This window comes from Juglans microcarpa x Juglans regia, chromosome 2S (genome assembly GCF_004785595.1).
Source record: "Juglans microcarpa x Juglans regia isolate MS1-56 chromosome 2S, Jm3101_v1.0, whole genome shotgun sequence".
In the NCBI taxonomy this organism is placed as follows: Eukaryota; Viridiplantae; Streptophyta; class Magnoliopsida; order Fagales; family Juglandaceae; genus Juglans; species Juglans microcarpa x Juglans regia.
In genome coordinates, this window is record NC_054597.1 from 30,565,208 (window position 1) to 30,626,155 (window position 60,948).

Genomic DNA, 60,948 nt, shown 5'->3' on the forward strand with positions numbered 1-60,948 from the left:
CCACGTCGGAAAAGACCACACTCAACCTCACCGAAACACCCCTGTTTTTGCATCTCAAAATAGAGCACCACTCAACCCTTTTGATGCTGCTAGCCACGGCAAGAGAAGTCCAGTGACGCTGACGCCCAACCACTCTGTGAGCTGCTGCCACCCCAACCACCTTGTCGCCATCTCTTGCTACCTCAGTGAGTATCTCGCACGGTATCCCTCTCATCGTGTTTCATCTCTCTGGTGTCTCTCTCTCTCATCACTCTCCATTCTCTCTCTCTCTCTCTCTCTCTCTCTCTCTCTCTCTCTCTCGCTCATCTCGCTCTCTTTCTCTCAGTGCGTTGCTGTCGGGACAACCACCTTCCATCGCAACCCAACTCCGCCGCGACCTCTTTCCCCCACGGTGCCGCTGCCTCTTAGTTTTCCTTGGGTAAGTGCTGCTGCCGCACCCACGTCTTGATCCTCTGTTTTTGTGATAGTTTACTTAAAAAAGGAAATATTTTTATGTCTCCATTAACCTAATAGATGAGATGTACTATTACCATTTTGTTTCCAGATATATTATTTCGGATGTTTAGGTTAATGGATTTATATTTTAATGAGTTGATTATGTATATTGGGTTTGAAATCATGAGTATTATATTACGTGTAGTAACATTTTTATTTGGATGTAGACTTATGGACTTACAGTACTAAGTCAGTATAATGATGCTTTTAACAAAGTAATTATAAGTTGATCATGTTTTAGTTTTTATGTATTAAACTCATTTTGTATGAGTTTTTTTTTTTAAATACAGATTAAATAAATATTTGAAATATATTATTAGTATTAATATTTTTTTTTAGAAGTACATAGTAGTGCAAGATTTTTATTTTGAACTCTTTGAAGAGAAACTAATTAGTCTATTTTTTATTAAATGAAATATTTGTTCTCCTACTTTAATCAGTTTTGTTTTAATGAGTCTTTAAACCAGAAATGTATTTTATGGCATAATTGTATTTATTATTAATATTATTATGGAATTTTAGAAATATTTTGTGTTTAATAGGTATGTGGATATTGAGAAATTTAGGAAGTAATGGTGTTTTAGAATTAAGAGAAATTTTAGATTTTTAAGGAATTAAAATAGGTACTTCAGGTGTAATATGAGATTATCTGTTCATTGGAGATTTATTTAAGTTATATGAATTTTATAAGTGACGATTGATAATTGTCTAGTACTGTTGTAGATAATTTCTGAAAAACTAAGAAGCTCATGTAAGCGGGGTTCATATACTAGTTTTGCATAAAAGAAATAAAATAAGGTTGACTTTGAAATTATGCATTTTTGTTTTTGAAAAGAAATTTGAAAACGACCTTAGATGTTTGTTCTGCACATGCATAAATTATATATAAGATAAAGTATTTTCTGTCATGACTGGTGTAGACATAAGTTAAATTTTGTGCATTCTGTTTCTGAACTATGCAAAAAGAGCGAATATGAAAATCTAAAAGTTTTTGCTTGAATAAATGAAGATGTTTTGATTCTGTTTATTTCAAACATGTGAAATGATTTGAAACTATTCAGTATTCGATTTTGATATGATGTGGCATCTGAAAACCTTAGCATGAATTTCTAATTCTGTATTTGAATATGATCTGGTTCTGATGTTGTTCTATTCTGTTTCTGTTAAGGCCCCCAGCCACGGGTATAATGGTGGTCTATAACCCTACCACGGGGGTGAAACATGGTATACGACATAACCACAGGTATAATGATAGTTTATAACCCTACCACGGGGTGAAATATGGTATACGGCCCAGTCACAGTTATAATGGTGGTTTATAACCCTACCACGATGGTGAAATATGGTATATGGCCCAGCCACAGGTATAATGGTGGTTTATAACCCTACCACGAGGGTGAAACATGATATATGACCGAGCCACGGGTATAATGGTGGTTTATAATCCTACCATGGGGTTAAACATGGTATTTGTCCCTATGCAATACTCCGATATGATATGAAGATGATGTCTCAGTTTATGATATGCCGAATGATTTTTTTGAATAAGAAAGTTTTTCTGAAAGTTTCGCTCTGATGTTTTATAACAAGTTTTGTTTATTCATTCTGAAAGTAAATATGTTATTTCTATATTCTGAAAGTAAATGTTTTGTTCTGCATACTGAAATTTATAAATACTCATGTTTACATACTAGTATAAGTTCTTTACTTACTGAGTTGTTGATAACTCACCCCTTATCTCCACAATATTTTTCAGATATTTTGATAATTCAACTGAGAATTAAGATTATGAGGTATTGGGTGAAATGATTTAAGTATAATGGATTAAGCATAGAAATTTTTTTTGAGTATTGACGATTTTTAATTAAGAAATTTTTTATTGTGTTATGATGACTTGGTGTTAGAAAATTGGTTATATTGAAGAAATTAGTTTGAATCGAAATTTCTATATGATATTGGGAATTTGGAGTCTGTATTTATATTGTTAAAATGTGAGTTTAAGTGATAGGAAGTAACTCTCTGACCTTTGCGAGACTGGGGCGTTACAACTAAAGTAAAAAACCTTGTGAGATATGTGAGAGCTTCCTCCCAACGGCTCTGCTAGTTTAAGGCAATAATCGAACAGGTTGAGATCCCATTTGCCAATATGTTGCAACTAGACATTCCGACTCGATGGAACTCTACATTCATGATGTTGGATGTAGCACAGAAGTACCAAATAACGTTTGAGCGGATGGAGGTCGAGGATGGGAGCATGAGATATGCTTTGCTGGAGTTAGCTGGGGGGAGAAGGGGGTTCGGTGTGTCAGATACCGTTGATCGGGCCAATATTTGGTATTTTATTTAATTTTTGAAGTTATTTTATGACATAACTATGCGGATATCTAGGACAAAATATCCTACTACGTACATATACTTCGAGAAGCTCTCGGAACTTTATGACCACTTGCAATAGAGTTGTGCTAACAGTGTGGGTTTGTTGAATGCAATGACTATGAGGATGAAATACAAATATAATAAATATTGGGGGATGTGGAGAAGATAAATAGATTATTATTTGTGGTTGCGATCCTTGACCTCCGATATAAGTTAGCGATTATAGAAGATCAGATTAGGGACGTCCTTGGTGATGAGGACGCTGATCAATTTATTAGGTCGCTTAAACATGATATTGATAATTTATATAGCCATTACAACATAAGTGGTCAGTCTTCAATCGAATGTGGTAACTCCTCACGTCTGACCGACTTGACATCTTCTTGGGATGACCCATGCACAAAGTTCAAATTTATTACGGCTATGATGGTATCATCAAAATCGTGCATAAAGGAATATTATGCAATGTAAGTCTGAGCATGATCGTTACTTTATGGAAGATGTCGAGACACCTAGTGAAACATTCCAGATATTAACTTGGTGGAATGTGAATTCTGACAAGTTTTCAGTCCTTTCCCGAATAGCCAGGGATGTACTAGCCATTCTTATCACTACGGTTGCCTCTAAGTCGATGTTTAGCACCAGAGGTCGTGTCTTGGATACTTATCGGAGTTCATTATCTCTGACCACCGTCGAGACCCTCGTTTGCACATAGAATTGGTTAAGTTCAACGCCTAATGGAGTAGATACCATTGATGTCGAGAGCTATAGGCTTGAATCAAGTAACTTTATGATTTTAAATGATTATTTACATAATTTTAATGTTTCCATTTTTTAATTTATAATTTATATAAATTTTGTAGACCTAGTTGTGAACTCCAGACTAAATGTAGATGACTGAGATGGACACATTGTGGGATGACCCCTTCATTGGTGAGAAACTCAATACTATGATTACCATCATGCAAAACTCATCATAGTTAGAGGTGGATCTGAGTTCATAATGTGTCCTATTTTATGTCATATATCACTTGACTAATGGTTTATAAGTATATAGTTAAATGACTAAAGAAAATATAGTGCATCTGATCAATAAAACTTCATGCAGAAAAACTAGAAATCACTATTGAGTCATTGACTCAAATGCATGGACTATCAAGATTGATGAGGGGGACATTATTTATATTTTGGTGCTATAAATTTAAATTTATTGTGAATTTTTAATTTATTGTTTGCACACATTAAATCATTTATTTTTGTATTGTACTTGATTTAGTCGTTATGTTTAAATTTTAGCTTTTTCATTTAACTTTTTTTACAGTATTTTAGATTTTTAAATTAATTTTTTATATTATTTTTTTTAATAAATTTTCTAATACTTTTTTACATTTAATCAACTCGGATCGGAGCTCTAAACTCCAACTCCAACCTTTGATCGGAGTCGAAGTCAGAGCACGTTCTGGCCTATGACTCCAGTTAGAGTTGGAGGTCGGAGGTCGGAAGTCAGAGGTCAGAGGTCAGAGGTGGGCATTCCGACTTTGTTGGGGTCGGAGCCCACCCCTAAGATTATTAAAGGTCTATTTATTAATAAAAAATAAATAAAATGGTCAAAATAATAAATATAGAAAAACCAAAATTTGAAATTAGAGCGAATCAATCTTTCTAAATGTCAAATCGGATGAATTATTTAATATTTAATCATATATATTTTAGAGATTTGGGGGGTGAGATGAGATGAGAATTTTGTGAATAGTATTAAGATGAAATAAGTTGAAATTTTTGAAATAGTTTTAGAAAAAGTTTGTGGGTCCCATTTATATATGTTTGGATGTAAAGTGAGATGAGATTTCTGAAAACTATCTTGGGATAATAGTCGTAGGTCCCACCGTTTCATCCTCCCGAGGCCTGTGTCTTCTTTCATTGCCTGGTCTTTCATCTTCGTATTGTTCCATTTTCACCCCAGACGTAAAACACACCTCCCATCCAGCAGCAGCTTCATCCTGCAGCACCGATACGACGGACCGAGGAACCTCAGCAGCAGCTTCACCCTCCAGCACCGACATGACGGACCGAGGAATCTTCGAAGCGGAGTTTCTAGACGACCACTACTCCTGCGCACCTCAACCGTGGTTAAGTTCCATCTCTGCGAGTTTAGGGTTTCAATTTCTGCTTTGGATCACTTCATGGGAGGGTTCCCCGTTTTCGAACAAACATTTTCTGCTCAATAGGTCAACTATCGATCGACGATTTGAAAGATTTCTGTCCTCTGATAATAATGTTTTTCCCTTCAAACAATGGATTTCATTTGAAATGGCTTGGTCAATGATCAATACCCTGTCAATTTGAAGATTCATCGCTTCGATAAAAATACCGTGTCGATTTGAAGATTCATTACTTCCATAAAAATAACGTATTTCGTAAAAGATTTCTGGATTCTGGTGTCGGATCTGTGTGTTCATGCGGTTCTCGAGTTGGTAAATATCATTTTCTTGAATTTTGTGGATCTTGTTTGTTGTTGATGTTTTTATGATTTTTCTCCTCTGCGTCCATTAATTTTCTGGGGATTTCCATCTCCATTTCATGACCTCCCTGGTTCGATGTACACATAACAACGCTGGTAAGAATTATTTTGTGTTGATTTCTGAAGCACCACCCTTATTTTCTTTGGCATGTGCTACTTCTATTTTGGTTAGAAAAATTATCTTCTGTCGATTGTGAAGATGCTTATGTCGTAATAAAAACTGTCCTAAAAACCATGAAAATGAGCACTTGTTCCAAACCTGTGACTTCATACATATATGAAACAGATGACTTTACTGGCAGTTCAATTCTCAATGCATTTTGTTTTGAGTAGTCGCATATATAAGGGGAAATATTGTTCCACCAGATAGTTTGGACAATTTGGACACAAATTTTTCATTTCCGTCCCTGGAAGGAAGCTTATGTTGGACAGATTCTTGAAGTTCTTGTTGTGATAAGAAAATGCAACAAAGTTGTTAGCAAAGAATGCATGTCGTTTGTTACTAGTGCTGCCTATATTAGTTGAAATTGTTGTGGAAAGTATGGGGTGTTTTTTTTACTGCTTGTTTGTATTTTGTTTGCAAGAAATATGGATAGTAGCAGCGAAGTGAGCATATCTACTACTGACCCTATGAGGCCAGAAGATGGAATGATCCAGAGACGAAGACCACTTTGTTATCGTGGCATTCCCTCCAAACTATGGACGTAGGCGAAGCCCAACAGTTTTGGCCGGAGGTTTTTTAACTGTCAACTTTATAAGGCTCAAAAGCAGTGTGAATTTTTCGAATGGCTTGATCTTGCATGGAATCAACCAGATTGTTGTACGCGCACGTTAGAGTTAGCAGAACGAATGAATGAAAGGATCGCAGATGAACGTGCAAGAATAGAACATCAAAGATTCCAAGCTATGAAGAACAAGTATAAATTCGCGTTGATTGGGTCTTGGGTTTTATTTATTGCCTTATTAGTTTGTTTTAAATTTTTCCAAGTTAATGATAATGTCAACCGTTTAATGCTACATTAAACTCAAAAGTTGTCCACAATGGTAGTGAACTCTTCATTGGGTCGGACTGCTTCTATTTAATTTTATAATTACTTCTTTTGTTGTCTATTGGTAGTATACTTGGTAGAAACTCCATGCTTCTTTAGAAATTCTGCCCATGCTCTATATTTTGTTTGTCATGTGCTCCCTTTTACATTAGGTTCTTAAGTGATGAACGTGATTGTTAAAGTTTTTTTAAAATAATCCGATCATAGCCATGGAATCAAGACAAACCACTTAAAATTGAACATGCAATTACCAAGAATTAGAAAATATGCAATACACATTCATCCCCCATTCTGGTTCTCCCACATAGGAATCACAATCCCATCTCTCTGTGCAGCCATAGCTCCGGCTGACTCATGGGACATGTCTACCATTTCTTTTGTCGAGCCCACGTCCTCTCCCCTAGGCATATTTTGTCCATTGAACTGAAGGCCCAATGCATGCTGAATGAACTCATCATTCGGCGTGACCATTTTAATCAAGTTGTGCAACGTACAACATGCGGTCACGATCATCCCTTGCCTGTTTGGGCGATATCGAGGCATTGCTTCCAATATCTGAAACCGATTTTTCAACAATGCAAATGTGCGCTCAATAACATTGTGCAGCGATGAATGACGAAAGTTAAAATAATCTTTATAACCTTGGAATTGATGGGCACCATAACGATCAGATCGATGATACCTCTCTTGTGGATATGGCTGCATAAACTTCTCAATACAAGGAAATGCGGAATCGACAAGATAATAATATCCCTAGAATGTATGGCAGAAAATTGTTCAATAATTTTTCTGCCACTAGCTTCCAATACCAATTTACATATCACGTACCTGGGCTCTGGCCATGGAAATCCATTCCGCGCTCGACTCAGGGCATCCAGAAAAACTCGTGCATCATGGGCTGTGCCCTCCCATCCAGTATACACAAATGTGAACTTCATATCGAAGTCACATAAGCATAAAACATTATGTGCAATTCGATTATAACGATTTCTATATGCATTTGAAAGACGAGCTGGAGTAGCAGCTGAAATCATTGTGTCGTCCAATGCACCAAGACATTTCTACAATCACATGTATCAGAAAACACATCTCAGTATTGAATATGGTGAATCACCATCAAATAAGCATTTGTGCATTAAAAAAATCCAGTCAATTAATTACCTCAAATCATGGATAATTGTGACGGTTACCCGCAATGTAAGGATGGACCCCATGATTGTGTGTCGGCCTAATCACAGTCCGACCTAGCTCATGTAGCGACCACATTACCGTCTTTATGTGTCAGTTAATAGTTTCGCTAGAATGTTGAAATCGGTCCCATACGATGCGTTGACTTTGTGCATGGCCAACGAGAAGGCAAAACATGCCTACTGATTCCTATACTGACACCCTCTCTGTCTGGTCCATAATTAATGACCCCTGTAGCAAGTTGCATACATACCAGAATGCAGGCACTTCCATTCGAAACATCTCTTTGCAACTTGCCGGGTTTCCGTTCAACACCGCTTGAATATACTGATCCCCCCGTAGACCTATATTGTGGTGGGGCATTGGAACCCGACGTGCCCATGATTCAGATGTTGAGTTCATCATATAAATTAGGTTAACCTCCTGCATTGCCGCTTCATCTCCACTACAAGGATATGTGGACATAAACTCGTCCGCCTCGTTGTTATGAGTCATACTTGAGCAAGAATCATCCATCTCACTATTGGTCCCAATTGATGGGGTTTTTGCAGAGCTACTCTCATGGTCCATTCTGAATATGGACCATGAGAGTTTAAAAAAAATAAAAAAAAAATTAACAAGGCCTGAACAAATATGAAAATACAGGAGCAATTAATGATTTTATAAATTATGCTTCTAAATTATCTTACTAGAAGTTGGAAGAAAAAACAAATTTAATTGCCAATAGAGGCCGGTTGCTCTCTAAATTCCTTTCCCCATTAATACTATCCTGCAAACAAAACTACTTTTCAATAAAACATTTTTCAATAGGTCGATCTCCTCAAGACCATGAGTATATCATCAAAGATCTATTTCAGCATAGATCTTCAAATAAATAATAGAGCATTGAAGAAAGTATGTCGGTAGACTATTGGGGAACTTTTGTCTTGTTATATGCAAAGAATCAAGTTTAGACAAATTATGGGAAAAAAATTAATATTAGTTTTAAAAAATATTGCCACTACATTCCAATTATAATTAGACCAATTGGTTTGTACGGTATAACCCATGAGTTGATCCAAACAATACACAAAGTCGTTGCATCTGGAGTTTAATGTTTGAGTGGGAAAAATCATGTGTGTCCCAAATATTACATTTCTTCGAAAACATAACATTTCAATTGGTGCATATTTATCATTTCGCTTTGAGCAGAACCCTAGATAGAAAGGCAACTGCCAACACTACTGAGATACGACTACACCAAAATCCTGGACAAAGTGTAAAGTCTACTTTAACATAAAAGGTTTTGCCTAAAAACAAACTAACATGAAAAGAATCATGACAATATATAGTTGTATGCAATATAAGATAGAATCTAGTACATTTTAAACACCCAGACAGCAACATCAAATACAGTGACTCAACACAGACAGCAACATCCGAAACATTACAACGCAGCAGCACCAAACAAACATTACATTGCTTATTAATACAGACAGTTCTAATAAGCAGTCGAAGGCAACATCTACAACGCAACAGAACCAGCGGCAAACAAACCATCTAAACAAACTCACCACCACTAGAAACAACTCCATCACTGACTCAACACCAGCACCAACATGTACTTAGAAATAAGCACCAGCAGTAGCACCAAACAACCTGACGAAGCACCACTACAATCACAGTGCCAAAACAGACTCAACAATAACCACCAGCAGTCTCATCTACTCAACACCAGCACCAAACAATAGTCTAAACACACTGAGTTCCACCAGGAAGAACTCCAAAACAAAGTGAGCACCGGCACAAAATAACTCCAAAACAGACTAGCAATAACAAGTAGCAGCAAATAACATAGAAACAGACTATGCACCAGGTTTCTACAACTCCAAAACAAACCCACCACCACGAAAAAATACTCCAAAACAGTATTTCAGTAGTATAATGACAAACACTTCAACCATAAAATAACCATCAGTTATTGAGCAGTAAAATGACAAACACTTCAACCATAAACTTCAACAAAAAAACACTCCAAAACAGTATTTGAGCAGTATTCAACGTAGCAAGTACAATAACCAGAATCCAATTAGTTCAACAACCTCAAATTATCTCCTCAGAAGTTTATGAAATGTCAGGTTCTTAAATGCAGAAAATTAAAAAATGCATGATTAAATTGATAAGAGAGTTAATAAGATAATTGCTAAACCTTAAAGGTGATTAGCAAGGAAAACCATCCTAGCAGGCAGGAGTGGCAAATCACATTCGGCGTTACCATCAATTTAGACTCCAAGCCCACTGACTCCTGCGCTCATTGGAGATCGAAATGAAGGATCTCTAGACTTTTGTGCTCAATAAACGGTCGAAGGCCTTGTTAAATTGGTCAGGAGGTAAGGGAGGTTGTACTTCCTCCAACAACCTCATACAATGCATCTGGAGATCAAACGCTTCGTCAGACTCCATGCTAGTACCTTTGCTGCGCTTCCTTGACCTGCTTGACTCCATCACCTCCTCAGCAGCCTACCGTCTCGCTTTGGCACTATGTTTAATTTCATCAAGGGTCTCGCTCATTTACTGTTGAAGGGCTAGGTTTTGGAATGTCGGCGACGTCCTCTGTCGTCTGCGAGATCCGCAGGCATAGGAGGCAGAGAATGGTGTAGCTGAATGTAGGGGAACCCCCGATGGGGGGGGGGGGTTCCTGATCAGTCACTGGTTGGCCATGAGTTAGCATATCCTCCTCAAGCAAGCGCGCATCGTCACTATCTGGAGCGGGATCGGTCAACGCCCGTCCCATTGTCCCAGTGGCTACTGAACAACTAAAAATTGCATAAAGTTGTTCATACTTTGGACATCCATGGGTCTTGTAATGTTTCCATGATGAATGAACCTAACAAGAGAGATTGTCAAAAAATACAATCAGAAAACATCACAGTCCAGAAGGTAATTATAGATGTTTAGCAATAATTAGATCATACCCTTATAGCATTTGCCCAGTGTTCATCACTAGCAATTGGTGCCTTCCTCTCTGGATCCCACCCCAGACCGGTTTGTTTTATAAGATCGGTAAATTCACGTTGTCTTCTCTTTAGCCGACCAATTTTCCATTTCACTTGATCACAATTGAATTTTTTTAGCCCAATACCAAACAGTCATTCAGCAAGCCTGACATTATCAACGGTTGTAATCCTCCCTCCTCTCAATCTATCCATGAGGGTGTCTTGGTACAAGAGGTCAACTAGGATATCCTCAAAGCCATCACTCCATAAATCCCGGTCACGTGGGGTTTCAATAGTATCATTGTCCTTAGGCTTCTAATATATGCTCAAATGAGGACGATGATTATTGAAACCAAATATAGATTGTTGAAATGGCTTGGACCACATTCAACATGCAGTTTTGTTTATGGACAGTTTTCCTTTAAGGTAGAATGAACCGACACATGCACCACATTTTACATGGAAATAATGTAACAAGTCTAGCTCATGCATGGGAACATGTTGTGCTAAGTATTGGTATATTCCTGAACGCCCAACACAGTCAACAGTCGAGCTCATGCATGGAAATAATGTAAACAGTCTAGCTCATGCATCAATTCAGATGTAAAAACATTGAAGATGATAATTAATAGAATTATTTTGAATATTTTATTAAAAAAAGTTTACCTTTGAGAAATTGATTTCCTAAACTTAAATGCACAGAAATGTAGCTAGCGATGTTAAAGATGTCTCAGCTAAAATTTATGCTATAAGTTATTGTGTATATAGTAGAAGAGAAGATACCTGTCGAGAGGATGAAGTGGAAGCACTCCTCAAGTAGTAACGCTACAAGAAAGACCGAGGAATCAAGAAGTAGCCCTTAAACAAACAATAAACAAAAAAATGGGGGCTTCTCGATACTCACCTGGTACGACCGACTCTTCGAACCAGTGGTGGTGCAGTTGTGGAGGCAACGACGGGTAGATTTGTGGATGACGGTGCGAGGGTTGATTCGCTTCATACGGGTGTCTTCCTCTCTATCAACCACTGCTCTTTTATACACCATTGTTGTCTATTCTATAAGAGACGTCCAAGCGGATTTCCTCTGCAACTATTGCTGCCCACGCGAGGTCTGATTTTGCGCAGTCGAGGTCAGGTCAATCTAATTTCACTGCATAGAATAGCTAGGTTCGAGATTCGGCTTCTTCAGGGTGAACAATACCCTGCTTGATTGACATGAAAGTGTTCAGAGATTCGCCGATGGCATGGGACAAAGGGAAAGTAAGGTTTTGTGAAGTTGCTTAACTCAAACAATGAATATGAGCTTAGTGGGGAGTACTCTCATTGGATGCCGTGAGAAACGTCAAATCTGCGTCGGTCAGACCTCGCTTTGATCAGGCTTGAAAAGGCACTGATCGATAAATGTGGGTTCTTTGTTTAACGAGCTGTGTGTTTCCAATTGTGCTGCTTCTCAAATGGCGGATGATTTTGGGTTTTCTGTGGAGGAAGTGTGCTAGCTTGAGCCTTTGGTAATGGAGGAGGATAGGTTTGTTTGGGGGACGACGAACTATGCTATGGAGGAAGGGTAATGGCACTGTACAAATGTTGGGGGGAGTAATGTGGGAGGGGGACAGACGCTGCATGTTCTGCATAAAAGTCTTGTCTATGAACAGTTTTGAGATGTTTTGAAAAATGGGAGAGATTTCTGAGAAATCTTGAGGTGATTTTTTGGAAAGTATGTCTCATCTCAGTTTAAAGAATTGGGATGAGAAATCTCATCCCAACTAAGCGCCCAAACCTACCACTCAGATCGAAGCTATGAACTCCAACTCCAACGTCTGATCGGAGTCGAAGTCAGAGCACGTTCTGGCCTATGACTCCAGTTGGAGTAGGAGGTCGGAGGTCAGAGGTCAGAGGTCAGAGGTGGGCATTCCGACTTTGTTTGGGTCAGAGCCCACCCCTAAGATTATTAAAGGTTTATTTATTAATAAGAAAAACTAAAATGGTCAAAATAATAAATATAGACAAACCAAAATTCAAAATTAGAGCGAATCAATCTTTCTAAATGTCAAATTGGATGAATTATTTAAAATCATTATTATACAAAAAGTAAAATGAGAAAGAAAAAACAAAACAAAATGAATTGCCGGTGTTACGTTTTGAATTTATCATGGAAGATTCTACTCCAACATTCTTTGCACGAAAGGTATAGGTTGCAAACTTCCCCTATCAAATCTGTTTTTGAGCAATAAATTCTTGAACATTCTGTCACACAGATCCCTTTCTTCATACAGAAAACACACTCTCGACCAAACGACCGTGCTGCCCTTTTTGAGTTCTATTTAGTACAGGTCGTTCTTGTTTTCTTCTTACTACTCCTGTTTCTATGCATTGAAGACTGGGGTTGGAGAAATCAGAGGAGTTGCTATCTGGGAATCGAACAAAATCTGATATCAGAATGTGGGTTAGAAGAATCCGGGGCATTTATTCCCGCGCTCGGTACCTCAGGCTTTAAACAGGTCTCTTTCATGAAATTCTCATTCCAGGCGTTCAATTCTCTGTATTGAATGAATTCATGATAAGGATTTTACAAAGAATTGGATTTTGGAATAGGTTTTGTTGTGATTGGCAATGACTTTTTGATATTATCATCTTGTCCTTCTAATCGGTATGTAAGTTTTTGGTTTGAGTTGATATTCTGATATTCATGATTGGAAAGCTCTGTGGTGGTTTATTGCACTCTGTTGCTTCTGCACTCAATTGCTAGAGGTTATTGTAGATTTTGAAACCAATTTCTTGGTGATATTGATTGGGTATGAGAGTGGTGTAGTGCTGCAGATACTTGCTAAATCTTTTTTGGAATTGGACTTCATTAGTGTTTTGAAACCGGAGAAGCTCTTGTTGATGCTGCAGCGAGATTTTTGTTTCTGCATGTTGTGAGTTTGGTTATCCTATACTAGGTTTGTGGAGAATTGGATTCATCTGTGGGCTTGGTGCTTGGAGAGTTTTTGTTGATGACAGTGCAACTTCAGCAATCACAAATCTTGCCACCAAATCAGATAAAGTCAACCATTCATCTGTGTCCAAGAATCAAGCCAAAATTAATGACGAGACAGTTTCAACAAATCATGCAATTCTGAATGACAGCAACGGCTAATGCATTTATTTGTAATATTTTTGTATAGTGACACGATCACTCCTTTGATTATGGCATTCCGTGCTCCTTGTCTTTTGTATATATATGTTGCATTGTACATCATAATTATAAGTAGAATGCAATATTCTTTTCATACATTTTCATGGTATCAAGAGCCCTTTAAAGACACGTCATTCTTTTTCATGGCGTCCTCATCTTCAAACCTAAGCTCTACCTCTGCTTCTCTGACATGTGCCAATCAACTGATTTCCATCAAACTAAACTGAGATAATTATGGAGAGCACAACTTGTGCCTTATCTGAAAGGCCAACAACTCTATAGTTTTGTGGATGGCTCAACTTCCATTCATTGCCTGCACTACAACTGATAGCATTACATTTGAATTTATTCAATATCTAGAACACCATTTATGGTAGCAACAAGATCAACTTCTCCTTTTTGCCATTATATATTCTCTCAAGAGAAGTGTGGCAAGCTCTTGAGAGCATGTTTTCTTTGCAATCCAATGCACGGGTCATCAACCTATAGGTTAACCTTGCTTCCTTCACAAAAGGAAGCCAATCTATTGTTGAATATTTAAAAAAATGAAGTCCTATGCAGATACTTTAGCAACCATCGGACAACCACTCACCGATTGTGAGTTGATCAGCAAAATTATGATCCTCTTATCACTTCCATTACTACTAGGCTTGAACCCATGAATTTACAAAAGACCTATGGGCATCTCCTCAACTATGAGCTTCGTTTGGAACAACAACATGCTTCCTTGAATCTTCACAATGCCCCTACCAATACAGTTTCTAGGCAATCTTCAAATAATAGGCGGACTTGTGATTCCAAAAATTTCAGCAAACATTCCTAAAACCATCGTTCAAGAGGACAAGGGCGTTACAGAAATCAGAAATCATCTTTTAATGGTTCTCGGCCTGTCTGTCAAGTTTGTAATAAACTAGGACACACGGCATTGAAGTGCTATCATCGTTTTGATTTTGCATATCAAGCTGAACAGACCAACAACTTTCAAGCACATATGTTAACTACATCCCCTCAGTCAGATCCCAGCTGGTACCTTGATACAGCCGCAACTCACCATCTCACCCTGGATCTTAACAATTTGACGTTGCAGGCTGATGAATACGTGGGAACTGATCAAATTCAGGTTGGTAATGGTGTCGATTTGCCTATCCAACATATTGGTGCCTCTCAAATTTCTTTTCTTTTTAAAACTTATTATTGAATCAACCGTTACATGTTCCATCCATTGAAAAAAAATTGGTATCCGTTAGTAAATTTACTCGAGATAATCATGTTTTTCTTGAATTTCATCCTTATCATTTTTGTGTAAAGGACCTTAATACTGGGACCCTCCTCCATTGCAGGCCAACTAAAGACGGACTCTACACTTTCTCTCCATCATCATCCTCTGCACCACTCAAACCTGCATTCATCAGAGAAAAAGTCTCCCTAGATACCTGGCATTGTCACCTCAGTCATCCTTTTCTTCGTTTACTCAAGCACATTTTATTTTCCAACTCTTAGTTTCTAGCAATAAAACTTTTGTTGTTTGCAATTCTTGCCAACAAGCTAAAAGTCAAAATTTGTCTTTCTATTTGTCTCCTTCTCGTTCTCAACAACCTTTAGATTTAATTTTTTCTAATGTATGGGGCTCATGTCCTATTCCATCGGTTAAGGTGATCATTAGTATGTAATTTTTATGGATGATTACAATAAATTTACATGGCTTTATCTTTTAACAAAAAAATCTGATGTCGAACCCATTTTTTATCAATTTCAAAAGCTTGTTGAACGTCAATTTGGCTGCAAAATAAAATTGGTTCAAATTAATTGCGGTGGGGAATATAGATTGCTAAACACATTTTTCCAGTCTCTTAGTATTATGCATTGTCTCATTTTTCCTCATACTCATAAGCAAAATGGTTCCATTGAAAGGAAACATCGTCATCTTGTAGAAATTGGACTTGCTATCATGGCACGTGTAAAAGTTCCACAAAAATATTGGTCATATGCCTTCAAAACTGCTTGTTTTCTCATCAATCAACTCCCCTCTCCAATGATAAAAAATAAATCACCTCTTGAATGTCTTTTTCAAGTCGAGTCTGATTACATATTTTTTAGAACTTTTGGATCTACTTGTTGGCCGAACTTAAGACCCTATAACTCTCATAAACTTGATTTCAGGTCTCACATGTATGTGTTTCTTGGCTATAGCTCCTCTCATAAGGAACTTTAGTGTCTCCATATTTCAGGCCATGTCTATATCTCCATACATGTTACATTTGATGAAGGACGCTTCCATTTCTCTCCAGACATGTTACATTTGATGAAGGACGCCTCCCTTTCTCTCCAGACATGTTACATTTGATGAAGGACGCCTCCCTTTCTCTCCAGACATGTTACATTTGATGAAGGACGCTTCCCTTTCTTAGAGTTAAGTTTTAACCCAGCACACACTTCTAAGTTGGCCCATTCAAATTCAGCCATATTACTTTTTTATTTCTAGGTTTCACCAACCTATTTTTCTTCACCTCCACGTGCTCAAGTCCTACAAGATTTGCATGCAGAAATTCCATGTGACTCAACAATGTCATCTTTTTCCCATGATGTGCCCGATAACTTTACAACTCCTCCTCCAGTTTCTATCACTACTTTTGCCACCAACTCCATTGAACCAGAGGTTCCTTGTGTTCATCAGATGCGCACCAAATCAAAAAATAATATGAGGTGTCCTAAAGTTCCAATCGAAGGCACTATTTTGTATCCACCTCGTGCGCTACTCTCCGCCACTCCTTCAACTGAACAAGAACCCACTTGCTTCACAATTGTAGCCAAGCATCTCGAATGGAGACGTGCTATGAATGATGAGTTTGATGCTATCTTACGTAATGGAACTTGGACACTTGTACCAACCACACCAAAAATTAACATCATCGGTTGTAAGTGGGTGTATCGCCTACAAAGAAATGCAAATCGTATCATTCAATGTTACAAGGCTTGGTTAGCAGCCAAGGGCTTTCACCAATAACCTAGTCTTGACTATGGAGAAACTTTTAGTCCCGTTGTGAAACCACAAACCATCTGACTGATTTTATCTATTGCAGTTACTCGGAAATGGCCCGTGTGCCAACTTGATGTGCAAAATGTATTTTTACACAGTGACCTCATGGAATCAGTTTTTATGGTTCAACCTCCTGGCTTCTCTCATCCACAATACCCTGATCATGTTTGTCAGCTTTGCAAGGCCATTTACGATCTCAAGCAAGAACCACACTCCTGGTTCTCCAAGCTAAGCTCCAGACTTATTGAACTTGGTTTTTTCTCTTCCAAGGCCGATAGTTCGCTGTTTATTTTTCGTCAGAATAATTTGGAGCTCTTTGTTCTTGTCTATGTTGATGATATTCTCGTCACTGGGTTATCATCGCATGCTACTGATGATCTATTAACCAATCTTCAATTTGGGTTGCCTATCAAAGACTTAGGCCAATTGAGCTATTTCTTGGGCATTGAGGTTCATTTTGATTCAGATGGATTGTTTCTCTATTAGCAAAATTATATTCAGGACATTCTTCACCACACCAACATGGTCAATGCCAAGCCTGTTGCAACTCGAATGGCTTCCGCTCATAATCTCACTTTGTTTGATAGTGATGCTTTTCATGATCCTACATTGTATCGCAGCACGGTTAGGGCTCTACAATATGTCCTCCTTACTCAGCTTGACTTTTCATTTGCTGTAAACTGTGTCGATACATGCACCGTCCTACAATAAATCATTGGACTGCAGTCAAACGAATCCTTCACTGTCTTAAAGCCACCTCCATTCATGGACTACATATCACTCCCAATCCTTCCTGTCTATTACAAGCATACTCTGATGTTGATTGGACTCGGTGCCTTGATGAATGTCGCTCCACCAGTGGCTATCTTTTTTTTTTTTTTTTTTGGAAATAATTTAATCTCTTGGAGTTCTCGTAAGCAGCAAACTATTGCCTATTCTAGCACTGAAGCTAAGTACAAAGCCTTAGCTTCTTCAAGAACTTGGTGTTTACTTACATCAACCTTCTACATTATGGTGTGATAATATTAGAGCAACCTATCTTTCGGTTAATCCTATTTTTCATACCCGTACTAAACATGTTGCTATTGATTTTTATTTTATTCGTGAGAGAGTTAGCCTTGGACAATTACAATTTCGTTTCATTTATGGAAAAGATCAATCTGAAGATATTTTAACAAAGCCATTGGTTGCACCTAAATTCACTTCGCTTTGCTCCGAACTCACCATTCGTCCCTCCCTGATGAGTTTGCAGGGGCCTAACAATGCAACTCCAGCAATCACAAATCCTGCCACCAAATCAGCTAAAGTCAACCATTCATCTATGTCCAAGAATCAAGCCAAAATCAATGAGGAGACAGGTTCAGCAAATCATGCAATTTTGAAAGACATCAACGACTAATGCATTTATTTGTAATATTTTTGTATAGTGACACAATCACTCCTTTGATTATGGCATTCAATGCTCCTTTTCTTTTATATATATATGTTACATTGTACATCATAATTGTAAGTAGAATACAATATTATTTTCATACATTTTCAATGCTAGGGAGTGATTCATTGTGTTGCATGTTGTTTATGTAGTTGTCATTTGTGCTTCACTATGTCGGGTGGGACACCAAATGGTGGTAGATACATGAGACAGAGGCACAGCCAGGGGTATGTCTCGAGTGGTGATGACCTTAAGGATGATGCATTCTCAAGGCCACGTCCTTTGTCTCCTGCAAGTCTAAGAAGCAGGGCGTGGATTAAGATTTTGGATAATTTTCTTTGGCTTGCTTTGGCAACTTTCATTATATATTGTGGTTAGTATACAAAGAGTTAGAGAAGAAGTCTTGAGAGGAAATCATTGTGATTTCTCGATAATCAAAATGAATGAATATACAATAGGTATACAAAACTTCTATTTATACACACATAATGGCAGCTTAAGCCAACTAACTTCACTATACAAGGACTGCCACCTGGCTAGTTAATTAACTTAAATGTCTGTCAAAAACTCCAACTAACTTAACTGACTAACAGATTTCTTCTCATCTTTGGACCTCTGCTTGGCTTCTCGAGCCTTTAATTCCAATGCTTCTATATGAAATTGAATATTCCAACACCCCCCCTCAAGAGGGGAATGGATGTTAATCAGTCCCCTCTTGTGGATAAGATGATGAAGAGAACCAAGTAGTTTAGCCAGTATATCAGCCAACTGATGTTTGGAAGGAATGTGGATGATTTTGATGAGACCTTCCTGTAGTTTCTCTCGAACAAAATGACAATCTAGTTGGAAGTGCTTTGTTCTTTCATGATGAACAAGATTTGAAGCAATGTCAGAGGCAGGTTTACTATCAGTATAGAGTAAAGCAGCTTGAGGATGAGCAATGTGTAAGTCAGCCAATAGATAGATTAGCCATTGAAGCTCGCAGGTGGTAGAAGCTAGGGCTCTATATTCAAATTTGGCAGAAGAACGACTGACAGTTGGTTGCCTTTTCAATCTCTAGGATATGAGAGAATCTCCAATGAACATTGTGAACCTAGTGACACTCCTTCTAGTGTCGAGGCATCCTCCCCAGTCATTTTCTGAATAAGCTTTCAGGTGTAAAGAAAAGGTTGCAGACAGAAAAATGGTTTGACTTGGTATTGCCTTGATATATCTGAGAACCTTTTTAGCAGCTTGAAGATGTATGGTACTAGGATTGACCATGAATTAACTTAATGCTTGCATTGAATAAGCCAGGTCTAGTCTGATTATTGAAAGGTATAAGAGACGATCAACAAGTCTCCTATAAGATGCAGGATTGGACAGAGGAGGAGAGGAATAATTGGCACTTAACTTTAGAGTAGATTTCATAGGAAAAATTGTAGGTTTACAACCAGAAAAACCATTGTCTTGCAGAATATTCAAGGCATACTTACGTTGACATAGAGTAGTGCCCTTGGCTGATCGAGCCACTTCAATTCCCAAAAACTTCTTCAGAAGTCTTTTATTGTGAAAGTATCATGCAAATACTTCTTCACAGTGGCTATATCAATAAGGTTATCAGAGGCAATTATAACATCATCAGCATAAATTAGTAGAGCCATGAAACTTCTTGAAGTTTTTCTGGTGAATAGAGATGAATTAGACTTACCTTGAGTGAAACCAAACTGAAGTAGAGATGGGGACAGTTTTTAAAGCCACTGTCTTTGGGCTTGTTTTAGACCTTATAGGCTCTTTTTGAGTTTACAAACTCTAGGATCAGTAGAAGAAGAGTACCTTTGTGGCAGCTGCATGTACACTTCTTCATTCAAATCTCCATGTAGAAAAATATTATTTACATCAAGTTGATGTAAATGCCAATATTTTATTGCAGCAACATAAAGTAAAGTGTTCACAGTAGTCATTTTTGCAACAGGGGAAAATGTGTCAAAAAAATCAAGGCCTTCTTGTTGAGTATACCCATTTGCTACTAATCGAGTTTTATACCTTTCAACTGTTCCATTAGTTTTGAATTTCACACGATAAACCCATTTACATTCTATTGCAGTCTTATTTAGAGGTAGAATAGCAAGATCCCAAGTATGATTTAATTCATGGGCTTTAATCTCATATGCCATAGCAGCTTGCCATTGAGGATGTGGGTAGCTTGTTTGAAAGTTTCAGGTTCAAAAGTAGATGAAACAACAGCAACAAAAACTCTATGTTTAGGAGACAATCTAGAAGTGGAAAGATAGGAAGTGATAGAATGAGGCTTACCAGGAGAGGGAATACAACAACTGAAAAATGCATGAGATGCTGAAGGTACCTGAGTCATATTACCACGATAAAAATTCTGCAGATATGTAGGAGGATGCCTCACTCTCTCGGATCTTCTAGGGTTGGTAGTCTCAGGAGTAGGAATAGGATTAGTTGGGAAGATGAGAGGTGGTGGAGAAGGAGAGGGAGCAGGCACTGTGGAGTCATATATTTGAGGAAAGTTAGGGAAGACAAAAGGTGTATGAGTAGTGTTTGGTATGGAAGGAAAAAGGGATTCATGGAAAACTACATTTCTGGAGATAAAGGTTTTGAGAGTGAGGAGGTCAAGCACTTTGTATCCTTTGATGTTAGGAGGATAACCAAGGAATAGGCATTTAGAAGCTCTTGGTTGGAATTTACCTCGACTGTTTGTGATAGTGCTAGCAAAACATAAACAACCAAAAACTTTAAGATAATTGTAGGCATGTGGCTTTTGGAAAAGGAGAGCATATGGTGTATGATTATTTAACATAGATGAAGGAGTGTGATTGATGAGGTGTGTGGCAATTAATACACAATCACTCCAGTAGGGTAAAGGTAATTTGGATTGAAAAAGAAGAGCTCTAGCCACATTTAACAAGTGCTGGTGTTTTCTTTTGACTCTACCATTTTGCTAAGGAGTTTCCACACAAGATAATTGATGAATTATGTAATTTTCTTGATAAACAATAGGCATATTGATTTTTTGGCCATTGTTTGTTCTAAGAGTTTGAACTTTGGTATTGAATTGAGTATAAACATAACCAATGAAAGTAGAAAGCATAAAACGAGTATCTGATTTTGCTTCCATGAGATAAAGCCAAGTGAAACGTGTATAGTCATCTACAATTGTTAGAAAATACTTGTAAACAGAGTATGAAGTGGCGGAAAAGGGTCCCCAAATATCAAAATGAATTAACTGGAAAACTTTATTTGAACAATTGTGTGATACAAGAAAAGGTAATTTCTTTTGTCTAGCTAAGGGACAAGTCTCACATACATGATTGTGAGGTGTTTTTACAGAAGGATCAAGAGTACTAATGACTTGTAATCTGGCAAGAGAAAGGTGTCCCAAACAAAAGTGCCATAGAGCAGGATTGGTAGTGCAGGTAGTGTTGGCCAAAGGTATAGAAGATGAATTGGTTGAGTCAGGCAATCTCTTCTTTGTATCAGCAGGAAGATTTAGCAGATGGTATAGACCAGATCGAACTTAAGCAAGCCCAATCATCTTCTATTTGTTGAGGCCCTGCAAAATACATTTAGATTGGGAAAAGAACAAACCAAGAGAGTGATCTTTAGTCAATCTTGAAGCAAAACATTGAAAGAATGAACATAAAGAGCATTATGCAGGACTAAGTCGGAAGAAAGGATAACAGTTCCAGTAAAACTAACGGGAACAAATTGGCCATTTGGTAAGTGAACTAGTGAAGGTTTGGTAGGTAGCTGAATTGAAGTAAAAAGGTGAGGAGAACAAATCATATGATATGTAGCTCTAGTATCAAGAATCCAAGGGGAATGGTTGGTGAAAGAAGAAGCATCATGACAAAGAGAGGTAGAATGATTACCTGAGATTGAGTTAGAAGCAGTATTTACTACAACATTTGGATTGATGGTGGAGCTAGATAGGCTATTAGCAAGTGTAAGCAGATTTTGAATTTTCTCTTGAGAAAAAGACATATTTGGGACAGCGGAATTCTGCTCCAAAGAAGAAGCAATATGAGCATTGGGCAGTCGTGGAGTGAAACCACCTCTAGATTGTGTAGGAAGAGATATTTTGCCTCTAGGACCTCTCCATCCTGGTGGATAACCTATGATCTAAAAGCATTTGTCAACAAGATGATCAGGATGGCCACAATGAGAACAAAGCATATCAACTTTGCCTTTGCCGTTGGTGAATTTGAAACCATTTGAAGGCACTTGTCTAGAGGGTTGTGTAGCAACCGTGGCATGAGAATCAAGAGGAAGGCTTTCTTCTTGCAATAACAGAGAGAAGACTTTGCTCATGGATGGTAGTGGAGAAGAAGAAGCAATTGACTACGCAAAGCTGAGTAAGAATCATGCAAACCAATTAAGAACCTCATCGCATAATCAACTTGTTGGCGATTAGCAAGATTCTTTAAAATAGCACAAGTACAAGTCTCTAGAATTCCATAGTGACGAGTAGGAGGACAATAACTGATGTATTCATCCAAATAGTCTTAAAATCACTAAAATATTCAGTGATAGACTTTGAACCTTGAGAAATAGAACTCAGAGATTTCTCCAAGGTAAAAACATGAGGGCCATCACTGCGAAGATATCAAACCTGAAGTTCATCCTAGATATCAGAAGCAGTGGTGAAATAGAGAAGGCCGCCACGAATTTCTTTTGCAATAGAGTTCATTTCAGATGTGGTAACTGTCTGAGATGGCATAATTTATCAATTATCTTGTGTGGTAACTGTCTAATTTCTAGTCATTTCTACAGTTCACACTATTTATGGATTGCATGTTTATATTCCCCCACATTTTGATTGGGGCATTCAGGCCACAATATGATATATTCCGTATAGATTTAAGGCTTCCTGGATGCATGTGAGAAATAACACCGAGATAGATGAAGAGTTGCTAACTTGGACATGGGTGGTTGGTAGCAGGGCCTATAAATTGAGGTTTGACTCCATTATGTGATGCATCCCTTTCCTTGTTTGGGCATAACAGTGCTACCGATGGTAAAGTTGATTGTTTTTTAATCAGTCAGCTTAGCGTCACCTCGATGATTGATACACACCGATGGTACAATCTGATAACAATTTCCATTGTACTCCCAAATCAGCTATGTCTCATATAATGAAATTGGTATTTGGGGTCCGATGCTGGTGTCAAGTGAGGCGGGATTTAGTCACCTAGGCATGTTCAGTTCTGTATCTGCGGCATCGAGTCACATATTTGCCATCCGACTGCCTTTTGTGTTATTGAGAATTCGTCATTGGAATAGAAGGTTCTGATGTCATTTTTTGTTAAAAATTGGAGTTTCAATCATTTTTGTATTAATCGCCTACGGTTTTTCATATCCCTTTTGTTATTAAGTTGATCAATATACAGTCCTTTTTTGTTAGATATGGACCGTGTGTCTGAACTCAATATGCTAATGGCAAAACTTATAGATACTAGAGATTTTATGCCTGGTGGCTGTGACCCATGAGCTTGGGTGGCATGGACTGATACAAGACCATTAATTAAGAAATATGAAATCATAGAAAAATCTGCAGCCATGAAACCATTGTTGTTTCTCTATTGTCTTTTTTAAGCCTGTCTTCTTTGGGAGACGAAATAAAGATGATCATAAAAGACATGAAAGCAAATCAACAATAACCTCTCTTTAGCATAATACTTGTTACTGTCTCCTTGGCTCACTCACGGCCAGGAATATTGCCAGTCCTGCAAATTTTCTGGCTTAGATTTAATCCCCAAGACTGAAAACGAGTGCCATGATGCTCTCTGATGATCACTTCAAACCCACTAATATGGAATTAGGTTGTTTTTTTTTTTTTTTTTTTTTACTTTGAATTAAGGATCAACAATTATCTCTATTGGGTCTACTAAGGTTTTTCACGGTTATTAATGCTCTCCACATGCATTTACATGATATTTTACTTTCATTCCACTATGTTGACGTGGTATTGATCATTAATCATCTGCTCTTTTTTATTAAAAAAATAAGAATTGATCTAAAAGTTATGGACAACATCACATTATCACAATAGGATAAAAATAAGATAAGAGTGTAGTATATAGAACTTTCCTTTGAAGATAGACCGGAGGGCGAAGATCTCCGATCAATATATATCATGTAATGTAAGTTTGCCATTACTTTTCTTTATTTACGTGGTTTACCAATGCAAGTGTGTGCAAAAGAAAGTAAATGTGAACCCCACTACAATTACTTTCATAATCTTCACAAGGACCTCTTCATGCCTTGTCCCCCAAGTTGAGAAAAACATCTTTCAAACATCTCCCTCCAAAAGGAAAAAGCAAACGAATCAATTTAATCTCTGTGTTCATAATAATTTGCGGGTTTGCATAGAATTATTGTATCTTTCATGTAGAGCATAAAGTGATCGTGACTGATTGAGATGCAAATCTAACATTTATCTAATAAAAAAAATGCTATTTATTATCGTATAATGTGATTTGGAATAACTAGATGATAAGAGAAAAATTATAAATAGTTTTTTAATTATTTATTATCAAGAGAGATGATAAAATAATAATAATAATAATAATTATTAAAAATTAAGATAATAAGTTGTTCATATATCTTTGAAGGGTGCATATGGGGTTAATAAGTACTCCAAGACTTTTGAAACAAGAGTAAAGTTAAACAGCAATCAACAAAATTAGGTACGGTTTGAATGGTAATTTAAGATGAGATGAATTGAGTTAAAAATTAAAAATTAAATAAAATATTATTAAAATATTATTTTTTAATATTATTATTATTTTGAGATTTAAAAATATTGAATTATTTATTATATTTTGTGTGAAAATTTTAAAAAAATTATAATGATTAGATGAAATGAAATGAGTTGAAATTATTCTTGTATTCAAACTGGGCCGATCAACAACCACACAACAATCAATTCAATATATATTTTGGTCACACGAGAGTCTATCTAAGGCTACGTTTAGAAATAGAAACGGTTTCATCTCATCATTACAATTTTTTTAAATTTTTACATAAAATATAATAAAAAATTCAACTTTTTTAAATCAGAAAATAATAAGAATATTAAAAAATAATATTCTAATAATATTTTATTCAACTTTTAACTTTCATCTAAAACCATCTCATTTCATCTCACTATTTAAACAAAGTCTCGTACACTCTTTTTGAGAAAAATGAGATCTAATATTGAAAAAATTATTTTTTTATATAGGTTCTAGATTTATCTATTTTTTAAAAAAGAGTGCAAAATTTATAATCCTTAAAATTGCATTTTTTTTTTTTTATTTGAATGGTGTGATATTCGTTTTCATATAGGCCGGTCAAGTAGTTCAGGTAGAGACCAATTATATATAATTATTACTTATTGAAATAAAAAAAGAAATGGTGATTAATTGACAAAATATTCTATTAGCCGATCTGCCTAACAGTTTTGTAGGTTGTGGTAAAAGGTTTGAAGAACAATTGTGGGCCCCACTTCAATTGCATCATATGAATTGGCCTGCTTCGAATTATTTCTCGGAGAGGGAATATAAAAGAATATGTGTGATCTTCGTATTCATCCTTAGAAAATCAAATTGCAATCAGACAAAAGAGTTCAGACAGATGGTTAGGAACTTTGGTCTGTCCAGTTAGGACGACTTTTTTGTGCATCCTTCGTCAAAATTCTTTATTAAAATTGTGTCACCTGACTTTTCTTTTCTTTTTTTTTTTTTCTTTTAAAATAATAAAAAAAAAATCTTTTTTAACGATTAAATCATTCAGATTCCAATTTAGTTATAATTAATTCATAATTTTTTTCAACTTAATACATCTTATACGTGAGATTCATAATCTTTTTCAATTAATTGTCATAAAAAGTATTAAACGCATCTTAACATTCAAACATATTTTAAACTCAATTTAGACGGGTCTCATATAACTTACTCCACTACTCAACTCACTATTACTCATAAAGAATTGAGATCAGCTTAACATCCAAACACAGTCTTACTCTTGTGAAGCCATATGATCCCTCTAACTGTACTATCATTAAATGAAAAAAATATATATACAATTCAATTAAAAACTTATTAAATGAAAAATAATACATCTAATTAAATCAATTATTCTTATTTAAAACTAAGATTACTAAATGGCAAATAATATACTAATTTATTTTAAAACAGAAACTAAGTATGGAGGCGTGATTAACTTGATATTGTAAAAAAATAAAAAAATAGTTCACAAATAAACCAAAACAGTCTTACTCTTGTGAAGCCATACTGTATACCACATTCTCATCCCACTATGTAAGATCATTCAATAGTGATAAACGTGTCACATCTTACATAGTGGGATGAGAATGTGATGGTAGTGTGGTATATAGAATTTTCCTTTTAAATTTACCATATTCAAAATACTTATTTCAAAAATTATATATATTATTTTTAGTTAAATATCCCTTATCATTCCCTCGCTTGATTAGTTTTAAATAAAACTCAGCCTATTATCCCAAAACCCCCTTCCATCAACAAAGAATGGAAAAAAGCAATAAATTACAGAATATATACAAGAAAAAGTATAGATTAGAAGGCTTGGATTATCATAATCTAATCACAATGGTCTTATTTCACTAAAGAAGGAGGTCTTAGTGTCCATGGCCCATTCTGATCATCAACAAAAGATGAGAGGACCCAACTTTGACAGCTACCAAAAAAACAATCCTCATTGATTATCAATCAAATATTAAAAGAGTTTGTTTGGATTTAGGTTTGAAGGCTTAAAAAGTCTTTTTAATAGTCTAAAAGTTCTTTTAAAGTAAAGTAAATTTATAAAAAGTGCTTTTAAGCACCTAAAAAAAAATTAAAAATCTTATTTTTCAAAACTAAATGTGTTTGAATAGTAAGATATTTTCAAGTATTCTGTAAATAGTAATGAAAAAATAATAAAAAAGTAATGATAGAATATTGAATAGTAATAAATAGCAGTAAAAAATAAGTAACAAATAATAATAAAATAATAAATAGTAGTGAGGTATTTTCAAAATATATAAAAATACTTGAAAATACCTCAGTATCCAAACTAGTAAAAATTTTGTTGAAAAGCTATGTTACATTTAAAAAAACAACACCATAACTAGTTTTAAAGTGATTTTAAGTACAGGTTTACCAAATAAAAAAGAAATTTTTAATAATAAATTGTTTTAATGAAATTCTATAATTAAAAGCATTATTATAAAAAAAAATAATTAAAAAAAAAACTCTATTTCTTACTTCAATCTCGGCACTAAAGACTTGTTGGGTCAACACATTCATTAAAATCTTTTGCAATTAACCATTTTGTGGGCTGTGGAGCCCTAAATAGTACCTTAGTTTCTTTCGCTCATCTTTGCCTATGGTCTGCTTTTTTCATGAGAAGGAAAGTTTAAAACAATAAAATAAAATATAAATAAGTAAATGAAAAGTCCATTTTTTTGACCCAAAATTTTCTCTCTCTTCTCGCATAAAACTTAAAAAGAGCAATCTTCCAATTTAAAGCGTGAATCTGTGTTTAATTTTCTCCAGTAATAAACAACGACATAATGTCATCATTTAAAGTACCCTTTCTCTCTTCCTTTAATGGTCTAGGGGTTCGCTTTTTTCTTCACACACTTCTGCTTTGGTAGGTTGTGCCGTTGAAGTGATGGGCCCGAAACTCCACTGAAGATTTTAATGGTGCGAGTGGTCTCTATCCTTCTTTCAGCGCTCCATTTGCCCCCCTGTTTTCTACTGTCTCGCATTTGGGTTTCTTTGGGTTTTTCTCTGAAAAGATAAGATCTTGAGTTCTCTGATTTCTCTGTCTGATGGCCATGGGAGCTGACTTTCTGAGGTTTGGGCACATGGCTTTTTGATTTTGGACATAGGTTTTGGAGATAATGGGGTAATGAAGTTGGGTTAGTGTTTTGGTCAACTGCGGTTGACTCTGGTTTGGTCTTTGCTTTCAAACGTATTGAGCTTGTGATTCTTAGGCTATTTTTCAGCTGCCCGTGAGTTTCTTCAGATGGGTGTTTGATTCTAAATGTCAGTTTTGGATATTACGAAATAACTTTACTGAATAATCAGAGTGACTTCGTGTTATGTTTTGAAGGTAGGTTTTGGTCCTGTAGTGACAGCGATCATTAGGTTTTGTGATCAGTTGTGCGTTTGTTGCATTTACGTGTTTGTGTGGGAAATGGTGATTGGAGGATAGTTACTTGATTTTGGAGGTGGGGTTTTGACAAATCTGGTGTTGGCAAGTCCTTGGACGACGAGAAATGGACAGAATGATTCAACCGCCTCTGGTAAATTGGTTGTCAACCTTTACTGCTCATTTTCTGCTCTAATTTACATCACTTGTTTCTTTTGTGATAGAACCGACTGCTGAGTTGGACAATCCTTTGTTTATTTCATGCTCTTTGAAATTGCCCTTTTCTCATACTTGTGTGTAAGTTTGCGTTTCTTGGTTGTTTCCTGTTGTTGAATTTTGTTCCAATTCAATTCTGATAATCTGATTTGGTCGCTAAGGTGCTTAGAAAAGCTATAATGTACAATGAGACGACCGTGAGTTTCAAATGCTTTATAGAAATTGGACAATGCACACTTTTGTGAGTGTAGTTACTTAATGTACGAGATCTATTTGGTGTTTGTTCTCTTTTCGGAGGAACCCTTGCTGAAATCTTCCCAAAAGAGTTGGATAAGGAGAAGGTATTTCAGTTGTACGTCTCGATTGTAGGAAATAACTTTGGGTATCTTGTAGGGGATTGATAAAAAATTCTCTTCTAGAAAATGTACTTGTGATGTCATGTAAACCAAAATGGGTTTTTTTTTTTTTTTTTTTTTTTTTTTGGGGGGGGGGGGGGGGGGGGGGGGGGGGGGGGGGGGGGGGGGGGGATAGAAAGCAGTATAAATGGTATAGAGGATTGGTTCTAAATGCAACCAGAGAGTCCTTACCACCATGGCCAGCCATCATCCCTCGTGGCTATGACAGGGCATAAAAAGTATAGGTTGCTTGTTGTCCGTGGCTTCTATAATTGGCAGATGCTAGAGACCCTGAAATTGAAAATGCAAACAAAAAAGTAAAACCCACACGATCAATATTTTCCTTTAGTTCCTTTCATGGCATTAAAAGGCAAGGTCCCTAGCCGTAGGAACCATTTCAATTCATTGGCATCTTTGCTAAACTCTATTCCTATGTATTATTCCAAATTCTTGTTATGCTGCTCCATTTGGTGTTTGGTGAATAAATCTATTTCGGTGGATGAGTTATCTGGTAATACAGTTCTTTAACTTTGAGGCTTGTGTATAATAACTGTTGACTGTTGTTGCCTTGTTAATGGCCTCATTAAATAAGATTCAAATTTCTTTATAGTTTTATTTATATCGTACTAATAAAAAAAAATTATATCATACTTAGCATTTACTGTGCGACTTATTGTATTGTTACTTTTCTTTCATTATACATATTAATCTTACTTCAAACAGTTATTTATAGTTTGATTTTTGCAATAATTTTTTATCCACTTTTTCTTTAAAGAGAGGGAAAGAAAGATGCTTCTGTTAAGCACTTATATACAAGACTTGTTTATTTACCCTCCGTTGGTGTAACGAAGTAGGTGACAAGAAAGTTAATTATTGTACGCACGTACCTTTGCAGGTTGATACAACTTGTTTATGTAGGGTAGATGCAGGCCTCAAAACTGTTGCTGGCGCCAAAAGATTTGTTCCTGGGACAAAGCTCTGTCTTCAGCCTGACATTAAACCATCCATTCATCCAACAAGAAGCAAGCCATCACGTGGTGACAGGAGTCGAAATCAATCCCCTCTGCTCCCAGGACTCCCTGATGATCTTGCTATTGCTTGCCTAATCCGTGTCCCAAGAGTTGAGCATAGGAAACTCCGGCTGGTCTGCAAAAGATGGTATCGTCTTTTGGCTGGCAACTTCTTTTACTCACTTCGTAAAAGCCTTGGGATTGCAGAAGAATGGGTATATGTCATTAAAAGAGACCGAGATGGGAAAATATCATGGCATGCCTTTGATCCTATATATCAGCTTTGGCATCCCCTCCCCCCAGTCCCTAAGGAATATTCTGAAGCCCTTGGGTTTGGTTGTGCTGTCCTTAGTGGGTGTCACCTCTACCTGTTTGGTGGTAAAGACCCGCTAAAGGGATCAATGAGACGGGTCATATTTTATAGTGCCAGGACTAATAAATGGCACCGTGCTCCAGATATGCTTCGCCGGCGACATATTTTTGGATCTTGTGTCATAAACAATTGCTTGTATGTAGCGGGCGGAGAGAATGGCGGTGTGCACCGATCCTTGAGATCAGCTGAAGTCTATGATCCTAACAAGAATCGGTGGTCCTTTATTTCGGACATGAGCACAGCAATGGTTCCATTTATTGGGGTTGTCTACGAGGGCAAGTGGTACTTGAAAGGGCTCGGGTCTCATCGACAGGTTCTGAGCGAGGTCTATCAACCTGAAACTGACAGCTGGCACCCGGTTTATGATGGAATGGTGGCAGGCTGGAGGAACCCAAGTACTTCCCTTATTGGGCACCTTTATGCTTTGGACTGCAAGGATGGCTGTAAACTTCGGGTTTATGATGAAGCTACTGATTCCTGGAGCAAGCATATTGACAGTAAAATGCATTTAGGGAATTCTCGAGCATTGGAAGCAGCTGCTCTTCTTCCCCTTAACGGCAAACTGTGTATCATCAGAAACAATATGAGCATTTCTCTGGTGGACGTTTCAAAATCTGAAAATGCAAGGGATCCTGCGGCTGAACATTTATGGGAAACTATAGCAGGGAAAGGACAGTTCAAGACTTTGGTCACAAATCTCTTGTCCAGCCTTGCTGGCCGGAACCGCCTGAAAAGTCACATTGTTCACTGTCAGGTTCTTCAAGCTTGAACACCGTAAATAAGAACTAAATGTGGCTCTGAACTTTTTAACGTCTCTTTGTTTCTGATGGTCTATGACAGGCATGGGAAGCTGATGCACATAAACTTGTTGTAGGTTCAAATTGGACGTATAAATCATGTTTACCATGATGGGTACTAGATGGATGAGGATGCTTGTTTTGCTAGACTTTTTTGTTACAAAAATATATAATACACAGTCGTTACAAATTAAAGATTTAAGACCCATTTGGCAGCTCCGTTTAGTTTAGTTTTACTTCTTACTATATTGTTATAGATCTATTTCGAAAAAAAGAAAAGGAACTTATTTCGGCCATCATCAATCAAGATCATCCATGCAAGAGCATGCAGTTTCATTAACTGTACAACATCTCTCCAATGAGCTTTTAAGAATTTCAAGCACTCTGGTGCTTATGTAGTTAAGGCGCTGTCCAGCAATTTATACACTGCCCAAGCAGTCAAGATATGGTTAAATAGTCCACTTACTGCGATAGAGAATAATATAATTCTTCATTTTTTTAACAATCATTATTTTATAATCTCACCATTAAGCTAACTATCTGATGTTATCTCAAAGGAATGATGAAAGGACAATTGTTCAAAAGATGATTAATAGTTTTTGGTAATTTAAATACTGAGATATGCTTACCATAGAGTTTGTCTTACCCTTAATGACTGGGTTTCTTTCATCTTCCCTTTCCGGCGCATCTCACCGGGATGAATATTTAATCTATTTCAGAGTTAATTTGCTCGTTTTATTTTTCCTGTTTTTTAGTTCTTGTTATTGAGTATGGTGGTTCTAGTCATTTCGATAGGGTCGTGCAGGAAGTTTCTCATTGATCAAAAGATATTTGAGTTGAAATGTGAAAATGATCAATGGTAGAGAATCACGGAGAGTAGTCGTAGGGTCGTTAAATTTATTTCTATTGGTGTTGTAGCAATGGAGTGGTTGGCATCGACGGTGGGGGATTGTGGTGCATCAGTTGGATCTTCTGAGTTCTTTAGAATTCCCAGAAAATGGAATTAGGTGTTGGTGGTGCAGATGCGCCAGAATAGATACGGTCAGTTTTTTACGTTGTCAGAGTTTGGGCATGATAAGAGGCGCGGTCTGATTATGGTGCCATAAGGGTTGAAGGGTGAGGGATGAAGGAGGTTTGGAGAAGCGCTGAGAAAGGTAATTTTGTGTTCCTCCGTTTCGGTCGAGAAGAACAAAGCTTAGGAGAAGGTAGCTTTTTCTTTTCAGGTGGAAGCAAGATGGAAGGGCTCTTTCGTGGAGGTATTGATGAAGCTGCTGTTGAGGATGGAGGTTAGTAGGGAGGGGTGTTTGGCGGGGGGGGGGGGGGGGGGGGGGGGGGGGGGGGGGTGCTGGTGGGAAGTTGGTGCAGCCTTCTTCGAAGTTAAAGCAGCAGGCGGTTCGTATTTCCAATGGGGATGTTCAGTTCTCCAAGGAGTCGTCAGGGAAAGGGGAGGAGTTGTCTTTTAAGGCCATGCAAAAAGTGTTATTGGATATAAAGAATAAAGTTGAGTTTATTCTATAGTGGGTTGAGTTGGGCACGGGCTTGGGCCTTTTGGGCCCAAAAATTTTCAATAATGAATATGTGGATAAGTTGCACCGTGTGGAAAGGGAGTAGGCTGGGCTCTGGCATGGGCTGTAAGGGAGCTGAAGACTTGAAGGGCAAAAAAGAAATGGTAGCCCGAGTTTGGATAAAAGCCCGAAACTGGTGTGGAGGGTAAAGGGTCGTACCAATATTTTGGTATCGAAAATATCGGTCACAACTTCTTTCTCCTCCTTACTAGAGCATAAATGTTCGACAGTCACCGAAGACCTTTTAGATTCTTTGGGATTGAGGTGATAAGTTGTTCTGTTGGGAAAACTATATCTCGGAACCAATTCAATCTGATGTTGTATATCTCTCATAGGTGGAAGGCCAGGAGGAAGGTCCTCTGCATTAGATCCTACAAACTCATACAACATCTGTTGCACCTCTGGCAACAAATCACGATTAGCTCTGCCATTACTACTGCATGGCACCAAGGCATACACCATGCCCTCTTTCTCTGCCTCTGCCCAAAATTTAGCCCTATATAGAAGATTGTTCCATGTTTTAGCCTCAGGTTCAGAGACAACTCCCTCCCTACAAGGTGCTAAAACGACATTCTTCCTTTTAATGCCAAGGGAATAGGTTTTCTTGCGTTCATCTTGAACCACTCTTCTATCATACTGCCATGGTCTACCTAACAATAAATGACAAGCATCTATAGATACCACGTCACATCAGCCATTATCAAAATACTTCTAGACAATCGAAAAAGAGACCAAACACCACCAGTCGATTGTGACCTCATTGCCCTTCTTCACCATGACAGATTGTACGACTTCGGTGACGGTCTATTTTGGGTTGGAGCTTCTGAACTGCTTCCTCAAATACCACGTTCTCACAGCTACTACTATCTATGATTTACTTGCACACCTTCTCAATAATAGTGTAGGTAGGTTGAAAAATATTAGTCCTCAACCACTCTTCTCCTGATTCATCCTTGAGAGTTAGTAAACTTTTTTTTACAACAAGGGTCTCATTATAATCTCTGTACAAAAGATCCCCTTCATCATCGTCATCGTCAAAGACAGGTTCTCCAATGTCCTCATCATCCTCCATGTCATTCACATTAATCAGAAGGTTTTCCCCTCCTGATTGGCAGGCTTTTTGCATTCCATTGCCCTATGACAGGGATCCTGCATATGAAACACTAAATATTAGTGACGCTTGGACTCTGACCTTGAGTTGAGTACGAAGTAGGGTGAGTCTCCTGTGGATGGACTCCTTATGTGTTCAGGTCGCTTCTAGCCACAGGTTGCCTAGTTTGCTACTTCTCTATGATCAGAGCATGTTGATTGGCCTCAGAAGCAGTCCATAGAGAGTGGAGGCTAGGGACGTCCTACACCGTGCTACCATCTGCTCTTTAATCTCAGAAAGATCATTCCAAGCCACCAACTAATAGAACTCCTCGGTATAATCATCAACGGATCTCACTCCCTACCTCAATATGTGAAGACCTTGAAACAAGGTTTGAATATATCCGAAGGGTAAAAAGTGACCTTCATGTATTCCCAGTCGCCAATCTTGATCTTGTCCTGTCGCTCCATGGACCACTTCAATTGCTCCCACCAGACAAACGCTCGACCCTTCAACTTAATGCTAACCAGTTTCACCTTCATATGATCTGGAACATCTTTACAATAAAAAATACGCTCCACCTTGTGTAACCAATCGCTGAAACCTTCAGCCTGTCGAGTACCAAAGAATTCCAGTAGATTAACTCTGAAGCCTTGGTCTCCAGCTCGCCCATCCCTACCACAATACTCCTGAAACAGAGCATGATTGTGATATGGGTTCTCGGAATTGGAGTCAAAATATTGATCATATGTCTGACCTTCCAGTTTAAGGTCATAATATTGATCACACAAGTTCCCTAGTCAACTACATGCTTCAATTGGAAACCTTAATTCCTTCTAAGTCTAGTCCTATAGATTGATTATTACAATTTGTCTGGATCCATCCCCAAATTCGCTCTCTATCCTTACCCAACTCACTTATCTAGACCTCTCAAGAAACTCATTAGGCAATTTGTCATGCCTAACCAAAGCTAGTTCTAATAACTCTTCAACATTATGAATTTTATCTTTGAGTTCTCTCAACTTAACAAAGCTTTCGGATTTCTTATGAAACCATGACAAATTGTTGAAGCTAGATCCATCACATAACAATCTTCAAGGCGTAATAAGCAAATGGATATGGAATGCAAGTAAATAAGCTTCTTTTTCTTTCAACTTTTTCACATGCTTTCAAAATTTTCGACGTATTCTCTCTACTAATTTAGAAAAGACCTTAGAAACATTGGGTTGCAAGGATCATTGCTAGTTACAATCAGAACCATTAATTATACATTTTCCTTTTGGTTGGGAACTCTTCCCAAGTTGCATACCATCCAAATAAATTGCACATTCCCCAATTTACATATATATCATTGATTTCTCTCACAACTTTCTCTGAAAATTAAGTAGTGCTACAGAGCAGTCACTGTAGTGTGTGCACACCTTGCACACATTACGTGGCTGCTTCTGGTTTTTTTTCCTCACTTTATCTCTCTCTCTCTCTCTCTCTCTCCTTCCTCTGGCCTGATTCTCCCCCACGCCCGATTCACCTCCAGCCTAGCCCGATGCCGCCGTGCACCGTCTAGCCGCACCGCCACCATCGGCGACTCCCTCTCACGTCGGCTACCAAACCAGCCACCACCAATCTCCCTCAAGCGCAGCTCTCTCTCTCTCCCCTGCAATAACCCAACCGAAATGGATTTCACCCATTTCTCTCCACCTGTACCGCCGTAAGCGGCCACCCAGGCCACCGCAACTCCACCAACTCACACCAGTGACCACCTCTCACAGACCCAGCCACCACGAACCTCCCTCTCCCACTCTGTCGCACACACCCAAACTACCCATAAAATGGGTTTCACACAAGCTAGGGGCCACCGACAACCCTATCGTCGCCGTGCGTCGGTTCTAGCCCTACCGAGCAGCTCCTCTAACCATCGTGACTCCTCCCCAAGCACCTCCGAGCCAGCCAAGCCCTCCACCTCTCTCTCAGTCTCTCTATCTCGCCCTCCACGTCTCTCTCGCTCTCCACCTCTCATCCATCAGCTCTCTCTCTCTCAATCCGGTTTGGATGATGTGTGAGAGATGTATGGTTTGGATGATGCCACGTCATGTGTGCAATGGATGCAGCCAAATAGTGGCTTCTCCCAAGATTATTTCCTTGAAATTTGCCCGCATGATACTTCCAACAGTGGAATGCTATGAAATTATCTACTGCAAAAACAAGTTGCAATACATTCAGTATTCCTCCATCAGTTACTCAATTACACAAAGAATAAATCTTTACAACCTCCTCACACTTCACACTTCACATTTTTTTTAATTTTTATTATTTTTTTCTTTTATCAAATATTTATTATATGAATAATGAATAGAAAATTTGAAATAATTTAAAAAGAATAAACTCAAAAAAAATTTAAAAAAAAATATTAAAAAATTTAAAAATTTTAAAAAATGTGAAGTGTGGAGTGTGGTGGAGGTTGTGTAGCAAAACTCCCAAAGATCAACTTCGTCTCTCACGCCATCCCTACACCTAAAAGCCAGCTCTTCTCCTCTTTGCCTCTCACTCGGTCCTTCCTGCCGAAAGTAAACTCCCGCTGTCTCCCTATCTCGCACAGCCTGAACCGACGAAGTCTAACTCTCTCACGCTTGGACTCCTCCATCACTGAAAGCCCAGGTGATCTCTCTCTCTCTCTCTCTCTCTCTCTCTCTCTCTCTCTCTCGCCCTGTCTGTCATCCCAAAGTGTGCGCATAGCCGCACCAACGAAGACCAAGTGTTTGTGTGCGCGTGTATGGTTGTGCAACCAGCCTTGTGGTTGTGGAGTTTTTGCCCATTCTAACTCCTTGGTATGGCTCAATACTTAGGTAATATATGCGATTGCAAGATTGAGTCATTGGGGTTAAAAATTATATTTTTTATAGGTAACTTGGGGTTAAAAGTTATAGGAATAAACTCTCAATACAGCCCCCACAGAGGGTCTAAACAGCCACGTCTATTGGGTAACAATGCTGCAGAATTTTCTATAGTGGCCAAGTCTTACCCTTAACAAACTTGAATTCACATAACTATGTATGATGTTATGATGTCACTTGAGTGGCCTTGATTTAGAAATGTTCCTTGCACTTTTGAGCCTTAGGGTTTTGTGTATAGACGTAGAGAAACAGTTAAGAACAAGCTAGGATCACAAAAGATTGGGAATTTTAAACTTTAGCATATGCCCCTTGAAACTTCTTCGATTTAAAGATTGTGTAGAAAGTTGCAGCCTTTAGGAATTGAAGGATGGGGTTTAAAGGAAGTAGAAAACTTTTTTTTACAGTATTCTTTTTTCATCATTAAGTAGAAAACATAGTTAACATATTGGTAATCTCGTGGTGGATTAGGCGGAGATGTGGAGTATGGTATTTAGAGAATTTTTGGGATAATATACTTGTTCTTATGGATTCGATAGTTTGTGTAGTCCGGCATGTTTATAGGGAAGGAAATAAAGTTGTTGACTGGTTGGCTCGGAGTGGGGCGGCTGGTCTTAACACGGAATGGAATATTATTGAGGATTTACCTAGGATCCTTCGTGGATTAATTAGACTGGATAAACTAGGTTTACCATATTTGCGTTGCTGTTAGAATCATCCATCTTGTTGGTTGTTGGCTCGGAGTGATGTTTGGTTGTTGTAAGGTTTTTTGTCCATGTTTTGTGCTAACGTTTGTGTTGCAGGTGTGGTTTTTTCTCTAATTTTTGTTTTTTGGATAGAAGAAACTAAGCTATTTTTTATACCTAGTTTCAGATTTTTATATTATATCCCTAGGTATTGGTTTGTAACCACGGTTTTCCTCCACCATAAGTGAGTGTTTATTAATAAAATTGGGACAGGGTCACTCGTGGACAGGTGATTCTCGGCTCTTTAATTAAAAAAAAAAAAAAAGTCAACATATTGGTTAAAGATGAAATCCTAATCCTTCTTACCCACACACACCCTATCTCTCTATACCTAGCATTGACGTTTAACTGGCACCAAGAAAAAGAAGGAAAAAAATAAATATATATATTTTTGTTTGATAATTTCCTTCTACTTTATACGGCTTCTATCTTAGACTTATAAATAACTAGAAGTTAAGTGGATTCAAGAAAAGTCCATATACTACATAAAAGTGATCGGCTTGGGTGAATATCGAGCTAGCTAGGTAGTTTGCCAAAAAGTTGTAATGCTGTTTATCTACTTGTAATTCTTCTTCCTTGCCCTCTTTTTGAAACAGTTTTGTTTCTCTCTGTACACAATATGTCTCCACCTCCAAGTTTTAATCCTGATACCTTTTATATATATCTCTCTCAAGTTAATGGATGGGCAAGGCGAGAAATCACTGGCATTGTTTCCGGCTCTAAGTTTCACAAGATCATGTGGATAAGATGAGGTTTGCTTCACATTAAAACTTCAAAATCAGAAAATTCTTGAATCCCAACTTGTTAAGCTTTATTCCAAATACATTTACTAAAGGAAAATGTTATTTTGCCCCCTCAAACTTACCGCTCAAAGTTACTGTTCAAATATTTTATTTTATTTTATATTTCTTAATGGTTAAGAAAATGACTATCAATAAAATTATATATTTTTTTTATTTTTTATTTTTTATGATTAAAGATGTTAAAAAATGTATAAAAAAAATTGCAATAGCGGTATGCCCAATGATAAATGCTGGGCAGCTGACTAGCAGTACCTTTTACTATAAGTATTTTGATGACATGGAATCTCACCAGGCAGTGTTGGTCGAACCCATCACTAGAATGTAAACTCCAGATTACATTTACCAAGAAAATTACCTGCCATTGTATGGAATCTGAGGGTTAAGTCGTTCCCTCCAAGAAATCTGTCGAACTTTTACATTTTCTTTCATTCTTGTAGTTGGTTATTATTACGTACCTCCGGTGGATCAATCATTGTACTTCATTTTTTAACCTTCATAACCTTGTGAAAAAAATAAAGCATTTCTATCATTGCATTAGCTATTCGATTGATCTTAAACTCTATCATAGTATCGGTAACTACCTGTCTTTTCTTAAGGGAAACTGGGTAAACAAAAGTAGGGATCAAAACGAATGGTAGTTCACTGGGTCTGTATTTTCTCTAGAGGTGCTGGACTCGAACCTGCATGAATTCCTGGAGTGTTTTTTTTTTCTTTTTTTTTTTTTTTTTTGTTGTCTATTTAAAAGTATTGAGGCCTTTTGACCGTTCATTATTGATGGCAAGGAGCTCTAAAAAATGAATCAGGACTTTATTTCTATTAGAGCATTTAGATATCGCATTTCCATACTTGTATAAAAAAGAAAAGATATAGCAAATTCCCATTTGTTTTTGTTACTAAAGATGGTCCGAAGTGATTGAATGTATAGAAGATGAAGGAGGGGTGGGTGGGCGTTCAGATGATTTATTATTTTTTGTTGTGATATTCTTGTAGCATCTTATAAGGACTAAATAACGAAATAGAGTAGCTCTTTCAATGTGCAGGTAGTTTTGTTGTGGTTGACATAAGTCGAAAGGAAAAGGCTCTGGAATCAGGTAGCAAGGTGGCATGCCTTGTGTCCCAAGTTCTCTTTTATAAACAATAAGTTCGCCATCTTCAGAAATCTCCGGAATGGTGAGTTTTCTTCACATCTTAACAACTGCAACTGATAAAATTATACTTGTTTAACCAATTATGCAAACCTCATGAGGATGACGTGATTGGATTGTGAAAGTTTGATGTAGCTGAATCAGTTAAATAATAGTAGCCGTAGCAGTTCGAGTTTTTCAATGTTCGCACTGGGAAACAGAAGCAAGCAAGCTTCGCTGAATCATTTCATGTTTGCTATTTTTACGTTGCTTGTATTTTTCTTCCCCTCGACGCAGGCCCGAAATCTTCTAATTTACACGTTTAGAGGATTCTAGTTGTAACATCCCGTATTTTAGTGTATTTTTATTGAATGATTATTTTTATTAATTCAAAAAAATTTATTCTCTTATTTTAAAATTGTCGGATATTTTTAAATAGTTTATTTTATTATCTTTAAATTGTGAAAATGAATTTCAGATGTTTCCTTAATATTTATTATCGTTATGCATTTAAATTATTCTTTCTTTTAAATTAATTGATTGTTAGATTAAATTATTTTATTTTCATTGTATCATTACGTTTAAATTATTTTAATTGACTAGCTGTTTAAAAATCATTTTCGTTGGATCATTTTTTTGACCCAAGATGTAAGGATTGGACCTCATTTCTTTCCCTCAATTTTTCTTTTCCCTCTTTTTTTCTTTTCTTCTTTTTTCTTTTTTTTCCTTCCTTCCTTTTCTTCTTCCCTTTCTCTCCTCTCTCTCCCGCGCGGAAGGCCTCTCCCCTCTCTCCCCATGCGTTGCGTCGCCTTCTCCCAGCTCACCGCCGCCGCACTGCCGTGGCCGGCACCGCCCAGCCCATCGTCTTCCCCTCCCTCCGGCGACCACTTCTCTTCAGTTTCAGCCTCTCTCACGCCACCGTTAGCCACCACGAACAACTCAAAGCCGCGGCATTCCTTGAACCGTTGCGCCGTCGTCGCGCCACCTCTGGCCACCATTTCTTCACCACTTCATCCTCGACCTCCTAGCAACCCAAAACACCCATCCTTAGCCCCGATCTATCACCGGTGAAGTACATCCAACTCCATTTTTGTTTTGGACTTTTTGGCCTAAAACTACCTCCTACGCTGCCACCCACGACAAACCACCATTACCACTAGCTTCACTGACATCTCTAAGCCCTACCCTATCAATTTCGGGTCTTGATTTGTATCCATTCAAAAGTGGATTTTTGAGACCCACGGCCACAGTGCATTTTGCACTGTTCTGCAGCTCTGTTGCCACTTCTTGTAGCTCTGTGATCCTTCGAAAATTATAATATAGCACTGTAAGTATTTTCTCAAAGAACTTTCATGATTTAAATGTATTTTTGCACTAACTCATTTTATATGTGAACTGGTTAGTTATGCCAGACTGAATCCGAGGAGTTCGGGAGTCGGATGGATTGTGGACGGAGTTGTTGTGTGTTTGGTTTGCATTGTTAGTTGTTATGGCGTTGTTCATGTACATGGCATATTGCACGCATGATCATGTTTGTAAATGAAACTGAGTTTTCGTGTACATACATTCACGTTCATGTGTTTATTGAAAACTGGATTTTCATGTGTTTATTTGAAAATTGGATTTTCATGAGAAATGATTTTGAGTGTTTGAAACAACTGGATTGACTGGTTTGAGAAAAAAGAAAAGAGACTGTAGGGATGGTGGTAGAGTCCCGCCTGTGATTCCCGCCTACGGTGCACGCGGTAGGGATGGTGGTATAGTCCTGCCTGCGATTCCCACCTACAGTGTCTGATAAATGGTTGATTTTTATGTGAATCATTTTCTGAGAAAATGACGGATTATATTTTTGGGCCAAATTGAGATTTTGGCGTGTGTTAGAAAATAATCATTTTCGGAAAAAATGAGGTTTTGCGATCTATTTGTTGGTTGCATTAATGCGTTTTTATCCCGAGAGTTATTTGGATTATTACTTACCTGCGGTACCATTTTATGGTATTGCAGCTTTTGATGCAGATGTGGATGACGAGCCTTAGCTTGGCTCTGTTGGATGAGTGATCTGGGATTGCTCCCGTATCTAGATTTGTTTTATCAATTATTTATGTTTTTGCTTTTGTAATATATTTTGGGATGACTGTATAACTTTTTAAAGATGATTTATTTTGAATGTTTGTATTTAAGCTCTGGTACTTAGATGACTTATTTATATTATCCACTGCAATTTTTATTGTGCACTTTTGCATGTTGCACACACTTGAGCACATTTCGTTGGGATGCGTGACTTGTGTTGTCATCATCCTGACGTCACGATTCTCGTATTTTTGTACATGGGAGTCGGGGCGTCACACTAGTGGAAATTTGCATGGGAAGACCTCCCAGCAAGAAGAGGATGAGCTTGAATCTAGTGACGAGGAGGGACTTCCCCCAATAGAGGTCAATACTAACAGAATCAAACCCGTTGAACTTCAATCAGATGTGAAATCAGATTCGGGCTCAGATAGAGATTCTTAAGTTTTTAAATATGAGACAAAAAACGTCATTTTAAGAGTTGCACATGCAACCCGAAATATGAGGATGGGAAAGACTTCTGCATTAACATCCCAAATTCTTGTCCAATTTGCACGATGTCGTTTTTGTTGAATTGAATATGTAGTCGAGTGTTGAGACCTAAAACACACCTGCAATATGGGTCTAAATAGTTGGTTTGATGTGACGATCGTCTATAATTTTGAAATATTATTTAAGTGCAATTTACATTTATCCTTTTAAGCAATTCGCCTCCTTTTATTATAATGTGCAGAGAGCATCATTGAAAAAAATGCCAGAATCGGGAAGAATATTGTTATTGCAACCTCAGAGGTAGGATTGTTTACTGCCTAGATCAATGAGCTTATGATATTGTAGCTTTCCCGCCTGCACTTAGTTTCTGTTTATGGTGTGGAATTGCAGGCCATATAAGAGGCTGATAGATCTTTTGAAGGGGTTTACTTTTACATGGTTTTGTTATATAACAAACTCTCTGTCCATCCTCTTTTTTAAGTGTTTTTTAGTTTTAGCGTTTTCGGTTAACGTGATCAAAAGGGTTAATGCCTGTTCTTGTCAAGGTATAACGTTTGTAAATTTTGTAGCAGCTTTTTTACTACTATTTAATATTTCTATCATTACTTTTTCACTATTATTCACAAAATATCTGATATCACCTCACTATCCAAACGCAACCTAAGTATTTTTTACAATCTTCTGGCAAACATTTAGTGCTACAGTCATTAAAAAAAAAATCTATTAAAGTAAATTCACAAACTGATATAGCTTCATCTGATACATTAGATCTATTTTACAATAAAAATAATTTTATAATCTAATATATCGTATCAAAATATGTCAGTTTGTAAATTTATTTTTGTAGAATCTCTTTATGGCTAAAACAATTTTCAATTGAAAAATTATATTCATCATCTCCACACACCACACTTATTTTTTTTATTATTTTTATTTTTTTCTCTTACCAAATGTGTGGTGTATGGATAATGAGTAGAAGAATTCAATTAGTTTAAGAAGAATAAAATCAAAACAAATTTTTTAAAAAAACTAAAAAATAAATAAAAATAAGTGTGGTGCGTGGTGTGTGAGGATGATGAATAACAAAACTCTTCTCAATTAATATATGATGATATTTTGTTCATAGATCAATGTCAAAATTATTGATGCTATTTTGCTTTTATATATTTAACTTGGAAGAAACGTTGGAATATCATTGTTGACTAATTAATGCAAGTCTCCAATGGTCTCTACCTTCTAAAATGTGTTATGAACTTTCCAAATCTTCTCCTCTTCTTATACTTCACTTATTGACTTTATTTTTATTTTTTATAAAATTTCATTGGCACTTATGAACGACTATGACTTCAAAATTATTGATGCTATTTTTGTTTTTATATATTTAACTTGGAAGAAACGTTGGAATATCATTGTTGACTAATTAATGTAAGTCTCCCATGGTCTCTACCTTCTAAAATGTGTTATGAACTTTCCAAGTCTTCTCCTCTTCTTATCCTCTACTTATTGACTTTATTTTTATTTTTTATAAAATTTCATCGGCACTTATGGACAACTATGACTTTTTTTATTTTTGTCTTTTGGCCACAATGCATTACATTATGAGGTTGCAGAGTATATGGGGAATTCCCCAAGTAGAATTTTTGCACGAATTTCACGCAAGTTCTCTACTAAGTTACATGCATGCTTCAATTCTTTCAATCTCCTATAGAATGATTATCTCAATTTCTTTGGATCCATCCTAAATTGGCTCTTTATCCTTAATCAACTCACTTATCTGAACCTTTCATGAAATTAATTTAGCGATTTGTCATGCCTCATCAAATTAGTTTGCTCTAGTAACACTTTTACACATTTACAAATTCTCTGAGTTATTCTTCCATGTCCAAATCTACAAAGGTTATACCTTGACAAGAACATGCTGACAGGATTGCTCCAAATTCGTCCAATTCTACCATCTATTCAGAATATCTATATTATAACAAGTTTATCATGGACTTTAGAAATTGTGAGATGCTCTTCCCTGCTGGTCTGACCTTGAGAACAATAGTCTACAATGATCATTCTCGATTCCTCTAGTTTTACCATCTATTTGGGGTTTATATCTTTATAACACTTTTCACACAAAATTTGAAAATTCTCGAGATAGTTTCCAAAACCTAATCTGCAAGAATTAGACCTTAAGAATAATAGCATGCAAAGATCTCTCTCTCCCAATTTCCATCACCCTCTATTTGATTACACATTCTCATTTTTTCCAACAATATTGTTGGAAAGAGCGTTAATGCTCTCTCCGGTCATATTCCATCATTAATGTTGGAGAACTTGATAGAAATAGAAACATTGGACCTTTCTCAAAAGAAGTTGTTTGGAAAAAAATCCCACAACTAACCCAATTTACTTTCCTGACAACTTGTTCAACAATCTTCTCACAGGTCCCACACTGCATGGAAATCAATTTGAGACAGTTTCCGAACAATTCATTTGATGGTAATCTAATATATGGTGCAAATAATTTGGTAAAAGACCTTAGAAAAGAATTAAGTAGCAACAATTAACTCGGAAATGAATAATTATATATGGTACTAAATTTACATCCATGTCAGCCAAACATTAAAATTGGTTTGCAAAATCTAAAGATTCTTTTAAAAACACAAGAAATTTAAAATGAATAAAAAAAATAATTCTTTTAAAAACTTAAAAAAAAATCTAAAAGTTACCGAAAAAAAACTAAAGATTAGAAAGGGGAAGCATCTATCTCTCGCCTCCACTTGCTCTGACGGAAGGAAAAACCTCCCCAAATAAAGTGTGGCTTAGGCCGCTAACGTAGGTGAACTTGTGACCGTGCATGGCAAAGATATTATATTTTGAATTTAACATAAACCAATATATTATCATTATATGTCAACTTCTCTGCAAACCAAGAAGTCAGTATATCCAAACTATATATAAGAAAATGCTTTTTCCATCCACCAAGATTAAATTGCTGAGAAAACAAAATGAAGACCAATGAGGAACACACACAAAAATCAAGATCAAAATTAAATAAAAAATTAAAAATTAAAATGATATCAAACTCTGTTCCTTGACATCAATCGTAAGTTTCTATTCTTTTCCACAACAAATTAATTATAAAGTTTCCTACCCACACCACTTACATCATTGCTTGCTTGAGCAGTACTTACTATATAAATAAAGAGCCCTTGGCTTCTTCTTCTCTCACTATCTCAACACTCTAAAAAATTATTAGTCTAAAACCATGACTACATGTTTCCGCTTTCTCTTCTATGATCTCTTAGTGTTGTTCCTTCTTTCACTCACAGGCTATTTGTATTCTCCACAGCCACTTTGTCATCAAGATGAGAGCTTAGCTCTGATGCAATTCAGGGATAGCTTTATCATAAAATATACTTCATGTCCACCTACGACTACATCATGGAGGGTAGAAGCAGAGCATGGTAGATCAGATTGCTGCTCATGAGATGGGGTGAAGTGCGACCCCCACACAGGTCATGTTATTGGCCTTGACCTTAGTGCCAGCTGTCTCTATGGTTCTATAAACTCCAACAGTAGCCTTTTCCGCTTTTCTCATCTTCGGAGCCTTAATCTTGCTTATAATGACTTCAATCAATCTAAAATCCCATCTACAATTGGCAATCTTTCAAGGCTATCATATCTTAATCTCGCCATGTCTAATGTTTCAGGAGAAGTGCCTTTCAAAGTTTCATACCTCTCCAAGTTGTCGTCTCTCGATCTGTCTTCCAATTATGATTTACTTATTGGAAGTCTAACAAGGTTAGTCCAAAACCTAACCTGCCTTGAAGAGATTCTTCTTCTTGGAGTCAACATATCGTCCAAAGTACCTGAAAGCTTGGCAAATTTGTCTTCTTTGAGGACTCTAGATCTATATGGTTGTGGATTGTACAGGGAGTTCCCAAGTCGAATATTTCAACTACCACAACTACGAGTCCTTAGCATAGGATACAATGAAGATCTCACTGGTCACTTGCCCAAATTTCATTCCAGCATTGTCCTTCAAACTTGATCACTTTCTAAAACAAGTTTTTTCGCTAAACTACCGACTTCAATTGGAAACCTTAATTCCTTAGAGCTCTTAGATATTGCTCATTGCAATTTCTCTGGATCGATCCCAAATTCTCTTTGAAACCTTACCCAACTCACTGATTTGGACCTCTAAGAGAACTCGTTCGACAATTTTTCATGCCTCACCAAAGCCAGTTCTAATCACACTTTTCCACATTTACGGTATTTATATTTGTCTTCTCTCAACTTAACAAAGTTCCCGAATTCCCTATGAAACTAGAACAAACTTGTGTTTCTAGATCTATCAAAAAACAATATTCAAGGATCGTTCCCGATTTCTCAAATTCCACCATCTATTCAATATTTATATCTTTCTAACAACTTTCTCACCGGCTTTGAAAATTCTCGAGATGTTCTTCCCTTACCTAATCTACGAATGTTGGACCTCCAAAATAACAGGCTGCAAGGATGCTTCCCGATTTCTCAAATTCCACCATCTATTCAAGATTTATATCTTTCTAATAACTTTCTCACCGGTTTTGAAAATTCTCAAGATGTTCTTCCCTACCCTAATCTACAAATGTTGTACCTTGAGAACAACAGCCTGAAAGGATCTCTCCCGATTCCACCACCATATGTCCAATCTTATCGAGTCAATATAAATGCATTTACGGGAGAAATTTCACCGTTGTTTTGCAATCTGAGTTCACTTGTTGATCTTGATTTGTCCTATAACAATTTGAGCGGCATGTTGCACCCATGTTTCAACAACTGAAGCTAGTCTTTGACATCACTCCAACTACAAAGCAATAACATCGGTAGAACCATTCCAGATGCATGGGCAAAAGGGTGCAACTTAAGGATTCTCAACTTGAGTCACAACAAATTACAAGGTCGGTTCCCAAGATCATTGGCCAATTGTACGAAGTTAGGGTATCTTAATGTTGGTTACAATAAGATCCATGATACCTTTCCCTTATGTTTGAAACTCTTTCAGAGCTGAAGATTTCCATTCTTCCCTAGCCTAATATATATCTATTCAACCTTGAGAATAATAGCCTACAAGGATCTCTTCCGATTCCACCACCACTTGCCATAATTTATCAAGTCAATAAAAATGCATTTACGAGAGAAATTTTCCGGTTGTTTTGCAATCTGAGTTCACTTGCTGAACTTGATTTGTCCTATAACAATTTGAGCGGCATGCTGCACCCATGTTTCTGCAACTTAAGCCGGTCTTTGATAGCACTTGAACTACGAAGCAATAACATCGATGGAACCATCCCAGATGCATGGGCAAAAGGGTGCAGCTTAAGGATTCTTGACTTGACTCACAACCAATTACAAGGTCGTCTCCCAAGATCATTGGCAAATTGTAAGGAGTTAGAGTATCTTGATGTTGGTTACAATAAGATCCATGACTCCTTTCCCTTATGGTTAGGAACTCTTCTTGAGCTGAAGATTTTCATTATTTGCTCTAATGGATTTTATGGTGCAATAAGAAATATCCAAATCAATTGCACATTCTCCAACTTGCATATCCTTGATCTCTCTCACAACAATTTCTCTAGAAATTTTCCCGCAGAATGCTTCCAACAGTGGAACGCCATGAAATTATTTGGTGCAAAAAAGTTGCAATACATGATGGACTACTATTCTGGCATCTTTTACTCAGTTACACTAACAACCAAGGGTATAGAGTTGGAGTATCAGAGGATCCAAGATGAACTCAGAGTCATTGATTTATCATGAAACAAATTTGAAGGAGAAATTCTAGAAGTAGTGGGAAATTTAAAAGGACTACACATTCTCAATTTCTCCAACAATGCTCTCTCAGGTCATATCCCATCACCGTTGGCGAACTTGACATATCTAGAATCATTGGATCTTCACAAAATAAGTTGTTTGGAGAAATACCCCCACAACTCGTCCAACTCACTTTCCTGGAGATTTTTAAAGTGTTCAACAATTGTCTCACAGGTCTCATACCACATGGAAGTCAATTTGAGAGGTTTCTGAACAGTTCTTTCGATGGTAACCTAGGATTGTGTGGATGGCCATTGTCAAAAGCATGTGGAGATTCACTGCCTAAACCTCCAATGTTAATGTTTGAAGGAAATCAAGGTTTAGTGTCTCCATTTGAATTTGGGTGGAAAGTAGTTGCGATCGGGTACGGGTGTGGATTTGTAATTGGAATTGTTATTGGACAATGGGTGATTGCAAGGAAGCAATATTGGTTTGTAAATACCTTTAGAATTAAGAAGTAGCAACAAACTCAAGAATGAATAGTTGATATATTAAATATCTATATATCTAGGATTGTAATTGTATCCGCCCATCGGATGGGCATGGTGGCCAAATAGAATAACTTGATGTTAAGTGTTATAATGATAATCGAAACACAGTTCTAGATGTGATAGCTTTATATGTGTATGTGTACGAGAGAGAAAGAGAGAGAGAGACCTTAATTCATTTATAAATTAATTTCATAATTGATGTTTATCATTTCATGAAAGCTAAATGGTGATCATTTTAAAAAGCGAAAACCTATTTTCTAGCATGGTTTTTTGCACGTCCAATATATCATCAAAGAATGTCTCCTATGATGAAAAAGTATTGGTGTTTAAGCTTTTTTTTTATAACTATAACAAGTCACACAACAAATAATATATTCACTTGTCAAACTTGCAAGTAGCAAATGTCATATTTAAAGTGTATTACGAGATAAGAACCATAAACAAGGCCATGCATGCTACATCATGTTCTTTCCACACGTTTCAGCACTAAGGTTGCTAAATGGGAAGCTAGCACCCTCCCACATGTCACATCCACGACTGGGTGGTTTGGCGTTTTAACCCCTCACCCTACCTCTTTTTTTCAATAAAATGGAACTTTTATTAAAAAAACTCTCACTAAGACGGAGGAATAACCATATACAAGTAAGCAATACACTAAGACTTATCTATGTAAATAAGGCAATTCCAAGTAGTCCGTTCTCAAGAGACCCCACAACCTTCCAATACTAATATCATTTCCAACAACTTCCATGATGTTACTATTAGCATCATCCTTTACCAGAAAATCAGCTACCATATTGGCTTCTTTATAAATGTGATAAATGCGGCAATTCAACAATCGGAAAAGAGATTGAATATCTTCCCAAAAATCCCACATATACCAGAGATTACAAACACCAGATGTGATCCATTCCACCACTACTTTTGAATCCGACTCAACTACCAAATTTCTAACATCAAGTTGTTGCGCCAATCTAAGCCCATCCAATAATGCACATCCTTTAGCAGCTGAATTAGTCGAGGTACCGTAATAATGTGCAAATCCCGCCAGAGCACAACCATGATTGTCTCGTATAATGCCACCACCTCCATTCGAACCACCATCCACATTAAGTTTCAACCATCCCCTCCTTGGCCTAGTCCACACTATTGCTTTAGGAGGCTTTACGATAATAGGAGCAATAGGACAGTTAAGCTCTGTAAGTAATCTCTAGATGACAACCTTGAAAAGCACTGAACCTGTGAAGAGATATCCAGCAAATAATATTTGACCATCCGAACCACCGCTTCCCACTTCATGGCCTCATCCTCCATACGCACACTTTGAATGCCAAAGTGCCCAAGAAATTAAAATGGGAATTATACCTATACATAACCCAGCTTGAGAAGTTCTTGATGCCTGAAGCCACCAGACGTTCACCACATCCTGCCAAGTACGTAATTGAGGAAGTCTAATAGCAAACACAACAGCAAAATAACCCACACTTTACGCGCCATCTCTCCTTCACGCAACACATGATCAATAGTTTCAACTTGAGGATAAAAACAATAATTACATTTGGAAACTATTAGAATACCAGTTTTTTGAATCAATGCATCCACAGGTAATGCTTCCTTTTGAGCTTTCCAACAAACAAAGGACATTTTTTTTCTTATGTTTTTGCCATAGCCATTTCCTCCAAGAACAAATATTGCCTCTCCTTTGGATGATATCCCATGCCGACTTGGTGCCAAAAATACCATCAGACTTCGGCAACCAGATGAGTAGATTCCGTCCAGCTCTCAGCCTTACTGGAGACGAAATAATTTTTGTAACAATTTCCGCTTATACCAATTCACAAAGCCTGCGCTCATCCCAACCATAATGAACAAGAACTGCATTCAATTTCAAATTAGGATCATCCCTGACCTCTATCGAGTCTGCTAAAGAACCATCTTCCAACCAATTATTAAACCAAAAATTTATCTCTCCACACCGAACCAAATATTTGGAATTCCTAATCAACAATGGAAATACATCCATGATCCCTTTCCATAACCTAGTACCCCTTTGAGTGCCCAAAACTAAAGCCGGATGACCATCGCCAACATATTTTTTCCTCAAAAATTCAGCCCATAAAAAGTTTCCAACCAATAATTTCCAAGCAAATTTCATAAATAAATAAGATTGAACTTCGACGAGATCTCTAATGCCCAAGCCACCCTCTTCCACCGGTAAATAAATTCGACTCCAAGCTACCCATTTTCTTTTCTTTGATTCCTCCCTACTACCCCAAACAAAATTAGAGAAAATGGAAATCAAAGCTTTATAGACCCCCTTCAGAATATTTAGCACCGATAAAATATGAATGGGCATACTACGAAGAACATGTTTGATAAAAGTTATTTTTCCCCCAAATGACAAAGTGTTACTCTTCCATCCCGCAAGTTTCTTCTGCACTTTAATAAGTAAAGGCTCAAATAATCAAGCTGTGAGTCGACTCACATGCAATGGAACTCCAAGATAATTACAAGGCCACTTCCCCTCCACAAAACCTGTAATCCAAAGCACCTCACTCTTCCTACCAAGAGGAAAACTATTAGAGAAGAACCTAGAAGATTTGGTAGGACTTACAAGCTGGCCCGATATAGCTTCATAGGAATGCAACGTTTTCATGATCTGTCCAATTGATCTTTTTCCACCATTAGCAAAAAAAAGAAGGTCATCTGCATAAAGCAAATGACTAATCATCGCCCCTCCATGGTGGAATGGTTTAATACTGTTATTAAACTCATATAGAATCATACGAGAAAGTAGCTCTTCAGATAAAATAAAAAGGTACAGCAATAAGGATCGCCATGTCGAAGGCCCCGAGAAGGCTTGAAAAATCCTTTAACCTTCCCATTTAACATTATAGAACACAAGCGAAGAGATGCAATTAAAAATAAGGTCCCTCCATTTCACCAAAAAAACCCAACCGCCTAATCACTTCCAATAAGAATTTCCAATTAACCCGATCATAAGCTTTAGTAATGTCGATCCCCCCCGAAACTCGCCTATTGATACCCTGTACCAATTCTTGTGCAATGACAATGTTATAAAAAATGCTACGCCCTTTAAGAAAAGTCGATTGTTCCTGGAAAATAAACTTCCCCATTATCGGTGCCATCCTATTCACCATTATTTTTTTTAAACACCTTATACACCACAGAACACAAACTTAAGGGCTGGAATTGCACAAAACTCTCAAGAGTATCAACTTTCAGAATCAACACAATATTTGTAGCATCAAAAAAAGTAGATAGCGGTATGCCATCAAAGAAGCCAATAGCCATGCTCAACAAATCATCTTTAATAATATCCCAAGCGTGCTGAAAAAAACTTGACGAGAAGCTATCAGGTCTTGGACTACTGTCTTGAGGGATTGACCAAATAGCCTCCTTCACTTCCTCCATAACTGGGACTCCTGCACAAATAAGAATTTTCAACATGTGAAATAGCACAATCTAATTAAGTCATAACTTTCGCATCTTCCGTAACCATTGACGTCGACAACATCTCACAAAAATAATTCATCGCACCACTGTGCACTTCGTTTGCTGTGGTAAGAATTCGGCCATCCTCCAAACGCATATGATCAACAATTCTATATTTCCTCTTACACTTTAACCACACATGAAAGAATGTCGTATTGGAATCGCCTTCCGTTAACCATTTAATCCTCGATTTTTGACAATCCATAATTTCTTGATGATATAATAAATCAAGATTTTTTTGCTTACAAAACAATAAATCAACCTCCACCTCTAGAGAAAAATTATCAATCACATTATGTTCAAGAGCAATCAGATCCTCTTCAATAGCTTTTATCTCCGACTCAACCCTTCCAAACACCTCCACATTTCATTTCCTTAACACTTGTTTTAATTTTTTAAGCTTCAAACTCATCCTCACCATCGCACAACCATCAACCTACTGCTCCCAAGATTCACGTACCACATCCAAAAAATTAGAATCGGTACACCACATGAGCTAGAATTGAAAAAACGAGGGACCCTTTGTCTCTCACGAACAAGCTCAACAATCATTAGGCAATGATCCGACGAAGTTCTAGATAAATACTCTATCCTCCCCTTTGCAAACGAACTTAAGAACTCAGTGTTTACTAGCACTCTATCAAGTCTCGCCCAAATTTTACCACCCCTTAACCTCCCATTGCACCAAGAAAACCGCTGCCTCGACGAAGGAATGTCCACCAAACCACAAGATTAAATACAATTATTGAACTCCCTAGTTGCACGGAGAGACCGAAAGCTCCCACCAATCTTTTCATTAACATCCCGAAAAATATTAAAATCTCCTCCGTCAAACCAAGGAGAATTTTGCACTAAAAGATCAATAAGATAACTCCAAAGAGAATGACACTGTTGTTGGAAACAACTAGAATATACAAAAGTAGAGAGGACACGAGAAGCTCCACAAGAAAACCAGCCAGAAAGACACTGATCCATCGACAACATTAATTCAAAATTCATTCCATCAGCCTAAAACAACCACACCTTACCGCCAGCATCAATGTTATGACAGAAATGTGGAAGCTTCAACCATCTAGCCCAACGCTTACATTTATTAACGGAAAGAAAAGATTCTAATAAAACCACCACCGATGACTTGTGCTTATTCAAAATAGCCTAGCCTTCGACGAACAAATACTCATAATATTCCAAATATGAATATTCATCAATTAATAATGTTTATTAGAACGAGTAGTCCTCTTAAGAACTACAGTATCTATCTTTTTTTTACACCGCAAAGATTTCTAATTGGGATAGAAATATAAATGTCCAACTCATAACATTTTGCAGCCAATTCATCATCATCTTCCTTCTCAGATACATAATTACCATTCATCCTTTCCGAATCTACCATTTCCCCCCTCCTCCATTCCTCCAACGACATCTCTACATAACTCATACTCCAATACTTCATCTATAATTTTCAAGGAGCTTCTGGGTGACAACAATCCATCATTAAGATTGTCAAAATCCTCCATGGTCGCTTCCTTTTGAGATTGATCAAACCAACTTTCACTGGCCTAATTCAACTGCAAAGGAGAGCCTTCCGGCTGAACATATGTTTTCCCCTCTTTTACTACCAATCCACCAGCCCTCTCAACTGACCCTTCATTCAACGGCACAATAGACTCACATTGAGAATCATGTTTCAAAAATACTTCACCATTCATGTTTACGAAAAATACTTCAGTAGAAGTACTATAAGAAACTCCACCTCTACGATTTCAGATTTTTTCCAGGATTCCTTCTCGTCTGGACTTCCGCTCTTCCACAATAGCAATATCAACTTCTACACCAACATCTCTTTTAGTCCCAATCGCCTTTTAGACCTGCTTTACACTACCCTTCCCCTCACCCTACCTCTACCCGTCGAATGAGCCAGCAAGATGCCCACCCCACCTTCCGGCCACAACTAAAAATTATTTTAACAAATTTCTTCCTTTTTGTTTGTTTCACGGTTCCATGCACATGCAAACTAACAAAGATGCAGCGTGCAAAAGAAACAGGGAAACATGTAGAACTTGACAACATCAATGTTTAATTTTTGTACTCTCAATAACTCATTCACTCGTTCAAATTAATGAAGTATAGAGTAAACCCAACGGCACAAAGTTTAAAGAACCTAAATATGGTCATTTAACAATAAATGGTTTTATAAATGAAGAATTGATTACCAACTTAACAAACAACTTTACGATATTGATTGAAATTCATAAGTACAGAACCCCAAAGAAAAAGAAAATTAGAAACTTTACAATAAATAAGGAATAAACAAACTCTGTAATCAAAATCATCGACAGTAAGCCAGTCATTTGACTCCTCACCTTCTGAATCTTTATCTCGAGAATTTGATTTGCCAGCCTTTTGCTGGCCTCCACCAACCTGAGACTCGGGACTTCCCTTCAGTTCAACCCAGTCATTGCATCCACCGGGTGAAGAAAACTTGGTTTCCTCAGCTGAGTTAAGGCCTGATAGTCTATTATCATCATCATCCTCCAGATCACTGAATGAAAAGTCCTCCTCTTGTACAAGCTTTTTCTGGGCACAAACCGAAGTGCCTGTATCAATATGTTCTGCTTCCAATCACTTTTCAGTATCCTGTTCAGCCTTTCATTTCTACTACTGCACTTATGATCTCAGTTGAAACCTTCTCCTCGGATGGCATATTTCTGCCTTGTGGCTCACTGACCAGCTTGCTGCCATCTTGAGACACAACAAGAGTCTTTGTCTTGTCATTCTCCATCTGTGCATTCTTTTGTAACTTCTGCAAAAGTACGTCTCTCACCTCTACGATCTACAAAGAAGAAACACGCTTTTTTTATTAGTGCACAAAGGAGAAACGCATTTTAAGAAAGATGCATTCATTTAAAAACATAAAAACTATCAAAACCGAAAGTTCCATTCCCAAAAACGTAAATGGGAAGTGAATACATTATTTTTATTTTATTTTTACTTCGCAGTTGAAAAGTAAATAAACATTCTTCAGTAGCTTTCAAAAATCTTTTCAGTGGATTACAATACCATCACTTTACATGGGATGCCCAGAGGCCAGTGTTTCTAGAAAGGACAATGCTACATCTCCCGCTGGCTCCCGTTGGGATGTAGTATTATTTTACATGTATTTTTTTTTAAGTTATTTTTTATATAGATTTTTTAATATTTTTAAATATTTTTAAAAAATAAAATAAATTTAAAACATTATTAAAAAAATACTTTCTGATTAAAAAAAATTATTAAAAAATACTTCTTTAATCACAAAGTAAAATAAAAAATTATAAAAATATTTTTTTATAATTTTTTATTTTACGTCGTGATTAAGAAAATACTTTTTAATAATATTATAATTTTTTTATTTTTTTAAAATATTTAAAATTGTTAAAAAAATATAAAAAAAAACATATAGAAGTACATTGCTAAACCCAACAAGAGCTCCCAACGGGAGCCTCCAGCGGGATATTTAGCATTTTCCTTCTAGAAAATATAAAAGCAAAACATTTTGAAAGTAAAATTTTTCTTTAATTACATGCAACTGTAAACTTTTTTTTTTAAATGTATAATTGTTGCTTTAGGAGTAACAACTTTGGGTAATAGTAGCTTTGAAAGTAACAACTATAAAAATTGACTCTTTCAACAGGTATCTCCTTCAGTGTAATACAGAAGTATGAAGAATGAAAAAGTGTAAAGGTCAGTTCAAAGGAAACAGAGACAACTAAAACATATAAACAGGAAAATGTGGCTATGGAGCCTTTTGATGTCTAAATGTGACGTTTTGACTCTCATATACAAAAAATATAGGAATCATGACGTTAGGATGATGACAATTCGGTCACGCATCTCAACGAAAGTGTCAAGTGTGTGTATATGCAACAGTGTACAGTAAACAATGCAGCGGATAATATAAATAAGTCTACTAAGTACCAGAATTTTAAATATAAATATTCAAAACAAAGCATCTTTGAAAAGTTATACAGTCATCCAAAATAAATACATTACAAGTCCAAACCAACGAGTGATCCCAGATCACTCATCGGGCGAAGCTGAATCCTCAGGCTCACCCTCGTCCTCCTCTGCATCAAAATCTGCGTTACCATAGAACGGTACCGCAGGTAAGTATAAACCAAACAACTACGAGATAAAAACATATTAATACAACCAACATGCATGCATATGATGAAATATGCATCAAATCCAAAATATCATTTTCCTCGAAAATAGATATTTTCCAACACACGCCAAAATCTCATTTTGGCCCAAAAATAATAATCCGTCATTTTTCCAGAAAATGACCCAAATTAATAAAACCTCATTTTTCCAGAAAATGAATCACATAAAATCCTTTTAATCAACACACATTATTTTTCCAGAAAACAGCCATTTAATCCATTAACCATATGCACCATGATCTCCCCTAGGGATCATCCGCACGTCCTGGCTTCGTAGCGATGCTCAGTTTCGCGCCTAGCGCGTTCGTGGCGAAGCACCCTCTAGCCCCCGCCAGCAGAGGGGCCACGGAGTCGGCACGAGACCATCTCGTCCGATCCCGTTGTGGCCCAGCGACAATCCAGGAGACGTCACTCAGTATATTTCACTCCCGAGTGACCAGAGGAACTCCACCGAGATAATACCCCATCTCGGCTTGGGGGCGTGATACATACGCACCCAAAATCCTTTAACACATGAAAACTCAGTTTTCATAAAACACATGAACATGAATGCACGTACACGAAAACCCAGTTTCCTTTACAAACATGATCATGTGTGTAATATGCCATGTACATGAACAACACCATAACCAACAACCAACAACTCACAATGCAAACCAAACACACAACAACTCCGTCCACAATCCATCCGACCTCCGTACTCCTCGGACTCAGTCCCGCATAACCAACCAAATCACAATAATATGAGTTAGTGCAAAAATATATTTAAATCATGATAGTTCTTTGGAAAAATACTTATAGTGCTATATTATAATTTTCGAATGATCACGGTGGTGCAAAAGGTGGTAGCTCAGCAATGAAACAATGTAAAATACACTGTGGCCGTGGGTCTCAAATACCCACTTTTGAATCAGGACAAAGTAAGACCCGAAATTGATAGGGTAGGGCCTAAAGAGGTCGGTGAAGCCAATGGTGGTAGTGGTTTGCCGTGGGTGGCAGCGCAAATGGTGGTTTTAGGCCAAAGATGTCCAAATCAGAAATGGAGATAGATAGGCTTCACCGGTGACGGATCGGAGCTGGAGTTGGGTCCATTAGGTTGCTATGAGGTCGAGGATGAAGTGGTGAAGAGATGGTGGCTGGAGATGGCGCAACGGCGGCGCTGGAACTCAAGATGCGTCGTGGCTTGGAGGGGCTCGTGGGGGCAAACGATGGCGAGATAGGGGCTGAGATTGAAGGGTGGTGGTCGCCGGCCGGTGGGGGAGCTGAAAGGAATGGCGGTGTCGTGCACGGCGGAGCGACGGCTGTGGGTTGGGTGAGGAAGAAGCAACGCACGGGGAGAGAGGGAGAGAAGGGTGTCGCGCGGGGGGAAAGGGGACGCAGCGGAAAAGAGAAGAAAAAAGGAAAGAAAAAGAGAAAAAGAAAAGTGAGGAAAAGAAATGAGGTCCAATCCTCACATCTTGGGTCACAGAAAATGATCCAACGAAAATGATTTTAAAATAGCAAATCAATTAAAATAAATTAAACGTAATGATACAATGAAAATAAAATATTTAAATCCAACAATCAATTAATTTAAAAGAAGAACAATTTAAATGCATCACAATAATAAATATTAAGAAAACATCTCAAATTAATTTTCACAAAATTAAAAATCATAAAAATAAACCAACTAAAAATCCAACAATTTTAAAACAAGAGAATAAATTTTTGAATAAATAAAAATAATCATTCAGTAAAAATACACTAAAATACGGGGTGTTATAGTAAATAAGACAAAAACATAGCAGATCTTTAATAAAATATGCAGAGTTTACTAGAATCTCAAACAAGTAATTGTCAAGCATGATGACACGTCAACAATCCCCGTAGTAACACCTAGAGAACAAGGATGTACCTACGAGAAGTTCATGGTGTATAGCTACCCAAATTATATTGGAACGGAAGGACCTTTGAAGGCCAACAAGTGGCAAACTAAACGGTAACTTTTGGTCCAAGAATTGGGAAGTCTGACCGCACTCACTTGGGAACGATTCAAGATTGAGTTCGACAACCGTTTCTTTCTAGAGATGACTAAGCAGCAAAAAGCTTTGGAATTTGCAAGTTTAACTCAAGGGAATATGACGGTCGATCAATATGCTGCTCGTTTTATGGAAATGGGGAGGTTCGCACCTCATTTGATTAGTACTGAGAAGATGCAAGCAAGGAAGTTCCAGGACAGTTTGCAACCTCGCATCCGAAACCATGTAGCATGTCTACAGATAGGAAATTTCCAAGAACTAGTCAATGTGGCTTCGATAGCAGAGGCGGAGCAATGGAGATTAATCGCACATGCCCAAGTGGATAGGAAAAAGGGATTTCATTACTTGTCTGGAAGTAATACGGGGAAGCGAAAGGTCCCGATAACCCCAAGCAAGGGGGTTGGTATTTGGGAAGACAACACCCATTACTCCACCACCTTGTCGCCAATGCAGGAAGAGGCACAGTGGAGAATGTTGAAGGGCCACAAGTGCGTGTTCTAGATGTGGTCAAACCAGCCATATAATCCAGGATTGCCCACATATTATGCCTAGAGGAGTGTCGACGCCAAACGCTAAACCCAAAACTACAGCAAAGGCGAAGGTTTATGCTATTACGCCAGGTGAAGTAGACCTAGAGGCTGATGAGACGGCAAACGCGGGAGTGATTACTGGTAACATTTTTAACTTTGCCTTAATTGTAGATAACTTGTGTTTGGGAAATCTTGAGTAATCATAGTTATCTCTTTAGGTAAAGTTAGATTGAAGCAGTACGTGGTTTGTGCTTTGTTTGATTCCAGAGCATTGAGGTCTTTTATCTCTAATAGATGTGTACGAAGATGTGAGCTCAAGGCTGAGCCAATGTCTCAAAGGTTTTAGTAGCTATTCCCGACTGGAAGGTAATTGGTTGTACGAGTATAGTTGCGAATTGCCCATTGGAAATTGCGAACTTGATCCTAACTGCAGATTTGATTGTTTTTTTCACATGATGGAATTCGATCTAATCTTAGGAATGGATTGGTTGTCTAGGCATTATGCCCAGATAGACTGTCGGAGGAAGGAAGTAGTGTTTAACTTACCTGCACGTGAAAGGATTTGCTATATGGGCGAGTTTTTTCGACTTGATCTGTTTATGGTAACGGTCGAACAAGTTAAAAAGAGTTTGATGAACGGGGATAACATCTATCTAGTGATGATAAGGGATGTAAAGGAAGGACCTGAAGTAATCCAAGGAATCCCTGTGCATGTGTTATGGCAATGTATTACAACAAATGATGTATGGTTAGAGGCTATGAATACAGTTCAGAAATGGAAAACTGAAGAAGCTAATTTGCTGGTTCTGTGGGAGAAGTTTATGATGAAGCTGAGTAAGTCAGATTTGGAGGAATAACTACTGTAATGAGGAGTCTATGGATAAGAATGAATGAATTTATTTTCGAAGGAAGTTCCAAAATCCTAGCCAAGTGATCAGAACAGCAAGGGATGGACTTAAAGAGTTTCAGTTGGCTCAACAGTCTCTAATGAAGAACCAAGGAAGTAATGTAGAAAGGAGTAACCTGAAGTGGAAAAAGCCAAGGGACACATCAAAAGTCTTTGTCTTGTCGTTCTCCACCAGCAACTTCTGCAAAAGTACATCTCCCCTTAAATTCTCGACGTCCTCTTCGTGTCCATTGTAGGTGGCACGGCTCAAGTCCCACATTTCTGGTTAGAACTTAGCTCTGATACCATTTGTAATGCCCAAATGGAAGGCCCAAACCATATGGCTTATACTCCAAAAGGACTAGACAATGATATAATTGGAGTCACATTGGAACTTTATAAAGTGCAAGAACTTCTCCTTCCCAACCACCACCTACCCTTATCCATATCATATGGGGTATCACATTTCTATGATACCACTACACGGCTCCAATTGTATCATTGACTAGTTCTTTTGGAGTATAGGCCATATGGTTTGGGCCTTTCATTAGAGAGTAACAAATGGTATCAGAGCGAGGTTCCAACCAAAAATGTGGGACTTGAGCCGTGCCACCTACAATGGACAGGCCCGACGAGGACATCGGAAATTTAAGTGAGGTAGATTGTAATACCCCATATGATATGGATAATGGTAGGTGGTGTATGGGATCCTACATTACATAAAAAGGAGAAGTTCTTGCTCTTTATAAGGTTCTAATGGGGCTCCAATTGCATCATTGACTAGTCCTTTAGGAGTATATGCCATGTGGTTTGGGCCTTCCACTGGAGCATTACAAATGAAAAGATGGAAGTTTAATTGGACCGGGCCGGTGTCATGGGAAACACCACCCAACTATTCACTGTCACATTTGCTGCTCTCATGTAGTCAGATAGTGTCAAAAACACCACCCACAATCGAACGCCCGACTAATAATCTTGAAAACCTTCCCGCGAGTCACCACCTTTAATGGCCCCGCTGGGTCACAAGCCTATACTTGTGATTTTTGAGTTGATATTGAATAATAAGAGCTAACTCTCCGGACCCCTATGGGATCAGGAGAGTTAGCTCTTATTCTCACAAGTATAAATAATCAAGGAACTCCATTAAATATTCATTTACTCAAATTAAATATCTATGTTCCTTTAAAGAAATTCTCAATAAAATAAATTAAAACTCTCCAAAAGACTAGAAATATCCTTAACTCATCAAATCAAAATAACTGAAAATAACCAATTTACTAACTAAGACTCTCAAATAAATACTTGTACCCTCGGGCACTTATTCTTCTGCGAACATCAAACCTCTCTAATACTGCCTACTCTTGCTTTCCAGCAAAACCATCAAAATTATCTAAAAAATGTTTGGAGATAAAGGGTGAGTTATCAATAATCAGTAAGCAGAGAACGTATACTAGTGTATAAACTTGAGCATTTACAGAGA

At 37.4% G+C, this 60,948-nt stretch overlaps 1 protein-coding gene, 1 long non-coding RNA gene and 1 pseudogene across 2 annotated transcripts; all 3 read left to right on the plus strand.

The window, feature by feature from the left end:
* The first annotated feature begins 24,388 nt into the window (after positions 1-24,388).
* LOC121252446 lies at positions 24,389-36,242 on the plus strand. Its single transcript, XR_005938224.1, has 3 exons — positions 24,389-24,401; positions 25,872-25,874; positions 36,111-36,242. It is a non-coding gene; the product is annotated as an uncharacterized LOC121252446 (long non-coding RNA).
* LOC121252445 (F-box/kelch-repeat protein At1g55270-like) lies at positions 27,786-31,405 on the plus strand. The gene is made up of 2 exons (XM_041152099.1): positions 27,786-28,566; positions 29,919-31,405. The coding sequence occupies exons 1-2, from the start codon at positions 28,540-28,542 to the stop codon at positions 31,173-31,175; spliced, it is 1,284 nt and encodes a 427-aa protein (XP_041008033.1). The 5' UTR covers positions 27,786-28,539; the 3' UTR covers positions 31,176-31,405.
* A 1,774-nt stretch (positions 36,243-38,016) lies between the features above and the next one.
* LOC121251601 lies at positions 38,017-42,016 on the plus strand (annotated as a pseudogene).
* The last annotated feature ends 18,932 nt before the right edge of the window (positions 42,017-60,948 follow it).

Excerpts from the sequence above, each read along its gene's own strand:
- LOC121252445 (XM_041152099.1), top strand. The coding sequence starts at position 28,540 with ATGGACAGAATGATTCAACCGCCTCTG. Across the intron at positions 28,567-29,918 it reads GAATGATTCAACCGCCTCTG|GTTGATACAACTTGTTTATG; the intron begins GTAAATTGGTTG and ends GTACCTTTGCAG.